Source organism: Engystomops pustulosus, chromosome 3, assembly GCF_040894005.1.
Source record: "Engystomops pustulosus chromosome 3, aEngPut4.maternal, whole genome shotgun sequence".
Classification (NCBI taxonomy): domain Eukaryota; kingdom Metazoa; phylum Chordata; class Amphibia; order Anura; family Leptodactylidae; genus Engystomops; species Engystomops pustulosus.
This window is the reverse complement of record NC_092413.1, coordinates 124,637,915-124,710,003: the sequence shown is the minus strand read 5'-3', so window position 1 is coordinate 124,710,003 and position 72,089 is coordinate 124,637,915. Positions and strand designations below refer to the sequence as shown.

General features: G+C 40.4%; 1 protein-coding gene across 1 annotated transcript; it reads left to right on the top strand.

Annotated features, from left to right (window-relative positions):
• Positions 1–22,679: 22,679 nt before the first annotated feature.
• On the top strand, positions 22,680–71,703 carry NT5E (5'-nucleotidase ecto). Its single transcript, XM_072142014.1, has 9 exons — positions 22,680–23,065; positions 39,967–40,189; positions 41,477–41,665; positions 42,700–42,897; positions 59,424–59,578; positions 61,309–61,417; positions 66,038–66,187; positions 67,487–67,687; positions 70,080–71,703. Exons 1-9 carry the CDS (start codon positions 22,745–22,747, stop codon positions 70,262–70,264), a joined length of 1,731 nt encoding a protein of 576 aa, XP_071998115.1. The 5' UTR covers positions 22,680–22,744; the 3' UTR covers positions 70,265–71,703.
• The last annotated feature ends 386 nt before the right edge of the window (positions 71,704–72,089 follow it).

Genomic DNA, 72,089 nt, shown 5'->3' with positions numbered 1-72,089 from the left:
TGGAAGCAACCCATATTTTCTCATACTTTTTTGACAACTCAAGCTGCTGCTTCTTATTGAGGGGTTCACAGACTAAGGTAATAGAGTTTGTGTATAACGACCAGTTTGTGACTGGGTTTACAAAATCATTTGAAAAAGAAAAAAATTTGTCCAATTGGGACAACTATACCTATTTGTCACTAAAATTTAACTTTTATTAATACATATATAAAAGAGATGGATATTTCTTCATCCAAAAGAAAGTGATATTTAAAATTAACAGCAATGGCAGTAATGGGATATAATGCGGCACACCAAATGGAGCGTTGTCCTTTATAGATTCCCACTATGACATGGTGAAAAAGAGCCCGTTCTCGATGTCCAATCGTCCAACAGGAGGCTTGATTCTACAGAACAATCTGCAGATAGAGTGGTCGACGATGTCATCTTCAGGGAGGTGGCTTGCGCATGTCATTTATTTAGTGTGGATTGTTGCTACCTTCAGTGCGCATGTCCGAGGACTCTAAATTCTTCCGGTATCTCATATGGAAATTAACGCGCATGATAGAAGACTTAGTCTCTGCTGCCTCAGTTTCTCTACATTGCGCATTACAGAGAACTTTGTCTCCACTCCCTACATTCGATGGAGCGTTGTGTCCAGTTTTAACTTCTGCCTTGGTATGTTTCAGTAAATTAGTTTTATACATGACCTTTATTCCAAGATCTCATACTACTGATGCTGGGAACTTAGTGTTTATGTATCTCAATAGTGACTTACGATGACGCTGTAGTAATTGGCTCATAACATGCCTGTTCCAACGAATAGTTCTCATTTTGATGAGAGATACACATGAGGCAACAAGCTCCAATGATAAGGACTATAATTGTAGGTTGGGGCTTGTCATACTTGTTTTTTAAGGGTGACATACTATAGCACGTCCTCCCCCTTATAAGTCATAGCTCCCCCTCCACGGTGTTGGTAGATATTATATGCAACTAAAATTCAGGTGTGCCTATTTTGACGGATCATATCCTATTAAAGGTGATGGTTTCATTCCAGTCTATTCATTCCAGTCATTGCACTACTTACCCATTATAGGAAAGCCACAAATGTAAATCCCTCCCTGTTTCTGACTAACCCTTCTTGGAATAAAGAAGCTGCAGACTGCCATTGCTTTTGGATGAAGAAATATCCATCTCTTTTATATATGTATTAATAAAATGTATTGTGTATAATGTATTAATAAAAGTAAAATTTTTGTGACAAATGGGTATAGTTGTCCCAATTGGACAAATTGTTTTTCTTTTATTGAGGGGTTGTCCTATCGTAGCAAGTTAGTCCCTATCCACTTATTGATCGGTGGGGTTCTCAGTGATGGTACCCCCACAGTTCACGAAGAAAGAGGGTCGGATGTACCAAAGAAGCTGGTCGGGCATGCGAGGGCTGCCCCGTTCATCTCTATGGAACTGACAGAGACAGCCGAGAGCAGTACTCGTGTTTGCATCAACATCGGGGATCTCACTATTACAGAGCATACTAGCCACCTTCTCAGCTGTGTTTGTTGCACCAGGATTGACAGACCTTGTAAAAAACTGACTTGTTGATATTTTGCATGGACATCCAACTCTTGGCTGTGGGATAAAAGGAAGGGCTATGCCACATTAAGATCTCACCCAACCCCCTATGCACAGGCACAGTTGACTCATCCAGTTTTATCTCTCCTGACATCTGTTATTAGATGGAGTTGGGAGTTGGGAATTCCAGGAATCAGCTAATTCATATAAAAATGGGTCTTTAACCCCTTAAGGATGCAGGGTTTTTTCGCTCATTTCTCGCTCTCCACCTTCAAAAATCCATAACTTTTTCATTTTTACGTGTACAGACCTGTGTGAGGGCTTATTTTGTGCGTAACAAATTTTACTTTCCCGTAATGTTATTTATTTTAACATGCCGTGTACTGCGAAGCTGAAAAAAATTCCAAATGTGGAAAAATTTAAATAAAACCGCACGTGCGTCACGTTCTTGTGGGCTCAGTTTTTACGACTTTCACTCTTCGCATTTTAATACATTTTCAAAAGTTAAACGAATGTGTACAAAAAAGAAAAAAATTTTTTGCCATTTTCTGAAGCTAATAACTTTTTCATACTTTGGCGCACGGAGCTGTGTCATTTTTTGTGAAATGAGCCGACGTTTGCATTGCTACTATTTTGAGGTCTGTGCGACATTTTGATCATTTTTTATTCCATTTTTTATGTGATGTAAAAAGGTGTAGAAGTCGCATTTCGGACATTAGGGCGCCATTTCCCGTCTCAGGGGGTCACCGCCGGCCGTAACCGTTTTTATATTTTGATAGATCGGGCATTTTGGGACGCGGCAATACCTAATGTGTCTGTGATTTTAACTGTTTATTATGTTTTATATCAGTTCTAGCAAAAGGGGGGTGATTTGAATTTTTAATATTTTATAAATTTTTTTATTTTTTTACACTTTTTTTTTCTTTTTTTTTTTCACTAATTCTTAGACCATCTAGGGTATATTAACCCTAAATGGTCAGATCGTTTCTACCATATACTGCAATACTTCTGTATTGCAATATATGGCATTTTTGCCACTGGCTCATTGTAACGAATCTGCAGAAGCCATTAAGCCTCGGGTCAAACGAAGACCCGAGGCTACCATGGCAACCGATCGCCACCCCCCGATGACGTTCGCGGTTATTAGCGGTGGGGGTTTGCTGCAATATGCAACAACCCCCACCTCTGTATGAAGAGGACTCAGTCCGTGAGCCCTCTTCATACACTCCCTGTACCTCTGCGCCATAGAGCTACGGCGCAGAGCGTTAATGGGTTAAAATATAAGCTAATATGTAATTAGTTATTAAACATTTTGGTCCCCTTGGTGGAAAATGCTGCTGATATATACTGTAATGGAGAATTAAAATGCTACTGGCCCTTTAATCAGTCTGTTGATTTTCTCCATGCGGAGCAGACACAGGACAGAAGATGGCCGCAGGTCACATGTCTGCATCACATGTCCTGCACCTGCCTGGGCAGGTCATGTGATTACCACTATGTTTGGCTGTAGTCTGTTGGTTGCAGTGCATCCAGTATGGCAAGTGTTGTGGTGAGATGTCATCTCGGTGAGGCAATGTGCTGTGATGGCAGTTGAAAACATTGTTTCTATGGTAACAGATCAAGACAGTCTGTTAGATCACCTCTCACGTTCTGCTTCCAGTGATAAGAGGAGTTACTGAGAACTAAAGGATCATGGAACTTTTATTTCCCAGTGGCAACCACCTTGGTGATAGGCCACCATAGAATTCCATTTTATTCATGAATTTCACCCAAATCTGCACAGTTTATATAGTAAATAGAGTATGCTGCTTAAAAGATGTAGCTTTAAAATATAATGTCTCTAGAAATATGTATATGTTTTCTTTTAACTATATGACATAACTAGAGATGGGTGAATTGCTCAAGAAATTCTTCCAAGACTGAGACGAGGTTCCGGGGGATTGAAAACGGCTGCGACAGAGCCCCATAATTGCCAATTTCTATCTGTCCATGAACAGAGTCACTGAGCATAGACTTGGCAAGATAAATGGGAGAACTTTGGGGCTCAAGGCAAAACTGTGAATTTGTGGAAACCATATCTGACCTCCTGGAGCCCTTTCCAGCATAACCTGGTGTCTCAAACCATTCTTGACTGGGAGGCTCTTAAAATGTACAGTATATGCTTTCATGGACCACTGACTCTCCCTTGTAGGCATTGGGTCCTCTTGTTCCTAGACTTCCAGGAAGTGTGCTACCTTGCATAAGGTCCGTGGGAACTGCAGCTGTAGTTTACCACTGGGTGGATTTACTCCCCAAAGCCGAGTCATGGCTCCAGGAGGGTGGCTATTTTTTGAGAGCCTCCTGATCTTAGCAGAAATTCTGCCAGTAAAAAAGCTGCAGGCCATGTCTGAAAGAGCTCCAGATGGTCGGTATCGCCCATGACCTCCTGGTATCGGAACTTTGCTACCGCAGATTGCAGGGAAACTTATGCATAATCAAAATTGTCATGAAATTCAGATCCAATTGCACTTTTTCCAATTTGATTCACTTATAACAAGAAACCAAACAATTTTAAGTGACAAATCCAAATTATAGCTTGTAAGTTTTACATTCTAAGGCTTTGAGGTTGTTTGTGTTCCAATGAGCCTGGTTACACAATGGAGATAATTATGATGACATAATGCTTACACAGAGCAAAAATGTTCCAATAGTTGCTTAACAGGAAGGACTAATAAAATATTATAGGCAACCCTATATTATTTTCATTAGGAAGCATTTATTAAATTTATAAGAAATGTATTAAATAGAAAGCAATAGCTAGAAAAAGTAATGCTTTACCAAAAGTGTCTGAAAGCTGTCACATCCCGGGTTGCGGGCACACCTGTGCCTCCCCGTGGCCCCCGGCTCCCCTCAATACATTACCTTTCCACGTTCCTGCCCTGGTAGCCGGCCGAGCATGTCCAGACTTCCTAGGGTGCCTGCACGCCGGCGCTAGAGGATTTAGAGGGCCAGCACACCACTAATTAGTGCTGGCAATTCCCAGGAAACTAATTTAAGCCGGCCTCTCCCAGCATTCCCCGACCGGATCTTCGTGCCTTGTGCCTTTAGAGAAAGCTTTGTCTGATGCTGGTCGCTGTTATTGTGATTTCCCGTTGTGACCCTGGTTCCGTTCCTGACTATGCTCCTTCGCTGCCTTCTCTGACCTATTGCTACATTCCTGACTCTGATCCCTTGCTGCCTCTCTTACCTACTGCCTGTCCCCGACTATGAAATTGCCTGCCGTTCCTGTACCTCGACCTTGGCTGCCACTGCGGACAAGTCACGCCGGTGGAACTACCTGGTGGTACCACGCCGCAGCAAGACCATCCTGCTTTGCGGTGGGCTCTAGTGAAGACCAGGTGCCACTTAGACTCCGGTTCCAGGTGTTGGCTTGTGTCCTCGTCCGTGGTGGTTCAGAGGATCCACTAAATCCTATCCTGACAAGAGCAAAATTGTTCAAGTTGTTCATTGCAACCAATCAGAGCACAGCTCTCAACTTCCCACAGCAGTTTATAAAATAAAATCTGACCTCTGATAGGTCAACTAGAACAGTTTTGCACAATTTTGATAAATAAGGCCCAATTGACTTTAAGTTAACCTAAAAATATGGATATATTGAATGGAGAAAAAATTTCGCTCAAGTGTCTCTTTGAATTCTGAAACTCTTTGTTTAAAAACACGTACCATGTTTTCTTGTTGTTTTCTGATCAGTATACATCTACAGTGTACGCATGTAAGTCAACAGTATTTTCTTTGTATAAGTCCTACATTCCTACATTTATAGCTCAAGTCTTATAGAGCTTTCACTTTTAGACAAAAAACAGTTGTTTGTTTAATAAACCTAAACATCTGGATCCAATTGTGAGTGAGCCATTATTTAAAACATCATGTACACGCTTACAGTTCAGGTTACAAAGTGAAAGCTCTCCCTGGTTAATATATCAGGAGTAATTACCGTTGGCAGGACCTTCGTAAGGTTGATGCAAATAACAAGTCTATGAAGTCAACCATATAATCCCACAGTGGCGATCCAAAGGAAGACCATGAATATGGCAATCAGATTAAATCCGTGAATCAACATCCAATCTCTGGCAATCTAGTATTTTGTGATATTTTCTCTTTTCAGAAATACACACAAACACCTCTTAAAATTGCTGAACAAATCATTTAACACCACACTGTGCATTAAAGTAATCTACAGTTTTTTTAATCTTACAGTAAAGAATTCTCAATTTGGTAATGGTGAAACTATTGTCCCATGCATAGCTACAAACATTTAATACTAATAAAATGTAACTGATAATTACTGAGGTTATGAGTAGTGAAAAGTGGGTGTGGATTTGACACCCACTAACCTAAAGTCAAACAGCCACTGCTTCGGGTTTGTGAAAAAGGCAGCTGGCTGGCTGATTGACTGAGCTGGGCAACCAATCAGTGTTACCTCACCGTACCAGTTTTAGAAGTATTTGCATCTTTTAGAAGTATTTGCATCAATGATAACTTACACTGCCCGTTATGGACCTATTTTGTGTCAGCACTACCTCACACTACCAGTCTTAGAACTATTTGCATTAGTGTTACAAACACTAACAGTTTTAGAAATATTAGCATCTGTGTAATCTTACTCTACCAGTCTTAGACCTATTTCTTTCAGTGTTGCCTCACACTATCATTCTTAGAAGTATTTGCACTTTGCATCCTGGTGTTGGAGGATGAGGGTGTATAAAGTGGACCAGAAGAGATGTACAATGATAATGAAACCCAGCTGTGCATCAGTGTTACTTCGCACCACCAGTTTAGACATATTTGCAACATATTTACTTACACTGTCAATCGTAGAACTATTTGCGTCATACTATACTACTACATTGTAGTGTTGTTGTTATCATTACACTATACTCAAACAGTACTGCAGGTGTTTTAAAGTAAGGAAAGCAGGAATTAAGGGAGAAGGACATGCTTCTGGTTCTGCTGCTGATGGAGCTGGTGCTGCAGGGAGTGGAAGTGTTCTGTCTCTGACTGCTCCAATTTCCATTGGTGCAAGCAGGGGCCCAGGTGTGCATCATATACTGGTAGGTCCCAATAGGCCACACAACGTATATTTGCCAATGTCTGTTGAAAATGAAGAGCCCTCCCCTTTAAATCAGTGATGCTGTTTCAGACAAATGTCATGGAGCTGTCATGTATGATGAATATCCTAGCTGAGATTCTAACACCCTTCACTTTCCCCACACATGGGGTTACAAGATTCCCAAGAACTGGTGTTGGAGGATGAGGGTGTATAAAGTGGACCAGAAGAGATGTACAATGATAATGAAACCCAGCTGCCACCTGCTGTGGCTTTCTGCAATGTGCAGAAGGGACGGATGGAAGTGGCGAGTGCTTGGTGGTAAAAAAAGCAAGGGATGATGATGTGGTCCTAGACCTTACATGGATGTAAGGAAGCTGTAGTCTAGACAAAGACGTAGTGGTCAGGAAGTCCCAAGCAGCTAGCAGAACAAGTTAAAGGGGTATTCCCATTATAGCAAATTAATGTTATTGTTTGTATTATCAAAAATAATACAAGTTTCCAATATACTTTCTGTATCAATTCCTCATGGTTTTCTAGATCTCAGCTTGCTGTCCTTCTATAGAAAGCTACATCCAGTGGACAGAAATCTGACCATGGTCACACATGCATGGCTCGTTATAGCCCACAGCTCTGAATACTCTCTTTGACATAACGCGTTTTGCAGATTTCTGTGCAGTTCTTCCGATATGCAAGCAATATGGTCTGCGCTCATGGTCTGCGTTATCACACTGAGTAGCAGTGTGTAGTTGCAGGGGAAGTAACGGCGCTGTTGTATACACATAAGAGCAGTGCCCTATTGTGTCTCTGAGGCTGCGATTTTGAACTATATAGTGAAACCATGCTGCTGCATAAGAAAATTATTATACTACCATAAAATAAATATCAAGCACTAACTCGCACTACACCAAACACATGATGCGAATCTGGAACAGATATTTATTGTTGTAAAAGAATTAAAAAGTCAAATAGTGACCTGATAACAACTAATAGCCTTATTTAGTTTTGTGGCTATAGATTCTGACATTCACAGCCACGAAACTAAATAATAGCCACAAAACTAAATAAGGCTATTAGTTGTTATCAGGTCACTATTTGACTTTCTAATTCTTTTAAAATAATAAATATCTGTTCCAGATTTGCATCACGTGTCTGGTGTAGTGTGAGTTAGTGCTTGATATTTATTTTATGGTTGTATATTGGTTTGGTACAGGTCGGACCCCTGCACATTACCGATAGCACCTCCACTAACACACCATTTGTATATACTTTTTATACATTTTTGTTAAGTGTATATTGGGAGGTAGGATAGTGCTGAGTACCATCTTCTTGATCTTTTAAAATTATTATACTGCTTGTTAAAGCATTTTTGTGCATATGCAATAGCAACACTAGATATATTTACTATATTTACTACGCATGCAAGCCGGCTTCGATGCGCATGTGCCAAAAATTCAGGGCAAATCTGAAAAAAATTGTGAAACCCAACAGAAATGCAGCGTTCGGACCCTTAGTAAATGTGCCCCTATATGTTTACAAGTCTCCTGGTACTGAATGTTTTGTTCTCCATGTTCAATTTCTGGGTGGGAAAAATTGACACATGGCCAGAAGTTGCCCTTTATGTCATTTAGAGTTCATGTTCATCATCGACAAGAGAATCTAACAATCAATAGCCAACCTTAACATCCTCACATTCATTTAAATTACCTACAGCAAGTGAGAACATCAATGGGTTCAAGGTGTACACCAAGATAGTTAATAGTTTTAGGTGGATACTTATCTACATGCACCACAAAACCCATAATCTACCTCAATTACATTGATGATATTCTGATCAACTGGAATGCAGGTAAGAAGGCAATCTTCAATTTCATGAGGGTTAAAACAATTTTCATCCCACCATCAATCTCAAATTAAGCTATTCAGAAATACACTTTCTAGACATCACTATACAGATTACAGCTGTTTAACCACATCAATATACCATAAACCAATAGACATAACTGGCTACCTGAGAAGTGACAGCTTCCATTCCAAATAAACAAGCCAATTCATCATTTACACTGAGGATTTTCAACAAAAACAAATATTCAAGTGTCAAGATCCCACAAAGATCAAGAAGCAATCATCTACCTCCATTGGGGAATCATCTGATTCTCATGGCAAGCATTTTTTATGCTCCAGACAACCTTCTCATACCTACAACCATCTTCCAATGGGAACACATAAAGAAAGAGAAGACCAACAAGACAAGAAACAAAACAACTACCTCAATGATCACAGTTTCAAAGCAACCATGTGGCAATGCTACGTAAACAGACTTGCTTGTCACAAGTGCTCCTGAGGCCTCTCTCCCGCTTCACAGACGCAACTGCGGGTCTCCCTGCGCCCCTTCTGCCCGGCAGCAGCCTCACTCACCTGTCCACAATCCACCATATGCCCTACAATTGTTTGCTGAATTCCTGTTGTGACCCTGGCTTCGTTCCTGCCTTCGCTCCTCCATTGCCTGCCTTGACCTTTTGCCTTGCTTCTGACTCCAATCCTGTGCTGCCTATCCTGGCCATGTGCCTGTTCCCGACCATGATTCTGTCTCACAATTCTATACTTCGCCTTCATACCTGCCGTCTACTCTAAACGGTCTCATCTCTCTGGCCAGATTGACATCCGGTTTTCTGAGCATTCTGAGGAGCAGCGTCTTGAACAAGTCAGGAGCATCCCAGGGGGCGAAAGGGAAACCTCTGTCTCTATTGTGCCAGCCCGGAACCCTTCCTTTAGACTCGTCCACTCTGTCCTCAGCGTACGGGAAATGCACGCACCTAGGGTTCTAGGGAGAAGCATCCCTAGGTGAGAGCAAAGCTTCTTCACGTCTGAAAATACCAGTCCTACTCAGCTCCAGGAGAGGTAACCAGGTTTCAAGTCTTTGCCTTCCTGTATTCCAGCTCTGCAGGAAACTTCATGGATGCTGTCCTGGTCTCACAGTATCATTTTCTCGAGAAGCCGCTGGTCATCTTGTCTGTTAGTGGGTAGATTGTCTCTGACCCTGTCCAGTACCGCACTGAGCATCTATATCTGCAAGTAGGGGCATTGCACAAAGAGAGGCTTTCATTTTACGTGCTACCCCTGTCAAAAATCATCTGTTCTTCTGGTTTTGGTGGTTCTCCCACATTCCCTACGACTGCCCCATTGAGCTGCTACTGGGGGCATCTCCTCCATGAGGTTGGGTGTACCCATTGTCTGTGCCGGAAACAGAGGCTATGTCGGCCTATATCTAGGAGAATTTGTATAGAGGGTTCATCTGTAAGTCCTCTTCTCCTGCCAGTGCTGGATTCTTTATAGTGGCCAAGAAAGACAGGTCTCTCCATCAACTACAGAGGGCTTTATAAAGTTACCGTAAAGAACCACTACCCACTGCCCTTGATTACAGAACTCTTGAATGCCTTCGAGGAGCCAAGGTCTTCACTGAATTTGACCTTCAATGGGAATATAATCTTATCCGCATCCATGAAGGTGATGAATGGAAGATTGCCTTCAACACTCAGGATTGAGACTTCAAGTGCCTGGTCATGCCCTTTGGACTCTGCAATGCTCCTGCGGTGTTTCAAGAGTTTGTTAATGACATATTTAGAGACTTACTTCACACCTGTGTCGTGGTCTACCGGGACGATATCTTGGTGTTCTCTACAAACCTCGAGTCCCATCAGCTCCATGTATGATGAGTCCTGTTGTTTAAAGGACAATCGCCTTTATGCCAAACTCAAGAAGTGCCAGTTCCTTCAGAAGAGCCTTCCATTCCTTGGGTACATCATCTCTGACAAAGAACTACAGATGGCACGAACTAAGTTGTCTGCAGTTCTCCAGTGGCCTCTCCCAGTAGGACTTCAAGCTCTCCAGAAATTCCTGGGCTTTGCCAATTGATACCGGCAGTTTATACCACACTTCTCCATCCCTTGTGTCTCCCATTGTGGTGCTGACCAAGAAGAACACCAATCCTGAACTCTGGCCTCCGGCGACTGAAGAAGATTTCTCTAAGCTAAAGTCTGCCTTTGCCTCTGCTCTCACACAGCCTGATATGGAGAAGCGATTCTAGCTGGAGGTTGACGTCTCCTCAGTAGGAGCTCTAGCGGTGCTCACCCAGAAAGGGCCCAAAGGCCAAAGTCTCACCTGTGGGTTCTTCTCTAAGACCTTTTCTGTTGCAGAGAGAAATTATTCCATAGAAAACCGAGAACTATTAGCCATTAAACTTGCCCTGGAAGAGTGGCACTATCTTCTGGAAGGAGCTCGCCATCCAGTTTGCTTAAAACCTCCATTATCTCCAGACTGCTCAGCGTGTTAACCCACGCAACACTCGCTTCGATTTCTTGATCCACTTCACCCGATTGAAGTCAAGGCCAACGCCCTCTCTCGTGCCTCCGATGTCATTAGGGAAGAAACGCGTCCTCGGCATGTCATTCCTCCTGAGAAACTGGTTGTTGCCGCTCCAGTGGACCTTCAGCAACTTCCTCCTGGCAAGACCTACTTCCAACCTGCCCTTATCTTTGGGACATTGCTCTCGTGTGGCTGGGCACCATGGTGTGCAATGCTCTGTTGCCCACATTTCCCAATTCCACTGGTAGCCAGATCTGGTCAAGGATGTACGGGATTTTGTGGGCTCCTGCACTTCCTGTGCCTGAAACAAGCCATCTTGCCTCAAACCCGCTGGTCTTCTTCTTCCGTTGCTGATATCCAGCTACTTGTGGACTCACATGGCTATGGACCTCTGGTAATACCAAAGAAGAACAACAAGGCCAGTGTCATAAACCATGCTCGATCATAACCTGTGAATAAAATCCAAATATTTATTGGTATGCACTAAAAACACATAAAAACTTGCACATCCCCGTGTGCCTCTCTGTACCACTGTATATATTACTCAGTGTACTCTCCTCGCTATTGCCTGTGAATGAGGCTAAATATAGGCAAGGACAAAGTGCAGATAAAGTGCTAAATGCTCGGGCCACATGCCAACAAATCACGATAATAGCATGGAATAAGAAATATAAATGACAATAATATTTATATCACCAAAGTCCATATGCCAGGAGGAGAAAAACGTCCCCACGCGTATCGCCGCGTTCCTGCGGCTTCCTCAGGGGTGCCTGTCTTTATATCTGTTATCCAGATCGTGCCGGCGTCTTAAACCACTTCCTGCCATCGCCCGGAGTCCTGTGAACCCACGCGTACACTGGGGGAACGCGCTCCCCACTCCTTCACCTCCATGTGGGAGTGCAGAAAACACACTACAGGGCACTCCAGCCAGGAGGCAGACCCAGAATCCCAAGCGATGCTTGTCGTCAGTCCATGGTATTAGTATGCTTGATGCTGCTCTCTGCTATTTCTGCAATATAACAGAACGAGATCATTGGAATCCACGTAAACTCTCCTTGGTGAATGTCATCAGTGAGTTTATACTCCATTGATATTCTTTTAGTTCTGTGGGGTACCAAAAGTGAGACTGCCAATACTTCTCAGAGGTTCATGGGTAGTTGTAGTAATCGGGAACCAGTGGAAGAAATTATGACTAAGCCGGGGAATATAAAGGATCAAGGTAAGTGATATAACAAAATGACAGATATATTGATGGCTGTATCGTGCTCCATACGTGACGTGCCATAATTAGAATAAAAGTGAAAAACCTCCATAAAGGCCCAACTGATGCATAGTGCATGCTATGTGATAAAGTACTAAAGACAGAATTACTGATGAGGTGAATAATAGACTGCTGAAAAAAGCAGAGCATTTAATACCATAAGTCTGGAAGGTGAACAAAAAGTGATCCAAAATCATGAGTGTGTGTTATATATTATGGGGGATGTATGAGGCTTCTGCCTCTTGATGTATCGGGGCTGATTGCAGCGCAGCGTTTATCCTACACCGGGCAGGGCCTGGCGTAGAAAAAACCGCAGCCGGCAACTTTTCACATATGAAAAGTCGCCGGCAGCAGCACATGCACAGGCACGGGGACAGTAACGCCCCACACCGACCCACTCCCATCCGGCCACGCCCTTCGCTAGGTCGGCCGCGCCCCCCCCCCCCCTTCATGCCCCACTGGCGTGAAGGTGGCGGATTGGGGCAAATAATCGCAAAAGCTAGCAATAAGCTAGCATTTGCGATCATTTCAGGCCACTGGCCACTGGCGTTGCGCAGAGGTTTTGATAAATATCCCCCTATGTCTCTATTTGTATGAGAAAGGAAAAAGACAAAAGTGAAAGTGAAAATATAATCTCCATCAACCAAAATCGTGACCCCACTGTGCAAAAAACTACTTACCTGATACTTACCATGATGGACTAAGAAAAAAATTAAATTAATATAAAAGTGCAACTCCATACCCATCACAATCAACACTGTAAATATACTTACCTCTGTTTATAAAACCCTATGAATAATAATTCTTCGTTTAGTCCACAAGGTGTCATGCACTGCATGGAATAAATCCACCTTGATTCACATTGCAACAATTTGGGGATGACACTGCCTCCTCTGATATTGTAAAAAATTATTTCCAGACCCACAATTTGCACATCTTAAACTTTACCTTTATGATGTTGTAGGAAGTGGTTGGCCACTGTCGTCAGGTTCTTGACGTTTTCGGGGTATCTTCATGCTGTGTTGATGGTAGAAAAGTGTTGTCATATTCTTCTTTTAAGTTCCTGCGTCGTTTGCCCTACAGGGACAAACAAAGGCATATACCATGTCCTTGGTATTGCAATTGATATAATGTTTAAGATGATATATCTTACCATCCAGTGGTTCCTCAAAGACATCATGTGTTGGCATATGTTGAAATTACCACAGGCATAAGTTCCCTTTAGCCGATGTCCTCCTGTGGTACCACCACTTGGTCTTTCAAAATGACTGTGGCTCAATTGCTCTTTTAAGTTCCTGGCTCTTCTAGCCTTAAGAGCTGGTTTGTCTATCAGACTATCAGCCTCACTTTGTTGTCATAATGTCTCTTCCTTGGTTGCAAGATCTCTTTTCTGATGCTCTTTTTCGCTCTCATATAGGCTTGAGAAATTGATGTTAAGACAGTTATTGTTTAACTCATCAACAAATTCTCTGCATTGATCTTCTGTGCCTCTCCAAAGGACAACCATATCATCAATGTATCTATACTATTTGATGACATGGTCCTGGAATGACTACGATAGGTCCAGACGCGTCTCCTTCCACCAACCTAAATATGCCAAAATAGGTTGACGTATGAGGATGAGCATCTAGCGCCCATCGCAGTCCCAGAGACCTGTCGGTAGAATTTTCTGTCAGAGACAAAAAAGTTGTGATTAAGCACGAAGCTAAGTAGGTTCAGAATTAAGGAATCGTGACATCTGTCACTGTCAGTTTTTTTGTTGAGAAAATAAGCCACAGCTCCTACACCAGGATTATGACCTATGCTGGTGTAGAGGGATTCCAGGCGTTCCATAGTTAATAAAATCATACCTTGTGTGATCTGTGTCATCTCCAGTAGCTCCATAAGATGCTCTCACATACAAATCCAGCTGTAAAACCATTGGCTGTAGAAAGAAATCCAAGTAGGAACATGCTTTTTCGCATAAAAGTACAATTCCTGCAACGATGGGTCTTCCTGGAGGAAGATTTATGTATTTTGGGAACTAAATAACATGTTGCTGTCACAGGTTTATCAGTTTTGATATATCGTACCTCCTGCTTTGTAATTATTCCATAGTTGAAAGCTGAGTCAACAAGACGGTCAACTTTTTCTTGAGGATCTGAAGGGATATCTATATAATTCTGTTTATTATGCAGTTGTTTTTTGGCTTAGTCAGTGTAAGCAGAAATAGGCCACAGAACTATGTTACCTCTTTTGGCTGCTTCACGTATGACCACCAAGTCCAATTATCTTAAATTTTTTTAAAGCTTTATGTTCCTCTTTTGATACGTTGTTGTGTTTACATGTGTCAATTGATAATAGTTGGATCTCTCTACAAACAGAATTAAAGAATACATTAATGGCTGGACATAGGCCCAGGGACGGCGTGGCTTGTGATGGTAATCTACCCAAGAATTTCCTACCTCTACTCTCTTCTCTCTCATTTTCTTTCAATAATTCCAGTAGATCTAGTAATAACTGTTGGTCCTCCTCTGAGACTTGATTCAATATCATGGGTTGATGGTATAGTACTTTGAATGTGAGTTGTCTGCAGAACAGATATAGGTCTTTGATTAAATCAAACTTGTCTAAAACATTAGTGGGAGAAAATGTGAGGCCCTTCTTTAGTACCAACCTTTCTTCAGGCGTCAGGGTATGTTTAGATAAATTTGTAGCATCTGGGCATCTTTCTGTGGAAGCGATCCTGTCCTGCCCCTATTTGTAAACACGTTTTTGTGTGGGAGAGTGGCCCGTGTTTCTGGGCCCCCTCTTTTTGGAGTTTGTCATGTCTCGTCCAATATCTTGGCCGCTTGTGTCAGTCGATAAAAAAATCGCTCGACACGGAGTCTACTTGATTCATGCTAGTCGTCCTTTGTTGTTGAGGCTGTTTATCTGCACTTTTGATAACCACTCGTCTATTACCCATATGTGTCCATTTGAACACCTTCTTGCGTTCATAATCCTTTTTATCTCTTATTAATTTATTTTTCTTTCCCTTTATGATTTACTTTTTCGAATTTGTCTATAATGCCATGAAATTTACTTTGAAAATAGACTAATACTGTCTGTTTATCAAATTTGTTACAGGTATTTTCCAATGTTCTTATTTTAGTTCTAATCTCCTCTAACAACTTCTGATCATGTTCCAATAACCTGTTAATGAGAATGGTACAGTAGAACATTGGCCTAACCCTCTTTCCCAAGTATGTTTAAAGGACTTATCCACCTCCCAGGCAGGAAAGATTTGTACTCTGAGACCCCCTGGAATGATGCCTAATTTTAGATATTCTTCTAGACTTTTAATGTTCCACCAGATTCATAGGGGGTGCTGTTATGAATTTGATATGACATGGGGGTCTTTTATTAATGTTATATATGATAGGGGGCTTCAGTTTTTAATTATATATGACAGGGGGTTGCTGTGTATTTAAAGGGAACCTGTCACCACTATTTTCACAAATACAGGTAGTGGCAGGTTCCTATAGAGCTCTAGTAACTATCTGACACACTGCTTGTAGCTAAAAATTGTTCCCTTCAGATCCCCATAAAATCAGAGTTATAATCTTGCCTGGTATCTATGCAGCTTTGGAGCGAGTCCATGGGGGCGTGGCCTAATGTCATGTGACCAGGGTGACATCATCAAAGGTCCTTGAGCTACTTAATATGAAAACTATACCCCATGTACATATCTGACCACATAAAACAATCACAGCAGCCTCCATGGACTTCTACTCCTCTCCATGCAGGCTGCTGTGATTTCATGTGATTAAATATGCTGTGATTTCATGACATATATGCTTAGTGTACAGTTCCTAATGCTACTAAAGCTATAGGACCTGTGATGATGTCACCCTGGTCACATGACATTATAGCAGCATACAGAAATAGGGATGGAGAGAAGCTGCTGGACTCGAGGAGGCCACTCCCACCTGGACTCGCTGTAGCCATGCTTAGTTACCAGGTAAAACTATAAAGTTGAATATATGGGAATCTCAGGGGAATATTTTTTAGCTACAAGCAGGGTGTCAGATAGTTACTAGAGCTCTATAGGAACCTGTCACTACCTGCATTTGTGAAAATAGTGGTGACGGGTTCCCTATAATATCTATAGGTGGCAGCCTGTTCAGTTGTATGACGTGTTATTTACCAGCATGGGACATAATAGTTATCCTGCAGACACTGGGGGACAGTTTTCTGTCAGACTTTCAATGTACTTTCTTGTGCAAACTCCTTGTACAGGTATTTAAGAAGTGTCAGCACCACATGTGTCGCATGTGACCTTATGTGGCACAGCTGCACAATTCTTCATGCGAAACAAATTTCTGCACTGAAGGGGGCGTTCCGATGCTCAGGCGGACCACGCACCAGATTTAACATGCAAAGTCCGACAGAACTGTGTTGTACGTTCCGAAAAAAAAGGTACCCCCAAAAAAAAGTGGTGCACTCTGTCGGTGCAGTGCGGAGGGTGCCAGATTCATGAAGAAAGGGTGCCACAAAACATGAATCTGGCGTCTCCTGCACACTACACAGGCAAACTGCACATATTGCAGACTGCACTGTTCTTAGCAAATGTGCCCCACTATACGCTATTAACTGTGATATCTTTTTAGGAGCACAGTGTGGCAAGTAGGTGACTGGCGGCAAATTGTGAGGTTGTATAGCTGATGAAGAATTGTCACCTGTGAAGAGCCCACAGGATATGGACAATGATGCACCAGTCCAACACAGAGGGAGAAGGAAGCAACTCGACTGATTTAATCCATAAATCCATAGGTGCCCCTGCAACCCATGTCTCGGGTCACAGGCACACAGTGTGCCTTTGTATCCCTCCGTGCCACCTGCAGCCTCACTTACCTCTCTGTGCTCCAGCAGCGTCTCCCGCGGCTCAGGGCAAGCGCCCCACCTCCTAGGGCGCGCACGCACCAGCTCTGTAAAATTTAAAGGGCCAGTGCGTCACTAATTGGCACTGGCCAGCCGCTGACCTATTAAGAAGCCAGCCTCTTCCTGTGACCTCTGCCGGATCTTTGTGCCTCGTGCCTAGTGCCACATCACAGCATAAACCCAAACCTCTGGCTGTGCATACACTACTATGCATGCAGGCTGTTAGAAGTGCCCCACTGCTTTCTCAACCCACATAACCGGATTTACGCATTGAGACACTCCCATGACAAAGCTTCCTCTCTCCTCACATGAATACAAGCCACTTCCGCCATTGACCCGTCTGCCTTGCAAAGTGCATTTACTATGCACAGGTAAGTCTTCATATAACATTGCTGGGATCTCTTTTATATCCTGAATTACTTCTGATATAAGAATATTATTCTTACAATCATCCTTATAATATTTCTGCTTCCCCTCTTACCCTGAAACTTCCCTGTCATAAGTACATTGCTCGCACATTAACCCTGCTTCAGCTATCCCTCTTGCCTCCATTACCAAATGCATAGCATTCCATATTTTCCCCCCCTAGACTTACTCAGCACTATTGTTGAGTGGCCATGAACAGCAAAGTTCGGGTTCATACCAAGCTTTGTATATTAAGGTTCATTAAAAGTTTGGGGCTGGGGCCAGGTTTTGCTCAACTTCCCCCTGCAGTTGATGCCAGAGATGGCAAAGTCACGGCATTTAAATGGCTGCGACAGTCCCAAACAGGATTTAAAAATTTTATTGGTTCGGCTCACCACTACTCAGCACACATTGCATGATTTGATCAACATTCTCAATTTGTGTCTTGTATGTTCTTACTGTAACTGCATTTATATAATAGTTACTTACTATACTACCATTTTTACTGATCAAGGTACCTATGCTCCCGTTTCTTTTTAGATAGCGATATAACTTGACAAAGGTCGAGACATCAAGCTATTTTTTATATGTCTTGCGTAATGATAAATTCCACAATTTAGTGAAGGTCAAATGTTGTTTCACACTTTGACACATAAAAAAAAGCATCTTAGCATGTGACATAATTCAAAATGACACCACTCAATACTGAGAGTGCGGTACCCTCGCCTGACTGCAAATCAATCATATACAGTAAGGCTACATGTTACAACCATATCTGTTTAGACAAGACAAAACTGGAAAAACACCTCCTGGAGCTTATGATGGAATTTCTTTAACTTGGCTACAAACATAAAGTGACTGACAATGAAATCAGCAAAGCAGCAGCCATCCGCAGATACAGCTTACTCACATATAAAGAGCCCGAGTACCCCTTGTTGTTACCTATAGCCCACAGTTAGAGATCCTTTGTCGTATTGCCAGGGAACTCTACCCTATTTTACATACAGATAAAAAACTGAACCCCTTACCGACATGTGACGTATCTGTACATCACACGTCGGCTAACACTGTATGGAGAAGGCTCACAGGCTGAATATTGCCCAAAGCATTCACAGGTAACATTGGCGGTTGGTGCTGCCACTGATCGCGGGTGTTAACCAGAAAAGCTGGTGGAGGCATCTAAAATATGTGGGCCCACTATATTGGATTTGATTGTATCCCCCTGTGAAGTCATCGGGAGGCGGTGATAAGTTACTGTCACAGCCTTGGGTCATACAAAGACCTGAGGCTGTCTGACTTTAACCCATAATTGCGCATTGTAATAGATGATGTATAAAATCCCCATATACTTCCTTACTGTAGTATGGCAGCATATGGTAGGATTAATCAGACAGTTACTCCCCCCCCCCCTTTCCCTAGAACTGATATAAATAAACAGAAAAAATCATAAACATTTTAAGTATGTCCCAAAATCTATCAGATCTATCAAAATATGATAACTTTTTCCCAGTGTTTAACCCCGTAATGGAAAATAGCACCCACTTTTTTGCTATTTTGAAAAATATTAAAAAATCTATAAAAAGTGAACAAAAGGCAGTACAGTCCTTAAAATGGTAGCATCAAAAGTAAACTAAAGTATAAAAAAAACATTCTAAAACCTATATAAATTTGGTATCCCCATGATCGTACCGATCCAAAGAAGAGAGTAGACATGTCATTTGGGGAGCACAGTAAAAGCTGTAAAATCCAATTCCACTAGAAAATGAAGCAAATACATTTGTTTTACCAATTTCACTGCATTTGGAAATTTTACCCTTGTTGTCAGTAACCTGTCCAGAAACCATGCAACCACAACCAGGCTTGGTGCTAGCTGTCGGACTAGGTTAGTGGTGGCGAACTCGCCCTGCGACGTCCCTGCGGTCTAGAACCCTGCCTACAGCAGATAAACCACCCTGACAAGGGCGAACCCACTATGAGGAACCTAACTAACAGTCCCTGAGTGACCCTACAAGATGACAGGGAAGACTTACTTCGTCTGGCAGCTGCTGCATGGTGGAGCAGACAGGTAACCGGAATACTGATGCACAGAAATTGAACACAGATCCAAGACAGGGAAATATGGATAACACAAGAAGAAACACAACACTGAGGGACAAACAACAGATACAGACAATCAAACTAATTGTACATCTCTTCGTGGAAGGCTTGAGAAAAACACCAATAAAGATTGTTGAATAATACAAACAAAAATTAATGTAGTCAGAAAAATACTTTATTAATAAAAGAAAATACATTGGTTTTTTAACTGGGATGACAACCGCCCAGTGCAGCGGTGTTGTCCACATGGGTAAGCCATCTTTACTTGATTACTTCCTTCTTTGATAGGAACTTCTTCTGGTATTCTTGTGTAGTTTATACTCATACACACTATTGGGCTTTTCCCATTTATATCAATGGATTTTTTATGGCCACAGTTGCCAATTATACTATGACTTGATATAAGTGTTTTCACCACCTGCTGCCTGGTATACAACCCTCTTTGTGTTCCATCTAGGACAACTTTTAAAAAACCAATGTATTTTCTTTTATTAATAAAGTATTTTTCTGACTACATTAATTTTTGTTTGTATTATTCAACAATCTTTATTGGTGTTTTTCTCAACCCTTCTACGAAGGGATGTACAATTGGTTTGATTTTCATGTTTCCCAATGATTGTTTTTTCTGGTAATATACTTCATAGGGTACACCAATATACCATATGACACTTGGTCAGTACCATAGAACCCCTTTTTTTTGGCACATTGTTACCCTATGTTGGTTTTGTTCAACTGTATATTTAACAGATACAGACAGACAAGTGGAGTCGGATGGTACCGGGTTAAAACCAAGATGGCAGCAAAGGTACAGAATCGTACAGCAAAAGAATGGTCAGTAGGCAAAGCAGAAGTCAAAACACAGATTAGCAAACAAAGAGCACAAGATACACAGATTAGACTGAATAACCAGCAAGGTCTGATGGGAGTAAGCAGGTATATAAGGCAGTTCCCGGACACGCCTCCAGTAGCACACTGGAGGAACTGTCCATCAGGCTAGTAACCCCTGCTGGGCAGGGCTGAAATACAAAGAGCAGGGTGTGGCTCAGTAATCCAAGCCACAGTTGACACACAAATTAACGCCACCCATTCTGTCAACTATGGATAGAGGGATATTTTGGCACGGACGTTACACCCTGTTTCCCTTTACATGGTATGGAATATTAAACATAATCATTATGAAGTACAATTTGTTACGCAGAAAACAAGCCATCACACAGCTCTGTACATGGAAAAATAAAAAAAGCTATAGATTTGTGAAGGAGGGGAGTGAAAAATGGAAATGCAAAAACTAAAAGGGTTAGGTTGTTAAGGGGTAAGGCTGCATTCACACACATGTAGCGCTCACATCCTCCTACTCTGCCCACAGGCTGCCATGTACCCGCCGTGCTATGGTGCGGCGGCCCACGGCAGTGTGCATGTAGCCTTAAAGAAATATTCCCTGTCTGCCCTCTCCTTCCCTTCCAGCAACCACCAAACCTGAAACAACTCTTCTCGCTCTTGAACGGCTCCCTATTAAATATATAGGGAGCCGCAGGCCAGAAAGTCACCCCATGCCCTTCCACTTTTAACCCGATTGTATCAGGTTAAAGGGGTGTGGTGAGACAGTTAGGGGTGGGGTTAAGTGAGCCTTCGGCTCACTGAGGGGAGTCGGCTTTCTTCATTTGTGAACGACACATCACTAGAAACAACTTGTTGTCTAGAGCTCACTCAAACCCCCATTAGATAATGGCACCTAATCCTCCCTATAAAACAGCTGCAAAACATGTTGGCACAATATAATTGCACAACATTAAAAGCAAGTACATAGGATTAAGAGCACATTCTCCTGCAGGTCTTCAAATGTTCTATAATGGTTATGAGTTTACAATGTCCCACCACGGTTTGGGGAAACTCACACCGATCTGATATTTAAAAAAAGAAAAGATCTCCTAGTGGCTGCATGTTTCTCAAGCGGGGATCACACCATTTGGATTACAGTTTTAATGGGATATTTCAAGACACCAACAAAGAGAAAAGAATGGAAGTATAAGTTAAAGCAGAGATTTCATACCTTTTAAAGTGGTCTTAATGTACATGCCAGCTTCATGATCTCTGACCTGGAGGCCACAAGAATTTAAGAGCCAGAGCTCTCTTGTCGTAACTCACAAGTTTATAATCTGTTTTTTACCATGTTGTCATAAATAAGGTGGTTGTCATATATCATTCTGTTTTTTCAACCCCTTATCTCTGCACCTGATGTCCACATTAATGACCAAACTTCTCTGCTTTTTTTCATCACTGCCTTCTACAAGGTATACATTTTTTTTTAATTTTCTGTCACTATAGTTAAATGAGGTATTATTTTTTGGGACAAATTGTCTTTTTGAGTTTCACATATTCTACTGATGAAATTTTATTTTCCAATCCCGGCTGTTAGTTCCATGGCCAAGCTGTGATAACACATTAAGGATTTAAGATCCTTTGACGATTACTTTATATTAAATGCTGTGATCTTTCAGTTTCATGCATAACATCATGTCTGACCAAGAGAACTAGTATTCTTGAAAGCTCACCATTAAATATACTAAGTCTCAAAAAGGTATTGTCTTATTTCTTCACTCTTCTGTTCTTCTATGGCAAGCACGGTACAAGTATACACTACCAGGTATTCCTTTACAAGTTTGAAAGTTACATCTTTTCAATCCTATATTAGTGGAATGGTGTAGGCTATTTTTTAAGTTAAGTTGTTCTGGCGAAGGGAGCATTCTACATTTTTTTTGTTTCATACTTCACTATCTTTAATGGACTACAGTACAAAAAAGAGAACATTTTTGCCTGACCCTGAACTAAGCTTTATGACTATAGTTACTGATATCTGAAGACAAAATTTAAGATATAAGGACTAGAGAAAGCAAAAACTTTGCTGAGCAGACATGATTTATCAGCTTCTCTGACACTTTTCTATGCTTGCTCAGAACACCTCCCAGTTCCTCCTCTGTAGAGTTCCCTCCTTCTGTGGAAGAAATGAATTACATGTTAGTAAACTAGAGCAGAGCACAAGAAGGCTTCAGACGTGCACTTGCCAGCCTGTAGTAATGCAGCTTGTGTCTGTGCTATTGCTGCTCTGCGCTGAGCTTTTCCCACTTTCCGCACCCTTCCAGATCACTATCCTGCATACGAATGATGTCCATGCTCGTGTAGAACAGACCAACAGGGACTCTGGTAAATGTGGTAACCCTGCGGACTGCTATGGAGGGGTTGCCAGGAGACTTACCAAGATCAATGAGATCCGGGCAAACCACAAGAATGTTCTTCTACTGGATGGAGGCGACCAGTTTCAAGGGACTATTTGGTTTAATTATTATAAGGGACGTGAAGCTTCGAGTTTCATGAACCACTTACGGTATGATGCCATGGTGAGTTAAATGTAATTGTTGCTGTGCATGGGCATAGTATACTGGTTTGTCTGATATAGATCCTTTACGTTAAGAGTTATAGGCAGCACCTGTGTGGTTGTCCCTAATGGAGATATGAGATTTTTTATGTCTGACACAGTACGAAGTCACAGGAAAAGAACACAACTTGAACCTAGAGCATTATTCACAGAATTGCCTCTTACAGATGTACTACTGTGTTAGGGACATATATGGACTTTATGTGTTTTGTTAGGTACATATATGGACTATATGTATTCATAGAAAGAAACATTTGCTGAAAGGGATCTCATTCACAAATATTGTACAATTTGTTGTCATGATGAGTACATGTGATCATTTGTGTGAATGTCTAGAGTGTAATGTCTGTACTCAGTTTGCAAAGATAAGAAACAGTTAAAAGGGAACAAAAATCTGTCTTATATGTGTCTGGACAAGACACTACTATCATGGCACACAGTGCTACATAGAAAACTCAGCTCTGCATTAATGACAAGGTCTCTGCTTCAGATCACATAAAAGACAGCTTACATGCTTAGTGTTTTTAACTAAAGGAAAATATAGGGGGCATTCAGTCACCTGTATCACCCCATGTCACTTCACTACAAACATTCTTCATGCTGTGGCATTGATAACAGATGACAATGTTGATAGTAGATGACAATGGCCGTATTGTTCCACTATTGCAGACATACCATGAAAGAATAGTTCCTGTGGTACTATAACAGTTACAAGGTAATGAAGTAGTAGTGTTATATCATTTAGTAACATTTTTAGAGAAATCAGTGTGTGTTAGCTGTGGTTTCATATCACAATTTAGAGAAAAAAAATGTTATGCATTCTGAATTTCTACAAGTATAAAAGAGACCGTGACTGCTGGCGACATTCTGCTGCAGTCTACTATTGATACTATGTATCTATCTTCATTGCAGTCTCTTGTACAGGACAGTGAACATTCTATTCTCTATTCTATTCTCCTGCAGCAATGTTATTGTAACATATCCCTGGTTATGTATTTTACAGTATAATTCCTAGCATCATGTTAATCATCATTCTCTTATGATAGTCAGCAGTCATTGACATGTCATCATTGCTCAGAAAGTACGCTAGGGAAAGAGACAACCTGACCCATTTTTTACTTCTTTTCTTCTTGTTTGACAGTTCTGCCATGATATTCCTCAATGAATACAATGCTAATGATCAGACTCATGGATTCCTCACAGATGCTTCTAAATATGGCCAAACACATAGCATAATGAAGATAGCTGTCCCCCATTCACTATACTGTGCTGAAAATTGTATATTGTAGTTACTGGCAAGTCTGACAAATGTAGAATGAATCTTTATTTCCTGCAATGTGCCCCCAACCATTGGTATGCATCTCGTGCCTTCAGTTGTCTGGAAAGCATTTCAGTTTATTTTCTTTGTGCTTGGATACTGTGATATATAGGAAACAGCTGTATCAAAGCACCTTCATCATATATCCACATAAGATTGGCAGGATATGACTGTGAGTAGGTGGAGAAGTTGTACTACCAGTTTCTACATCCCCTCATGCCTCCGGCACTAATGTAGGGAAGCGTCTTAGCAACTTTAAAGACATATAAAAAGTAAATGGGCAAATCAGTTTTATTGTGGAACAATTGAGTTTTTTTCTGTATGTTGCATCTGGAGAACAGCTGTGCTGCAGAACTGATTGCCTGTAAATTGGATCGGCTTCTGAAATCTTCATCCCGTTGGCAGCACAAGATTTACTAATGTAGATTCAAAGCGTCCCTCCAGTTTTTTTTTTCCAATGTTCAGCCCCAACTGCCAATGTATTCCCGATTAATCAAATCTTTTGGCAGAACAAATTCACCTTTAAAACCTGAAAATGTTTTATCACATATAAAACAATCGATTAGAGATACATGTAGCTTTAGAAGTAAAACATACTACCCCGCTGTGACTAATTACTGTTTCTGGGTCTTTGATGGAGGGTTAGACAAGTGTCATGTACCTTGTCATTCTGTTTTTTACTTTATTTCTCTACCCCCACTTCATTTCACCCCCTTTTGCCTTCTATTTCCTGTATATTATAAAACGATAAACTTTTCTTTTTTATTTTGTGCTTTAGATAACTTCTGAGTTAATACCTTTTAGCTTGCTGCAGCTATGATGGCTCTCAATTCTGGTTAATGTTTTTAAAAACTGAAATTGTTTTATAAAAAGTGTTTGGGGTTGGGACTGGGACCTGTTCATTTTTAAATTGATGATGGTCCCTCTGAAAAACTCTTTCATACCGAAAAAATGTATATGACTGTAACTTCCATTACTTCATAAATCACATTTTTAACATTCTTTTACCCTGAAAAGTTATTTCTCCTAGCTTTGAGACTGCTGCGATAGCCGAGCACTGTGATTGACAGTTTCCAACACTTGTATTGAATAAACACTTTCTCAACCTGCCACCCCCATAGTTGTGATCTGTGGGGCCAAGCAGATCACGCCACCCCATGCCATCTGGCCCCTAGCATCTGTGTTGGGACTTCAACTCTATCTGAGTCCTTGTCCCTCGGTCACAGATAAAGTTGAGTATCATGATAATCCAGAGAACAATCAGCTTGTTCCCCTGTAGCTGTGATGCTGGCAGGCGCTGAGTGAATCACTGCTGCCGGAATCACAGCACAGAGGAAGAAGAGGAGAGCTGCTGGGGAACAGGGACAGGCAAGTATGTGGTGTTATATTTATTTTAAACAAGGTGGCCACAAAATGAGGGGAAAATAGGGCCCACAATATAAGAGGATATAATGGGCTACACTATAATGGGCGTATTAGGGCCCATCATATAAGGGTGATATGAGGGCCCACCATGCAAGGAGGGGGGTATAAGGGGCCACACTATAAGGGGTTATTAAGGCCCACAATATAAAGGGATATGAAGACCCACTATATGAGGGGGCCACAAGATGAAGGGTTATTAGGGGCCACAATATGAGGCGGGATGAGAAAGGGACACAATTTGAAGGATAGATGAGGTGACAAGATGAGGAGGAGATAAGAGGGGACGCAATATGATTATAAGATGAAAGGGGCCACAGTATAAAAGGGAGATGAGATGGGCCACAATATAAGTGAGAGATTAAGGGCCCCAATATGAAGAGATGAGAGCATCCACAATATGAGCAACTCATGAGAGATGCCACAATATGAGGGGAAGATGAGGGGCCACAATATGAGGAACAGATGAGGGGCCACAACATGAGGTACAGATGAGGGGCCACAATATTAAAAGTAAATGAGAGAGGACACAATATGAGGGGAAGATGAGGGACCACAATATGAGGGGAAGATGAGAGGCTGCAATATGAGGGGGGATTAGAGGCCACAATATGAGGGGGAAGTTAGATACTGGGTTTCCCTGCACTCTCATTACTCACTTGATCCTCTGTTTTGTCTGGATCTCAGAGTTCTGACCCAATCAATGTTTGGGCAGGAACTCTGATATCACTTCAGATCTATGATTATCCTGAGAAGGATGCCTGCTATAAATATATCTTAGTAAGCTCCAGATCTTCTTGTGACTCTAATCTCTGTTTTCTGGTATTATGACTTTTGGATTGAGTTTTTATTTTTTAAATCACATGATATTTACTAAATTTTTCCATCACATTTTCTGTTTACAACACTGAGAACAAAACCACAATGAATACTACCCCAGCCTCCTCCCCCCAAGGTCTTAAATTCTACCCCACCCCCCCAATTCTCCATTACAGTCCTACAGAAGTCCATAATTTGGCAAGTTGATGAAGTGAAGATTCCATTCAAGGTGTCAGTTGTGTGCTAGCCCAGGCCCCAAAAGACAGGCACACAACACACCGACAGGGACACTGCAGATTTTTTTATACATGACTACCATAAAAGGACAGAGGAAATCAACATGAACCTGTAGGGGAGATCTGGTGTAGCAATCCAAACCAATATGGTGTCAAACTTTTTCATGTATCGTCTTTTTTATATTCTCCCTTTTCTAATCTTGTTAAATCATTATGGCAGTCCTTCAGCGCTTTAGTAGTAGGGGGAGCGGTGGAATCCGCTAAGCTGCTATTAGCCTACAGGCCTGATAAAGTATGTGTTACATAATGTTAGGTGCAATGGCTTTATCTTGCTCCAGCATCCCCAATAGGCAGATCCGTGGGGATGCCTACAATCATTTTGAATATACCTTAAATATAAGATCTGGTACGTTTTGCCAATACGCTCCCAGCTTTATACATTCCTAGTACATATGCATAAGGTGTACATCAGGCATGTTACATTTTGGGCAGTTTGAATCTGACCTTGTCTTGATTTTTGCCAGTGTTTTAGAAGTCCTGTGCAGTAACAGCAAATGCGAAAATCACTTACTTTCACTAAGGGAGAGCACTGTTAGGGAGAGGATAGTATCCCATTGACCATAGGTAATTGATCCTATACCAGCCTCCCATTTAGACCTGCTAGGAATTACCAAACTTCTGAGAAACTTGTCCTGCAATGCCCCATAAAGCAGTGAAATGAGCCCCTTAGAGGAACCAGGAACAAACAACAACTTCAGGACTCCAAGTCTTCGTACCACCATATTTAGCATTACTATTGGGAAGTCATATGCGTGACGCAACTGTAAATACGTGAAAAAGGCCATGTGGTATTTGGTACTCCTCTCTGCAAAGCTTTTTAGTTACTCCTCAGTTTGAATCTCTCTTAAGTGTCACAATGCACTTAATAGACCAGAACTGGGGCTCCTCCATTTTCAGGAATTTGCCAAATGTGGAATTATACCAGATGGGTGTGTGGCTACGCAGGCCTACAAGCCCAGCATGCTCTTCCCCCTATCCCATTCCTTGTATTGTAAAGCCAAGTAGGGTATACTGGTCTCACTCTCTACCCTCTTCCTGCCTCCAGGAAATGTATGGGTATTTCCCATGGGAAATCCTCTGATATCATCCATCCCCCTACTCCAAGTCCCTCTCTTGTACCCCATCCCAGAAAATGTTGCAGCTGCAATGCAATGAAGTAAACCCAGGGGTTGGCACTGTAAGACCCCCATCCTCCTTGAAGGGACTCTAGTTTAATTCTGGGGTGGCATTTTTTTCAAATTAATCCCCTAAATATGGAATCAATCCTGTAAAAATACTTTCTGTGGATCCGACTTTTGGGTTGTATTTTGACTATTATCTGCTGTTATGATTTTGTACTATATGTGTCCTCTTAGTTCCAACCCAGCTCTGCTGATTACTCTTATTTGTTTGTATTATCTTTTCCCATATTTGTGTTTCGTACATTGATCCATGGATGTCAGTCAATAAGGCAGGGACAGCTGGGAAGTTGTTTTAGCATAAGGTCCCACTGTTTTTTTCTATTGTTGTAGTCTGTTCCCAAAGCATGCATAATAATCACAGCTGAACTATGGGGTGGGCTCCAGAGGCACGCGCCACGGGGCCCCCACCACTTTGACCTTAAAGAGGTCCCGACCAAATATGGGCAATTCAGGCCATCTGAATCGGCGACAGTACAGTTGGGTACTGTTGGGTTCTGAACAAGAACTGGGCAATAGACATTAATCTATGGCAATAAATTCCCTGCTCTGCTATAGGCCATTGCAGCACATGTAGGATGTCGGTATCCTAGTGCTGGTTTAGCAGTTACGTCACACACTGTACCACCAGCGACACTACGCTGAAAGTTACAATACATTGCTGTACAAAAGTATAGCAATGTATTGTAATAGGAATCATGGTATCCCACATATTAGTCTCCTAGTGAGACATAAAAAAAATGTAAAATAAAGAAGCAGATTTACTTACCCGGTCCATTCGCGATCCAGCTGCGCGTTCTCTGCCGTGGATTCGGGTCTTCCGGCGATTCACTAAGGCAGTTCCTCCAACGTCCACCAGGTGTCGCTGCTGCGCTGATGTCCGCCGAGGTCCGCCGGAATGCACAAGCCAATTCCTGGTAAAGGTAAGCGCGAGTCCAGCGACACTTTTTTTAAAAAAATGCGGCGGTTTTTCAGAATCCGTCGGGTTTTCGCTCGGCCACGGCCCCCGATTTCCATCGCGTGCATGCTGGCGCCGATGCGCCACAATCTGATCGCGTGCGCCAAAAACCTGGGGAAAATCGGCGCAAATCGGAAATATTCGGGTAACACGTCGGGAAAGCGCGAATCGGGCCCTTAGTAAATGACCCCCAAAGTGTTAAAAATAAATAAATAGATAATAAAAAACATACCCAAAATCATCCTTTTCTCCTATATTAAATACATTGTAGGTTTAAAAATAAAATCAAATTTACAAAAAACACAAAATATTGACTTGTCTGTAGAGACCTTGGCCAAGTGGATATTATGTTATTATATCTGGACTGTAAAGGACAAAAAAAGTAGTCCATAATAGGAATTTTAGTCCTTCCAATCTCCCAAATATTGTAGTATAACGTGAAAGTAAAAAGTAAAAAATGAGTACCAATTAAAACATTATTTTTGCATTAAACAAGACATAATAATGCTCTTTTAAGAAATTAAAAAGTTTTAGCTTTCAATATGGTGGCACATAAACCTGTGCTTTCTCCTTTAAAAAGAGTATTTATTTGCTAAAGTATTACCACATTAGAAAACTTGTGCATATTTGATGTCTTCTTAAATGCACTCCCCTGCAGAATAATTCATTCTGTGGGGTATATTACTGTGGGGTATATTGTGTATATGTTTTAAAAATAAAATAAGCCAAATATCTGTTTTTTCTATTCTCTTTACAAAAAAAGGGTTAATACATTTTTAGCATTAGACTATTTTACCCTGAAAATGAGGCAATAGGAAAATACAGTTCTTACTTTAAACAAAATGTCATGATAAAGGTGTTAAGGTTTTGACACAGTTTTGGTCATCTATTATTTGCACCAGTTTTTTGCAGGCTTTTTTATGTCGCTGCTCCATGTGCAACATATTTTTTATATGTTAGCACCAGAATTTAACTTCTTTGCCAAAACTCATGCCTTTTTTCTGGGCGGGGAAGGGGCACACAACTTGGGTGTAGCTTTTGAATCTGCACTTCTAGTTTACCGAACCTTTTTCTGTGTTGCTGACTTAAATCCACAGAAAGCAAGTCTACCAAGTTCTGTAATGAATTTGGAAAGTTATTTAGGCCACTTTCTGCACTGTGCCAAATTACTAAAACATTGTAACACAATCTAAACCACAAGAGTTGGCTTAAAGAGAAGTGTTAAGCCTTTGCGAAATGTGCCAAATGTATTGGATATGCATCACTGTGAGAAATTTAGCATATATTTTGTCGGCAGGATTTAAAGAAAATCTATCATGAATCTATCTATCTATAATTAGGGTCTCAAAATCCATCATGATACACCAGGACACTTACTCATAGATCCAGGCACCATGACTGTGGTATCTTCTTATATTTGTTATCCATCGCCTCCTTCCTACTAAAATCAACTTTTAAAGTGGATTTTAGAAGGAAGGAGGTCATGGATAACAAATATAAGAAGATACCACAGTCATGGGGATCTATAAGTAAGTGTCCCTGGTTTATCATGCTTCATTTTGATGGTAGATTTTCTTTATGTTAATGTTCTCTATCTAATACACAGCATTGGTAAATATAGGCTATTGTTTCAGAAGCACATACACATACACCTATAGATCTCTAGGCATTTTATTATAGCTCTCTAATAGGAATAATGAGAGAAATAGTGCACTTATACTGTACATATACTGTACATGTACATAATAAGAAATACTATGTCAGAGAGCATGGTGCACTTATAAAGTACACTAAAGCACTAAATAAGTAATATATCTGCCCTGATACAGTACACTACAGCAGAGGAAGACCATGTACATACTAGGAAGTAATAGTATACTAATACAGTACACTAAAGTAATTTATCAGAGTGTATGGTATAGTATACTAAAGCAGAGGATGATCATGGACATAAATGGAAATATGCAAATACATTTCGCAGTATGGGACAATGAAAACAATGCCTCTTTTTGCTACATTGTAAGGCCCCTTAACACAAAGCATAACTTTCAAGAAGCTTAAAGGAAACCTACCACCACAAATCTACCTATAAAGGTAGATTGGGTGGTAGGTGCATCAATGGGACGTGAGGATAGCCCTTATATGGGCTAATCCTCACGTCCCCACACTTTTTTGATAACTTTTATTACACATATATTCAAATTTACTTATGCGGCTACTGGGGCGTGGAGTAGCCGCATCTGAGGTTACACCTCAGATGCGGCGCGCCCTCGTCCGGCGATCCTGCCGTCTACGCATGCGCAGAAGAGCAGGCCCGCGCCTGCGCGGTCACTTCTCCGAAACAGGCGCGGGCCTACTCTTCTGCGCATGCTCAGACGGCAGGATCGCCGTATGAGGCCGCGCAGCTACGCGCCGAAGATGGGTGAGTAGGAGGGGTAAAGTGGCTACCAGGGCGTGGAGTAGCCGCCTCGTGCAACCTCAGATGCGGCTACTCCACGCCCCAGTAGCCGCATAAGTAAATTTGAATATATGTGTAATAAAAGTTATCAAAAAGTATGGGGACGTGAGGATTAGCCCTTAAAAGGGCTATCCTCACGTCCCATTGATCCACCTACCACCCAATCTTCCTTTATAGGTAGATTTGTGGTGGTAGGTGCCCTTTAATTACATAATGTGGGATTAAAGCCACATCAGTTACAGGCAGTCCCTGTGTTACATACAAATAGGGTCTGTAGGTTTGTTCTTAAGTTGAGTTTGTATGTAAGTCGGAACCGTATACTTTATTATTGTAACCCCAGTTAAAAATTTTTAGGTCTCTGTGACAATTGGATTTTAAAAATGTTGTATTGTCATAAGAACCAGGATAAACAATAAAGCCTCATTACAGACACCTGTGATAACTGTTACAGCTGTTTATTGTAGCCTAGGACTAAAGTACAGGAAATTACCAACATCCAGTGGTCCCTTTGTAAGTAGGGGTCGTTTGCGGTAAGTGAGATTTGGAAAGGGTGCGGTGAGAGAGGGGAGAGGGTGGGGAGTTCAGAGGCCCAGAAGCTTTATTGAAAAACAGATATAGAAGGGGGAGTAAAAGTAAGCAGAAGTTGCTAATCTTCCACTTCCTAGTTTGCACCATTTGCATAATTTATTGTCACAATCCCCTGAAAAAGTCCAAAATGAGTCATAAAATGGATCCCAGATGGCGCTGCTTAAGTGATTGTCCCTAATTAAAGTGTTAAGCTCCAGGGGTGTCCCCCTGCCTCACATGGATACTAGGAAGTAATACAGGCAGTCCCCGGGTTACATACAAGATGGGGTCTGTAGGTTTGTTCTTAAGTTGATTTTGTATGTAGGTCGGAACTGTATATTTTATCATTGTATTCCCAGCCAGAACTTTTTTGGTCTCTGTGACAATTGGATTTTAAAAATGTTGGATTGTCATAAGAACGAATATTAACACTAAAGCTTCATTACAGACACCTCTGATAACTGTTATAGCTGATCATTGTAGCCTAGGACTAAAGTACAATAAATTACCAATATCAAGTGGTCCGTTTGTAACTAGGGGTCGTATGTAAGTCGAGTGTTCTTAAGTAGGGGACCGCCTGTACTGTATATCAGAGCACACAGGGCAGATATACAGTACACTGAAGAAGGGGAAGATCATGAACTTACTCAAAAGTAATGTATCAGAGCATATAGCACTATAATACAGTACACTAGAACAGAGGAAGACTGTGTACATTGAACAAAGTATTATGTTGGAGTGTATAATGTACTAATACAGTACACTAGAGCAGAGCCTGAGCATGTATATACTACAATTCAATAATTGATAATATTTACAAATGAACAATGAAATTTCTACAAATTGCTACAAAATCTTGAATGGTGAATCCTCCCATTGTTTTACACATTTAGACATAGTAGTTTTAATAGCTAATGGAAAAATGATAACAATTATTTTTATGTGTATATTGGCATTAACTCATTGTTAATGTTGATGATGCATGGGTGTTGTCAAAGTAACCTTTATTGAGGATTGACACCAACACTTCCTGCATTTTTGTAAGGATAACTGCTGTTTGTCCTATGATAAAATGGCCAGTTATCAGAAATTTGATAAGCAAATGTATTTAGTTTCCTGCCTCTTGCTATAGATGAAGCAGTGCAGGATACACCATATATAAATATTCCTTAAATAGGCATGTAGTTTAGAAAAAGCTTTTTTATCATCACTAACCTGAAGTATGTCCAAACATAGATCTTTACATAATCCAGCCATGATAATAAATCATTTAATGTTTAGTAAAAGGGACAAGTTACATTCAGTTGCTAATTCTATCGCATTGTCTTATTTATGCTATATAATCCGGTTAATAACTGGCAATGTATATACATTTTTCTTTCAGACCTACATACCAATATTTAAGCCAAAAATGAGGTTCAGAATGGTCAAAAATATTTGTCAAGTAATAATCACATAATGAGATTGATGATTCAATAAAAAGTCACACGCTAAAAATACTTTTTTTGGGTGAAAGTTTTTCATGACTGTTTTATTGAAACTTACCTCAACTTTTAATCGTTTTTTTATTTTCAAAAATCAAAATGACATCCTGTACTACTTTATGAGATTTTTTTGTGTCTCAGATGAGTAGTGCAGTTTTCTGTCTGATTTTGCACTAAAAAGGACATCTTTGAAGCCTGCACATGTATTTAAGCAGTATCTGTGCCAGTTTTGTGTTGCGACTGCACTGTGCCCACAAGACAGAAAAAATGTTCACCTAAAGGGGCTTGTTACTGCTTAGTCGGAGTTTGCAAAACAATTGTTACAGAGATTCAACAGAATGGTGTTGCACGCTGTATATTAAAGGTGTACCAAAAAAAAAAGGTGCACACTTCCCAAGCATTGCAGCGGGCGCCAGATAATTGAAGACTGGCGCACCCTGCACCTAGGCAGTTTGCCTCACTTTTGATAAATCTGGGCCAACGTGATGATAAAATCCTTCCTGTTCTAAATAAATAGACTTAGAAAAATTATGTACAAGAACTGTTACAACACCAAGGGTGTTGTACCAAGATGGTCTGGTGCTAGCACAGTTATTTGGTTTGCTCATCTAGATGATACTCCCTGCACTTCAAATACGCATGCATAAATTCAGAATCAGAAAAATTGGTTGTCAAGTAAGTGTCATTACATTCAATGTTAAAGTCTGGAAAACCCCAATGGGTCAAGTAGAAAAATAAAAGTGAACTTATCCTGCCATGCCTCCTGGTTCCAGCAATGCTTATGTTATCCACTCAATAACAAACTGGTCTGGTTTTTGTGGGCCAGTCTGTGGCCAGTGACCTCCGCAAGTTCCGGTGACATTGAACAAGTGACATTATTGGAGACTGCTGAAGCCAGTGTTCCAAAGCTGAAACTCAGATATGAGCAGGGTAAATACCTGCCCTGAAGGGTTTTCCTAAATTTTTTAAGTTCTAAAATTTTGCAGAATTTAGCTGTCATGGAATAAATAGTTGAAGAATGTGCTAACAAAGCTCGTTTTACATTTCTACCTGTTTAGACAAAGCTTTGTAAGAAAATGTATGGGCATTGGCTGGTCTGCTAATGCAGTCTGACTATCCATGACATTTTAGTAAAGTTAAACACAATTTCTTATGCTGGTATAAAAGATAACAGATACAAGGCTTGCAACTATAACAGCACAACCAATACATTGCAAAAGAGAAGCAAATTCAGTGAAGAAACATTTCAGTGAGGAAAATAATCATTCTTTATACCCAAGACACTCCCAATCCAATAACCAGCATATTTCACACACAACACTACAAACAAGTGCTTGTTCATTTTCCTTATTATTATGTTTGACTCTCATAAGTAGAAGATGCTCTGATTAGAACTGCTACATGTTTCAGTGAATATTTATGTTATACAAAGTACGTGAAGAATTAACAATTTATAAAGATGTCAGTCTTACACATATGTATTCTCACTGATTTTTCTTGATTTTATTCCTGGACTGTTATGTAGGCAAAATGAACTCCTATTCATACAGTCCCATAGCCCAGGAGTAGGGATCAGCGCTCTTCACCCCCCACCAGCTTTCCATTGAAAAAACAACAAAATATTGGATCTTTTCTATATATACTCAGCGCACATGTGGTCGTGTGTATGGGGCCTTATTTGTAGTGTGCTTTGGACTCATTTTTCATCATATCAATTAATAGATCTGCTCAGAGAGCACATAGTATTGCAGAATTACAATTTACTTGACCGTAACATATAAAACTCCAATAAGTCACATGATCTCACATAGGTCGCCAAGCTTGGTAACAGATTATTACTTATGATAGTAGGTTATATAAGCATTTGTGAAGCACCTTACCAATGGCATCCTGTGAAAAAAAGAACATGCAGTTTATATTGGAGTTTATCCCTGTGTTATGGTGAAATGTCAGCATTTTCCAAGATATATACAGTATACATATATGTCTGGCGGAGAACAGTTTGGTTGAATGCCATTCATTGTTTCTTATCATTTTTTCCACTTCAACTTCAGAAGTTCTGAAGGATTTATTTCCTGTTTATGTATAATGTATGAATTGCACATAGAATGTGTTCTATCATCAGTTTTCCATCTGCCCCATAAAAATTTGGGCCCAGAAGGGTAACTACAAATACAGCATAATAATATGATTATCTATCATAGAACAATAGGTTCAAAGCCTGACTGAAAGCACAAGTTGGCATGTCCCCAATCGTTTGTAGCCTGCAGTTTAGATTTCATAGTTTAGGCGCTTGCCAAAAAGGACAGTGAGCAGAGACACTGATCAGCTAGAGATGCTATCTACCAGTTCTACTGTCTACAGTGAGATCACACAGATACAGATGTTTTTAACTATACACAAAACAAACTGTGGACATTTGCTGTTGATCTATTTTAATCTTAGGAATATATGTTTTTTTTAATGTGACACAACTAAAACTTTTTTCTGCAGAATTAATGTTTTAACCTCAAATATACATGTACAGACATCTTATAAGTAAAAAACCTGAACCTCTAGAAGTTCGCTGGCAGAAACAAACAGCAGCTCAACAGGCCCGTATTAGTTTGAGGTCTACGTATTGCAGCAAAAAGATCTATTGGTGCATAATATACCTACCTAAAACCAACCATTCAAAGATACAAAGACCCCACTTCAAGAAAGCTAATTTATACCACTGTTATTCCCCTACTGTTATGCCATTATACTACGGCATAGTAGGGGAAGCAACCTGTTTCCTATATGTCATTGTATTTACATGAAACATGATGGAAGGAAGCTTTCCATGTACCCCCACGAGGAGCTGAATGTAAAAGGAAAACTCTAACGTCATTATCAGCATTATTTTGTACATATTGTGTCCCCCTCCCCCTGGTATTGTGCCACTCAGCTCCCCCTGATATTGTGACCCCAGCTCATCATATCCTTCCCCACTGCTCCCCCTTATATTTTGTGCCCCCTCACCTCCTCCCTTCCTTATTACAGCTTAATAAAGCTATACTAAACACCAGTTACCCACCTCTCCACATTCCTGTCGCAGCTCTCCTCTCCCATGGCACTGTTCTGTGCTGCTATGAAGCTGGCAGAAGGGATGACATTATATATTTGGGCCTCTTGGATTACCTCTCCAGATACAGATAGAGTTAATGTCCAGGGACATAACTCCCAACACCCAGGACAGCAAGACAGGGAATGAGATCTGGGACTGTCCCGTCAGTTGCTGAGCGGTTAGAAAGTATGCATGTCTTATGATGATCACCTTTTTGTAGCAAATACTTTACAATTGTCACTAGGTAACCTCACAAAGGACACCTGAAGTCACATGAATTCAAGCAAATGTTAACAGCAATGTAATTAGATAAATCTTCCTTTGCTGTTGCATTGCATATCAAAATGCAAAGTAAATGTCACGTGTGAATGCAGCCTAAGACCCAGGGTTGAAATATAAACAAGGGCCACATCTTCAAGGATTTATGACAGATTTCAGTAGATCTGGTTAGTGATGTCTATGGCTGCAGGACCATCAATTTCAATAAATGGTACGATCAGAGGCAGGGAAACCTTGACTTCAGTGTTAAAGTGTCTGTCTCCTGGATTTTTATACAAACAAATTACATTTTACCTTAAAGTATATCTTTTTTTCCATAACACTGGGCCATGGAAGAAACATAATCAGGAAGATGTAAATCTGCTTGACGGCATAAATTTATTGATTGATTAGGTCAATTTCTGCTGAAAAGGTTCCCTTGAATGAATCTAGATATAGCATAATTGTGCAGAATCGGTAGCACCTAATTTAAGTTACTGATTCATTTGTTGTTCAGACCGACTCATGCTGTTTTGCATCTTCTGTATCTGTGAACTATGTTCTTTGTATTCTCATTACTTTTTAAATGGCAATTTTACAGTTTAATGATTTTGTGTGTGTGTTCTAATCTATGTGTGGAACCAAGATAAATATTAGTTCATTGATAGAAGGTTAATAGACATGACATGTTTATTGACATCTCCATTTTAGAGGAACTTAGGTTTTAACCCATCTGATTCTTTCTTTTCCCTGAGATTAGAGACGGATATGTTTGACATCCAATCAACTCATATTGTGTGTTTCTATGTGAGAGATAGACAATGCAGTAGATGGCCAAGAAATCATTTAATGAACATCCATTTCTATCTTAGACTCTTGTGCGTCAATGGATAATCTATAACAGAGACTAAGTCTCTGTTATTAAGTAATGCACAGGTCTCCTAAATGTGGCCCACCTCAAGCTCCTGTATTTGGATGCAACTGCAAACTCTGTACCCTAGTGAGACCCCTAGCTTTTTTATTTTTCTTTATCATTATTTTTTGCGGCCTCATAGACACGTCCATGTGGAGAGGCAGCCTTCATTTGGGCACACTCATGGTGCAGATCACCTTTCTATTGAACCCCACCCCTGTCAGCCTGAACTAAAACAACGGCACACAACACAGACATAATGAAAGATTACTCATTTCTACTGGAGTGTAAGGCCTGATCAGTAGGTTTCAGTACAGTGTATCATTATACAAACAATAATAGACAATTGCTGAAACAGAACAATGCTTTCAATGATATCACAGAGGGTTAAAATATTCACTGAACCACTTGTTAAAATTTTTTTGGTGGGTTTTGGTTTCCAAAATGGGATCAATATTTGGGGTTATTTCCGTTCCTCGGGGGCTTGGGTGCAGAAATGTTTAGCTCTAGAGCACAGATTTTGCTGAACATATTTCAGAAGCTTCTATTTCTCTTCTATCCCCTCCTGGATGCCCAAACAGCAGTTTATGCCCAAATACGGTTTATGATGGTATTGTATCCAGGATAAGCTACTTAAATATCATATACACAGCTGTGGGTGTCAGCTGTGTATTAAAGCTGACACCCTACTCTAATTTCCCTGATTAGGGTGAACTCAGATTGTGGGTGTTAACCCCTTATACGTCATGGTCCTGACTGTAAGGGGATTCTGCCTCCTTTCCCCTGTATTGGACCTCTTGTGCTGCTAACTGGGTTGATCCAATCCTTTCTTCCGATGCCTCTGCACATCAGATCCTGCTTCCAGAATATAATTGATTAAGCAACATGTTCAGTCAGTTACACTACACAACATGCATAAGTAAAAAATAAGTTTTATTAATAAAGATACATCAACAAATACAGAAATAGTCCCAAAAACACCACGTTTACATATAAAGTTGAAATAATACATAATCATCCAAACATATGTGGTATTGCTGCATCCGTAACAATTTGTACCATGAATGGACCTACCCTATGAACACCTTAAAAGAAAGAAAATTTTAAAAGTTATGGGTTTTTTTAAATCCCTTTAGAAAAATGTTTTTAAAAAGTAATCAATAAAGGCAAATGTCCCAAAATCATAAAACTGAAAAGGACAAAGCTTCACACAGCTCTGTCAACAGGAAAATATAGCAAAATAAGCTGAAAACTATAGCTATATTCTTTCCCTATAAGAATGGTTCAAGTACTTATACCTCCTGTGTTACCTCCTCCTCCTCTTAGATTGTAAACTCTCACTCCTATTGTTTCATATGACCATATTTGTTACTCTGTAATGTCTTACCTTGCTTGTTTATGTCCCCCATGATCTGTTAAGCGCTGCAAAATATGATGGTGCCATATAAATATAAATGTATTATTATGATTATTAAAGAGCAAGAAGAAAAGGGCTCTGTACACTTTACACAGTCTGTAATGCCCCGAAAGAACCATATATAGACAGAAGGACCCTGTAAAAGATATACCTTATATACTCGAGTATAAGCCTAGTTTTTCAGCACAAAAAATGTGCTGAAAAACCCAAACTCGGCTTATACTCGAGTCAAAAAAATAAATATATTTAAACTCACCTTTCCGGCGACCCCTGTATATCTTCTGTGCGATCTGTCCGGCAGCGCCGGCAGGCTATATACACTGGGGCAGGGTCTGGCAGGCTATATACACTGGGGCAGGGTCTGGCAGGCTATATACACTGGGGCAGGGACTGGCAGGCTATATACACTGGGGCAGGGGCTGGCTGGCTATATACACTGGGGCAGGGGCTGGCTGGCTATATACTGGGGAGGCTGTGACCAATGCATTTCCCACCCTCGGCTTATACTCGAGTCAATAGGTTTTCCCAGTATTTTGTGGTAAAATTAGGGGCCTCGGCTTATACTCGGGTCGGCTTATACTCGAGTATATACGGTAGTTATTATGTTGTATTATATTCTAGGAGGTTGCACATTTGCTTTTTCTTTGTATTTTTATTAAAGCAATATTAATCTCCTTCTCTGTTTAGGCACTGGGAAACCATGAATTTGACAATGGAGTATCAGGTCTTCTCAGCCCATTCCTGATGAATGTAAACTTTCCAGTCCTGAGTGCCAACATTAAATCTGACAACCACATTGCATCTAACATCACTGGATATTTTCAACCATTTAAGATTTTGGATGTTGGTGGTGAAAAAATTGCAATAGTTGGATACACCTCAAAAGAAACTCCAGTACTATCCGATCCAGGTGAAAATGTTGTTTGCCGCCTATACTATAACGCTTTCTGTGCCTGAGTATTGGAAATATACAGAAATATTAACATGATTTTTGCAAACATTGCCTTATGGCATAATAAAATAAAATTTAAGGAGATATGTAATGTATCATATAAGAGGGAAAAAAATATTTCTCTACTCATCCGGCTTCTGTTCTTCTCTCATTGCTTTATAAACAGTTTACTGACTCTGAATTCACTATTAGCTTTTTCATACATTGTAAATAACCATTGTTTTGCTTATTGGTTCCTAATGGGCTATTCTGCATTTCTATACTATCTTCATATTATATATATATATATATATATCTTATTTCATAGCAACAATCTATTTATTTTCTTGGAGCAGACATTGCTCAATGGGTCCAAAATCTCAGTGGCCACTAGAATGAAGGTAAAGAAAAAACAATTGCTGCTTGTTAGGGTCTTTCAAATATTCACTGAGGTATATATAAGGGGCCAAAAGGCACGAACTGCAGCTATCAGGAATTTATAGAGTATACTAAGGACCATACAATAGACCATAATTTAAGGAAATCAACCAGTATGAAAAAACAAAAAACACTGAAAATACGAACCCACGCTCCTCTTCATCTTGATCTTGCCGCGTGTCTTCGCTATTCTTGACACACCGGGTTCACCTATAAAAGAGACTTCTAAAAGGCAGGCTGGAGCGCAGGGACAAGATGTCCGGCACTCCAGGCTGCTAATTATGAACACCACCTCCCTTTCCCATGCTGGGAGAGAGAGGTGACATCACGCAAGAGGTATGAATTTCACTTCCTGCATAATAGATTCCTCCCTCTCCCATGTTGGAGAGGGAGGTGACGTCCCGCAGGTGACGTCCCCTGGAGTGCCAAACATCTCATCCCCGTCCTCCAGCCTACTTTTTCTAAGTCTTTTTTTCTATTTTATCCTGGTTATCCTAGCGAAGACAAGCGATGGGGTCAAGATGAAAAGGAGCATAGAGTACCAGTATGTTCAGGGATTTTTTCTTTTTCATACTGGTTCATTTCCTTTAACTAGGATGAGCATATCTCTTTAATTAAGAACCGTATATTGAATACTGATTATGGAAGTGTAGCTTTATAGCATTTATTGTATTAAATGGGAGGTGCCAGCCAGCAAGCACATACATGAAAGATTTGGCTCTTCATTTGCTGTAAGCTGCAAGTCCTTGTATAACCTATATCCAAGGTATATTGTACATTACATTACATTAAGATCCCATTGTGTCTATTTTGTTTTTTGTGTTTCAGGTCCACATTTGATATTCGAAGATGAAATTACTGTGTTACAACATGAAGTTTCTAAAGTTTTAACTCTGGGTGTAAACAAGGTTATAGCCCTGGGACACTCTGGCTTTGAAACAGATAAGCTGATTGCTCAGAGAGTGAGCGGGGTTGACGTAGTAGTGGGTGGACACTCAAATACATTTCTGTATACAGGTTAGTACTTCAGGCTGTTATTTTGGAACATGAACATTGGAATGCTCTTGGACCAGAGTTGTACAGATTATATTTCTTGTAAATACAAAGCTGAGATATTCAAATCTCTGGAAACTCCATGACAGTATTAACATCTACTCAAAGTTTATATTTGGAATATTCAAGTCTGTACAACAAAACCCAATCCCACTCATCTTATTTTTCACCATTAAAAGACACGTTAGAACAGCATACAAAAAATGCAATGTGAGTCCAGCTTTACACAAATGTGCTTGGTATCTGGAATCGTCAGATCCCATGAACAAGCACAACGCAGTGGTAGGGAGTCCTTTCAACATATTTAAATATGATACAAGGAGTCCTTGCCTGCTGGTCGGACAGCAGTGTTGACCCTGTAGAAGTTGTTACAGTGTCAGTGCTGCTGTTCACGCAGCAAACACACTGGCGCAACTTCACAGACAGTAAGACCAATGACTTAATTATTTAATTTTTGACACCCAATTAATATCTTAAGTGGCAAAATTAACAACATTGGGATATGCCATCCAAGTACACCCCAAACTGGAGTTATTTTTCCAGTTCACAAAAAGGCATTCCCTCTTTTGTCCATGTTGGCAGTAAAGTAAAAAATGTTATGGCTTATGAAATGAGTAAATAAAAAATTATGAAGGCCTTACATAGCCTCCAACAAGGAGGTTTGATTTTGATCAGGAAATACTTTAAAAGACCCATTCAGAATAGAAGTTGAAACTAAAACTGAACAATAAAATTACATTTTAATTGGGTTCTCCAGATTTAAAAAATGGATGTATGTATAACAAAAGAACAGATGTCCGCTGCTGCGTATGGCACTGTATAGGGCTCAGCTATAATCTGTTTTTTGTACATAATAAAACGTCTAGTGATACTATGATGATCGTTTTTTTACATCAAATGTAGATGTGTACACGCTTTGAACTGTGAGAGAATTGTATATTAACTGTTATACAATAAAGTTTGCTTAGATTGTTAATGTCATTTACATATAATTGCAGGCACGCCACCCTCCAATGATGTACCTGTTGGAAACTATCCTTTTATAGTAAATTCTGACGATGGACGTTCTGTGCCAGTTGTTCAAGCTTATGCCTTTGGAAAATATCTTGGCTACTTAAATGTTACTTTTGATGCACAAGGAAATGTTTTACATTCCTCTGGAAATCCAATTCTACTGGACAGCAGCATTCCAGAAGGTTAGAAAAATATCTGTTTCTTAACGTATGGAGCTGGAGCTATCTAAGACCACATGTACAGAAGTTAATGGATAGCATATCAGTAATGATCTGTGACCTTCTGGAACTAGTCAGATACTACATCTCCATGGTTAATCGGTAACTGTACACCTGGCAATGACTTAACAATGTGCTCTTTGTATTATGGGGTCATAGGCCGTGGTTTTTTTTTTGTCCTTGAACATTTTACAATATAGTAAGATTGATAAACGTAAAGAAGCCTTTATAGATGACAAAATATCAAACAATTACTGTAGCCTTGTTGGACTCAAAGTCTGGTTATCTTATTCTTCTGCTATGTTTCTCCTGCTAATTACATCGCAAAAAGTACCGTATTTTCTGGACTATAAGATGCACTTTTTAGCAAGAAATAATCTTGCTAAAAAGTCCCTGCGTCTTATAGACTGGCGGTCAGGAGGATCCAGTATTGCCAGACCCTTCTGATTGCGGTAAGGGAGATTGGGTGATGCCCTGATACAGAGCTGCACCCAATCTCCCAGAGAGGAGAGCCTCCGCACTGCTCTCCCCTCTCCCGCTGTCCTACAAGTCCAGGACCTGCGGTGATGTCAGAATCATGTGACTGATCACATGCTTCTTACATAACCACAGGTCTCATACTGCCATGCTGCACTGGGACAGGGTAAGAAGAAGGGAAATGGGGGAAGTATGTGTTTGTGTGGTTCTGTGTGAGTGTGTATAGGTGAGTTGAGTGTGTATAGGTGATGCAGTGTTGAGTGTGTATAGGTGATGCAGAGTTGAATGTGTATAGGTGATGCAAAGTTCAGGGCCGGCGCTATGGGTAGGCAAAGGTGGCAATTGCCCAGGGCCCCTGGGAGAAAGGGGAGAATCTCTTCTTTCAAATGAATCTTGAATTGTGTTTCTAGGTGCCAGGGATCCAGAGATATTCAGGTTTAAAGTGAGAATATCAAGTGCCATTTTTATATATAAAAATCACTCCCAATGGCAGTTTAACAGTTAATATCTCCGTTTTACTACATTTTAGAAACACAAATTTAGATTCATATAAAAGAGGAGACTCTCTTCTTTCATAGGAAAAAGGAAGTAAGGTTCTATGTGTCACAGAGCCAGAGATACAGCCCCCTGAAATTAACCTCCCCCCCAATCCAGATTCTTAGCCATCAGGCTGCAGGGAGAATTTGCTGCACACAGGAGCTGCTGCACCTCACAGATAATGGAAATATTCACTTTATATGTTACTATATTTTGAGAAGGGATAATATCAACTAATATTCATGTTTTTAACCCTTCTCTATGCAGAACTATCTAAGAACACACTTTGGGCCACATGTATCACTCGTTTTTTCTGTTGTTTTTGCGCCTTTTCATTCAGGCGCACCGTTTTTGTGCCATTTTTGCGACTAAACGCCAAACTAGCTGCGCAGCAAAAATAACCAGCTTTCCCTCATTTATCCTAGCAATTCAGATGTTTTGCTGTGCCTAATGATATTCATCATTTGCGACTTTTAATTTAGGCACAAAAACTGGTGCAAAAACACTCCAGCCCGAAGGTGGCGTTAACTGAGAAGAAAGCACTGAGCCCCTTTGCAGAGCAGCTCATTTCTAGCAGCAAAGCTCAGCCAGACACTGCAGACACTAGAACATATAATACAGACATGAGATACACTGCAGACACTAGAACATATAATACAGACATGAGATACACTGCAGACACTAGTACATATAATACAAACATTACATACACTGCAGACACTAGAACATATAATACAGACATGAGATACACTGCAGACACTAGAACATATAATACAGACATGAGATACACTGCAGACACTAGTACATATAATACAGACATGAGATATTCTGCAGACACTAGTACATATAATACAGACATGAGATACTCTGCAGACACTAGAACATATAATACAGACATGAGATACTCTGCAGACAGGAGCTGAAGACTCTATTTACACTTCATCACCTTCTATTTACAAAACATTCTGCAGAATCCTGAGCTCAAAGCAAGAGAGAAGAGAACGTTACAGAATGTTGCACATTGTACTGACAAGTGTCCCCCATGTAATTCTGCACAGTATCACCAGTGTATCTGAGGGGGATACTGAGCAGAATTACAGGGGTGCAGCAGGAGACCAGCACTGGGGGATCCCCTCCAGGAGAAGCCCCTTCTGAGGAGGACACTGGGTGCTGGTGTCACACACCTGGGTGCTGCTGTGAGTGTTATCTTCATTCTGGGCTGTGGGAGAAGCAGAGAGGAGCTTGTAGCAGAATCACATGTAACTGCCTGAATCTAACATTGCGCCAAAATTGCGCCTAAACTATGTTAAAGTAAAGTGATTAATAAGAGACAGGAAATTAACTTATAACAGATGGTTGTAGCTTGTGATAATTCTGGAAAACAGTGCGCCAGAATTTAGGTGCAACTACTACACTTAGGCGCACAAAGTGATAAATGCGGCCCATTCTCTCTTATTCCCTTTTATTTTGTGATACTGTTTTAGGAAAGTAGATTTTCTTTATATAAGTATCTGGATTTGTACATATTTTAGAGGAAATTTTGAATGTTAATTGCCAAATGTATCGCCTGGTTGTTGCTTTCAAAATGATATAGGTTTATGGCGCCTTTACTTTTTATTCTGTTTTATTGATATATTTTGCAGGTTGTGACTGTCTAAAAATGTCTAGCTGAAAAGCAGATATCTAGTTATTACAGTGTTAGTGATAGTATGTGGATTTATTTATGTGAACATATCAATAGGGCACATTGGTGAACTCTACAAATGTCCATGTATTACATTTAGGAGATGTGAAGGTAAACATTTTCTGTTTGGATCAAATTTTTTGCCATCAAAGTCAAATTTTAAGTATTTTTAATAAAATGTTTCAATTTGAATCAAAATTACATGAAGGCGCCTATGTCTATAAAATTTTTGATGCAATTTTGAAAATGGGGCAAGTGTCTGCTTTCAGAAAATATCGGTCCCTCTCCCCAATGGGCCTCACAGTCTAATCAACCTACCAGTAAGTTTTTGGAGTGTGGGAGGAAACCGGAGGACCCGGAGGAAACCCACGCAGACACACGCATACAAAATCTTTGCAGATGTTGACCAGCGCTGCAAGGCTGTAGTGCTAATCACGGAGACACCATGCTGCCCATAAATCTCCCTATCATTTATCTATCTCCTATAAAATTCTCCCATATTACAGTTTGTTTTACCATACTAAAGGAGCCTCTTGCTGACTGTGACTGGTCATAAAATAGTTTTATTTTGGGGCCCCACTTTTAGTTTTGCCCAGGGCCCCACTTTGCCTAGAACCGGCCCTGGCAAAGTTGAGTGTGTATAGGTGAGCTAAGTGTGTATAGGTGAGCTGAGTGTGTATAGGTATGGATGATGCAGAGTTGAGTGTGTATGTGGATGGATGATTTTAATTGGTGTAAAATATATTTTTCCTTTTTTTGGAAGCCTAAATCTGGGGTGCGTCCTATAGTAAGAAGCGTCTTATAGTCCAAAAAATACGGTATATGGTTTTGTGCAAAAGCATTCACATAAAAGCAGAATGAGCTTAAAGGGAAACTGTCAACAGAAATTGACCTAATAAACCACTACCAGTATGTTGCCAAGTGGCTCAACACCTTCCAGATCATGTCTCTTTCATAGCCCAGTGTGGTTACATCATTCAGAAAATGAACTTTAAGTGAGATGTAAATTGGTTGTATAAATTCAAGGAGGCAGAGATTTTATCACTGAAATCAAGCTCTCTCTTCATCAGAAAGCCCCCTTCATTGTAATTGATGTCCCCACATCCTGAGACATCAGTAACCTCATCTCATGAAGTATGATGCACAATGTCAGTCACAGAGGAGGCAGTGTTCAGAGTTCCCCACCTTGACTTCAGTGTTAATCTCTCCGCCTCCTTGACTTTTAAGAACCAATTTACCTCTCACTTCAAAGTTGATTTTCTGGATGATGGCTCCCTTTGAAAGATTGAAACATGTATCTTTATTTTGGCATGCGACTTTTGTTGGCGTTTTTCAAGTACGCCTTGGTCTGCATATGGTCTGCAGATGTTTTGTGCGACTTTTCACTTATGTATCACTTATTTTGCTTGTTTTTGGACTTTTTAGGTGGACTTTTTTTCATGGACCCTATTTTAACATGTAAATTGGAATTATTTCACATGCTCTAAATGTTTAAAATTTTACACAGTAATCAATTTTTTGAAAATTCAGAAATGTTTGCATTTACATTTTTTTTTAAATTTATTGTTTACCTCTAAGGGTGAGGCCACACGTAGCGTTTTAATTGCGCTTTAATCGCATTTTGAAACCTATTACAACCTATTATAACAGCTGAGGAGAGGTGATTTGCCTAATTACATTACTGTTAACATTTGCATTTATAAAACGCAATATAAACGTGACGTTAATGCATGTGTTAACATTGCTTTTACCATGCGCTTTGTAAATGCGAATGTTAACAGTAATATAATTAGGCAAATCACCTCTCCTCAGCTTTTGTAATGATTTTATTCATGAGGGGGCTGGCCGACACACCTACCAGCATGCCCCTGTCAGCGGACCTTTTAAGAGCATCACAAATATTGCTCAATTGCTGCTGGCTCTCCGCGATATGGCTGCAGCACCTGTCAATAAGCATGGCGCGGCCACAGCTGCTATCAGTTCAGCGTGGCCGCATCGCGGAGAACTGCCGGCGATTGCACAATATATGCAATGTTGCCAGCTTCTCTTACAGGTCCCCGCTGACAGGGGCATGGTGGGTGTGTGTCGGCCGGCCCCTTCATTAATAAAGCTGACTGCCAGCACAGGGTAGATGAGGATCCAAACTCTTGTTAGGTAAGAGGTCAGATCTGTTACGAAAAACTTTCCCAACATAAGTTAAAATAAATTTGGCATATATAGAAAGGTATTAGACCAAGAGACATATGAGTGAAAACTGGTCTCTTGGTCTAAGCAGACTTGGCATTTTCGTATCAGTGCAAACTTCTTACACATGTATTTAAGAACTGTCCACACCACATATGTGTCACTTGCGACCCTTTTATGTTCCGGTTTCACTATTCTTTACTCAACACAAATTTCTGCACAGAAAGAGGCATTCTGGTCCCCAAGTCGGACCGTGTGCCATTTTATCATGCAAAGTCCGACAGAGATGTGTTGCACATCCCATGTTAAAGCTAAACCAAAAAAATGTTGGTGCACTCTGTCAGAGCAGTGCAGAAGGCTCCAGATTAATGAAGAAGGGGTGGCACGAATCATGAATCTGGAGCACTCTGCACTATACACAGGCACACTGCACATAGCTCAGTTTGCACAGTTTTAAGTAGATGTATCCCATAGTGTGCTATCTGCAGACAGCATGGTATAGAGAAGAATAAACTGAGTAGATAGTACATAGGGGCACATTTACTTACACGGTTCACAGAAACTGAAAATCTCTGTTGCTGCATAATAACATGTAACGTGTATCCAATTATTATTATCTAATTTGTCATATACAATGGTCTAGGATGTTCCCAGTAATGCATGTTGTGTCCACCACATATTGGTATACATATTTCCACTTGTAAAAAGAAAAAGCATATAGGTATGCGTAGAATCCAAAATACATATATTAAATGTATTCCTTTTAAAAGGAATATTACTTGTATTCCTTTTATAAGCAACCTTCAGGTTGGAGTGTTTTTGAGCCTAAACTGTGCCTAAATTGACAAGTTGCTAATAATTAATACATTTAAGGCACAGCAAAACATGGTTATTTTCACTGCAAAACGGCAAAACTGCCGCAAAAACACTGCAACAATATGAAAAGGTGAAAAACAACAGAGAAAACAAGTGATACATCTGGCCCATTGTTTTTAAAACAGACTTGTGAGTAATAGAGCATAAGTTAACTTTTATAGTTTAAACTGGCTAGAAACCTAGTGTGTAGATGGAAGATCCAAAAAGTCTCTCTATCAAAGCTTTTTAAGGTCACCACCCGTTTTGGAATTCATACCATTTCAATAGCACATGCCCTGAAATAATGGGCCCGATTCGCGTTTTCCCGACGTGTTACCCGAATATTTTCGATTTGCAACGATTTTTCCTATATTGCCCCGGGATTTTGCTGCACGCGACGGAAATCGGGGGCGTGGCCATAAAAAAACCAACGGATTCAGAAAAATCGCCGCATTTAAAAAAAAAAAAGTGTCGCTCTTACCTTCACCCACGATAGGACGGTGAACTTCAGTGCATTCCGGTGGTCTTCAGTGCAGCAGCGACACCTAGTGGACGTCGGAGGAACTGCCTTAGTGAATCCCGGCCGGACCCGAATCCACCGCAGAGAACGCACCGCTGGATCGTGAATGGACCGGGTAAGTAAATCTGCCCCATTGTGTCATTCACCGGTGTATGTCACTGAAGTGTTTAAACACTCCAGTTATTGCTTTTTTTGGCATTTGATTGTTTCCCATTTTTGTTCCAATATCAGCAAGATGTTCTAATATTGTTACTTTAAGTCTGCGTGTGGTTGCCCCAACATATTTGTTATTACATTTGTTGCATTATATGATGTAAACTACACCCTTGCTGTTGCATTTTATGTAGTTATGCATATTGTCTTGTTCTGAGCCATCCTGGTTGCAGACTTTAGTGGGCAACACAAAAGTAGACATGTTACATGGGTGAGACCCACACTTATAAAATCCCGTATTATGTAACCACACAGATTTTCTTCCTTTGTTAGGAAAGCTAGGTGCAATAATGTTGGCAATAAGTACCGCTTTTTCTGGCACTATATTGCAAACATTTTCCAAATTTTTACCCAGTTTCTCGTCTTGGTACAATATGGCTAAACAATTAGGTATAATACGTTTGATGTTCTGCAATTGTGCACTGTACTGTAATATAAAAAATGGCTTTACATTTGGATGTTGCTTTTCATGTGGTGTGGGATTCAATAGTGTGGCTCTATTTTTGTGCACACAATGGATTCTGCCCTATCCAATGTCCATAAAGGATACCCCCTTTGCTTAACCTGTTTTCGATGGTTTTCGTTTCCATAAGGTAAACTTATGACTACAATTTCTTTTAGCCCTTGTCAGTTCCCCTTCAGGCATTGCTTTGATGGTATGTCGTGGGTGGGAGCTGTGGGCATGTAGAAAACAGTTTCCTGAAATCAAATTGCGAAATGTATTTATTGGAATCATAAGTATGTATGTGTAAAGCGTAGGTTACTGCTACAACCTCTGGCTGTTAGGACCCCAGGTTATTTGAAAAGATACAAGAGATGTGCTCCAAGCTGGACTTTGGTAAGAATATTGGAACATCTTGCTGATATTGGAACAAAAACGGGAAACAATCCCATAACAAAAAAAAAACAATATTTTGAGCATCTAAACACAATGACATACAAGGAGGAATTACACAATATTTTAGGGCATACTCTATTAAAAAGGTACGAATACCAAAAATAGGTGGAGGCCTCAAAAAGCGCCTCTTTGATAGAGAGGCATTTTGGCCCAAGGTTAATAAGTTCCTTTTGCCAGTTTTCTGGCAGTCTTTGTATCTTCTTTTCATTGCAACCTGCTCGCACATATATTTAAAGAGAATCCGTCAGGCAAAATAACCCCCCTGAACTAAATATATTTTCATAAACTGCCATTAGAGAGCATTGCCTCTATCCCTTCATTGTCCCTCTACATGCCTGTAAACCTAAGCAATGAGGTCCTAAAGCTGTATGCAAATGACCTGTGAAATGTCCAATGAAGCATTAGCATATTCAAGCTGTCCGTCTTATTCATGAGTGGGAGGTACAGCCACACCCCCAGTGCTTGACTGACAGGCTGTATAATGGTGTGAGGCTGTATAATGATGTGCTTCCTGGAGCTGGCGCCCCCTGCAGCCTGTGTGTGTATATAAGAGAGATACAACAGCTCCAGGCTGCAGCCATGTTATAGCAGAACATGTCAGGTACATGTGTAGCTGATGTCTGTGTCACACATGTGTATTAGGAGGATGCAGCATGTCAGCAGATGCAGCACACACACTAGCCATGCTTTACTATACATTACACACAGACATGAGCAGGGGGAGGAGAGGGGAGGGGAAACAGGAGTGACATCACTGCCTCTGACCATGTGACCCACCTCATTTACATAATAAAGAAAAGATGATTTTACAATGAATAATGTATGAAATGACTAGAAAAAGGCTGGGATGGGATCCTTGTGAGCTGCTCCAACAGGTAGAGGTGACAGGACTAGTGACACAGACCTGATGACAGGTGTCTGCGCCACATATGTGACCCTTTTATGTCGCAGATACACTATTCTTCACACAACACAAATTTCTGCACTGAAAGGCACCGTGCACCTCAGTTATTATTCAAAGGCCAACAGATATGTGTTGCAAAAACATGTTGGTGCACTCTGTCATAGCAGAGCAGAAGGTGCCAGATTCATGAATAATGGGTGACACAAATCATGAATCTGTCATCCTCTGCACACTGCAGAGGCACACTGCACATAGCACAGTTTGCACTGTTTTTAGTAAATGTGCTCTATGGTGTCCTATCTGCAGACAGCATGTTATAGAAATCAAACACGTTTGTAGAGCACCAGTCTAGATGAACGGCCAGTCCTCGCCCCGGATCCTGCATGGACAAATGTGTTAAATCAATGTAATCCTAGGGAAATGAATCCAGTGTAGAAAGTCATTGACTTTATTAAGATACAAACTTTATTCCAACAGGATTATCCATATCCATAATATCCATGTCATAAAAACCGCTTCCTCCATAACATTCACAGGATAAAAATCGTCAGCCTCACAGCTGATGCGTTTCTAGTGTCGTCGGACACTCTTACTCATGGGGGTGCGGTGAATCAGATGTACCTCATTACCGGTAGGTGCGATTAAACATGAACCGGATTCACACACGTCCACTGAACCGACAAATAGAATATACTTTTAAAATGTCCATTGCTACATACTAACATGTAACGGACATCCAATTATAGTTTTATAGTTTAAACCGTCTGGAAACCTAGTGTATAGATGGAAAATCCAAAACGCCTCTCTATTAAAAAGGTGCTTTTTATGGTCTCCACCCCTTTTTGGAATTCATACTTTTTTGATAGCGTATGCCCTGAAATCTTGCATCATTCCACCGTGTATGTCATAAGTGTTTTGATGCTCCAGATATTGCTTTTTTGCTATGGGATTGTGTCCCGTTTTTGTTACAATATCAGGCAAGATCTTCCAATATTCTTTCTTTAAGTCTGCGTGTGGTTGCCCCAACATACTTTTTTTATTACATTTGGTGCATTCTATGATGTAAACTACACCCTCACTGTTGCAATTTATGTAGATATGTATATTATGTTGTTGTAAGCCATCCCAGTTGCAGAACACTTTAGCTTTGAGCACATCTCCTGTATCTTTTCAAATAACCAATTAGTGTGGCTCTATTTTTGGGCATCACAATGCATTCTGCCCTATCCAATGTCCATAAAGGATACACCCTTTTGCTTAACCTGTTTTTGATGGTTTTGGTTTCCATAAGGTAATCTGTATGCTGACTACAACTTCTTTTAGCCCTTGTCAGTTCCCCTACTGGTATTGCTTTGATGGTATGTCGTGGGTGGGAGCTCTGGGCGTGCAGAATACAGTTTCCTGAAATCAACTTGAGAAATGAATTTCGTTGTCTTGTACAAATCTGTTGAGATCTAGGAATGTCACTTTTTCGGAATCATAAGTATGTGTAAAGCGTAGGTTGCTGCTACAACTTCTGGCCGTTAGGACCTCAGGTTATTTGAAAGATACATTAGATGTACTCAAAGCTCTACAGCATGATTTATGTGGAATGATTTATGAATTGCCATTATGCCCCTTGGATTGAAAATATCCCCAAAAGACAAATAAAAAGAATAAAAAGGAATTGCACTAGAGAATAAGATGTTAAAGAACAAGCTGATGTTATTGTAGAGAGGTTTCAGAAAAGGAAATGATAAAAATGTAAAAAAAAAAAGCCTATAAGGAAATAGCTAGTGAACATTGCATTTTAGATAAAGATAATAAAAATACAGAATACACTAGAGAGAGCAAGAAGAGGGGAGAGGAGGATATTAGGGAAGATACAAGCAAAATTAATCCTATTTTTAGGTCCGTTAGTGAAAGAGAAATCCACTATAATTTTTTAAAAAAACAGCGAATATTTGTGGTTTGGTCACCTCGAGCTATATTAAAAGTTCCAAAGAATGGGTACCTAATAGAAAAGGATTGTTTGCTTGCAAAATGTGCAAACATTGCAGAATGAGAGATATGGAGGATAGGGGCATTATGAAGAAATTCTGGAACACAAAGAAAATGAAAGAATATGAAATTAATGAATATATAGATTGCAATTATCAGTCAGTCATGTATGCTATGATATGCCCATGCGGCTTTATATACATAGGTAGGACAGGTAGGAAACTGAAAGTAAGAAATGGGGAACTTTTAAGACATATAAGAAAGGGAATTGTAACAGCACATTATAAAAATTGACATGCGAAGAACGCTAAAGGAATAATATTTTTTGGTTAGGAAATTGTAAGGGAACATTGGAGAGGGAGGGATATAAATAAAAAGCTGAATCAGCGTGAGAGTGTATCAGCATCTGGATGTATCATCATCATAGTATTATAGTTTATACAGTTGAAAAAAGACACATGTCCATCAAGTTCAACCAAGGAAGGGTAGGGATTGGATGAGGAAGGGATTTATGGGAAAAAATTCTATATAACATATCCATCAATGTTATTTAGATGTAAAAAGGCGTCTGGGCCCTTCTTGAAACTGTAACCAGCGCCTGAGGCAGGCTATTCCACAGATTGACATTTCTCATAGTAAAATATCCCTCTCACCTCTGGTGATTAAACCTTGTTCTCTCCAGACGGAGATAGTGCCCCCTCGTCTTTTCATTTGATTTAATCTGGAACGACTTACCACCATATTTTTTGTATGGACCATTCATATATTTATATAAATTAATCATATCCCCTCGTAGTCGTCTCTTTTCCAGACTAAATAAATCTAGTTGTTTTAATCTTTCCTAACTGATACCCCTTATCATTTTTGTGGCCCTACATTGAACCTTCTCCAGCTCAAGAGCCTCCTTTTTATGGACCAGTGCCCAGAACTGGACAGCATATTCCAGGTGAGGCCGAACCAATGCCTTGTACAGTGGTAATATTACATCCTTATCCTGAGAGTCTATACCACTTTTGATACATGACAAGATCTTGCTGGCTTTAGAGGCAGCTGATTGACATTGCATTCTGTTATTTAATTTATGATCTACTAGTACTGCGAGGTCCTTCTCAACAAGGGACTCTCCCAGATTTACTCCCCTATGTTTCATCTTAATAGCGGGGCTAAACATTGATTTTGAAATTAAGAGCTTTTTACAATAATATAGTATTGGCATTGGAGTTCTGCACTTTATATGTAAATATGTGGGAATATATAGAAATGAGGGAATTTTACCATTTTTATATATTAATATTTGGGTGTTTTTTAAATTACCACAAACATTAGATGATGCGATATCTGCACCTCGGTTCATAATAATAAAGAGCGATCTAAAAGGTTGTGACTAAAGTGTGACTAAAAGGTTAGGGCTAATGGATTTACCATATATACTTGACTATAAGCCTAGTTTTTCAGCACAAAAAAATTTGCTGAAAACCCAAACTCGGCTTATACTCGAGTAAAAAAAATATATCAAAACTCACCTTTCCGGCTTCGCCCACTGCTGGCTATATACTGGGGCAGGGGGCTAGCTATATACTGGGGGGCAGGGTCCAGCAGGCTATATACTGGGGAGGCTGTGACCAATGCATTTCCCACCCTCGGCTTATACTCTAGTCAATAGGTTTTCCCAGGTTTTTGTGGTAAAATTAGGGGCCTTGGCTTATACTTGGGTCGGCTTATACTCGAGTATTTACAGTATTTTTAATATACATGTAATATATTGGAATATAGTGTAGTTTGTTATTGGGCATAGTGCAATAGAGAGTTACAATACATTTTTACTAGATATGTAGCGATATCAAAGGATGTGGATATTTGATTGTATGTAATGTAAAATTTTGTTTGTTTTTTTGTATAATGTGATATAAAACATGGTATGAATTTTGGGAATAAAAGGAAACACGATGACGCCAAGGTCATGCCCGGAAGAAGCCGTAATTGGGTGATGCCTTGGGTCGGGCTAAGACCGTTTGACTTGCACAGAACTGTTTTTATCTTACAGGCCATTTTACATATATACTTTTGTGGGTATAAATGGGTGAACTACTTCACTATGGTGCTGCCTATGCTTTCCATTTGGTGGATACAGCTGAAGTATATTTGCTCATATGGGAAATCTATGCAAGTATATGAAGTACATGAACATAGAAGTGCTTTACTTTCTCCACTACCCCGAAGGGGGCCTCATTCAGAAGTCTGCTATGGGGTGCTGTCTCTACTTGTTACACCCCAGATGTAGTCTGTTATGAAGGGAGTGGTTTTTATGGCATGGATATTATAGATATAATAATATTAATTCTTTATTTATACAGTGCATACAGATTGGGCAGCACTGCACAAAGCATCACAAATTGGTCACGGATAATCCTTTTGTAATAAATGTTGAATTGTAATGAAGTAAACAGCTTTCCATGCTGGATTAATTTCCCATGTTCAGCAGGTTATAGAGCAAGAGGAGATGAGCAGATTGTACATAGTGTCCCATCTGTAGAGAGCATGGAATAGAGTAGGAGAAACTGAGCAGATTGTCCTATCTGCAGGTAACATTTTACAGAGAAGAAGCATGATGTCGTATCCTCAGGTTACAAGTTATAGAGCAGGAAGAGCTGCCCAGGTTATACTGTCCTATCTCCGCACAGAATTGTAAAAGTAAAGAGTAAAAGTCGAGCAGATTCTTATATAGTATTCAGTTAATTATTTTTTATGTATAAAGAGATGTCTGTTACTCACAGAATACAATACTCCTATGCCCAGAATGTGAAAATAAAATGCATATATTACTGGTATTATGGAATCTTTCCCCAGAAAACTACAATCTGCGCAGTTCATCCTGTTCTATAACATGCTGCCTGCATTTTATGTAGCATGTTAAAATGACAGATTAGTTTATTTTTTACTTGCTGCCTTACTAGTCACTGTAAAAGACTGTTGAATAATCCAACAACATTACATCCATTCAGCAGTGTTAATGAGGTTGGGCCCTGAGACAGGCTGAAGAGGTCTGGCTTACATTCAGCATTTCATGCCAAGGGTTATTGATGTTCTTAAAGGTCAGACTTCTGTTCAGGTCAGAAGAGTTCACCAAACCATTTTTTATCTTACTCGTGCACTAGGATATTATGTTGAATTGTTTCTGTTGGAAGCCTAAAACTACAAATTAATACTATATTTCAGCACTAGATTATGCTTCACCCAACCCAAACCGTGAAAAGAAAAATCAAACCCAAATTCATTAGAAAACTCTGGCAATACTATATTTCCAGTATGAGTAGAAATGAGGCATCACGCAGGCGTCGGCTGTGCATCAGTACCATATTTTCCTCCCAATGTAATAATATGGGAGGATTATAAGAAGTGATATTAGGAAGGATTAGGATAAGATAAAACTATAAACTGCACCATGCAAGTCAACATTGTTGGAACTGATATTTTGGCCAATGTACCCAAAAAGAAGGTTGTACTGAGGTACTTATTTGAATCAAGGGAAACATATAGCTAGTCCTTATTTGCATAACTGAATATTAGTAGGCTCTAATTTCTAACAAATATCCCAAATTTTCAGACTTCAGTCGGTACTGTGGAAAATGATATTGATCTTAAGTGTTCAATTACTAAGTGCCAAATAACTAAAACTTACTCTTGGCACTTGTGAGTCAATATCAAAATCTATATTGCCTCTACTCAGGTAAAAAAATGCTACTATGATGCAGTTCACAATTTTTATTCACAAAGGCTGGACTGAAGAATAAACTATGGCTGGCAATACACTGTTTTGTAAAGGAAGAATTACCAGTTACTGATGATTAAATCCAAGATTTTTTAAATGTGTAGGACATTGGTGTGTTTTGTGCAGCCATCACTTCTGGCAGGTCTTTACATGGAGTTGAGCGCTCATCTCTCCAGCTGGAGTACCCGTTTTTCCTCCTTTCCACCTGCGCTCCAGCGGTCATAGCAGCGCATCTCATCTCCATTTCTACTTATACCTTGCAATCCGTGCCTGATGAAGGTCTGAATTTATAAGACTGAAACGTTGCAAAATAATTTTTGTTGGATTGCTGTACTGTTCATTCTGGATTAAATAAATTCTCCTAAATTTTTGACCTATAAGGAGTGCCAAGTGTCTTTTCTCTTTACATGGAGTTGAGCTGACAGCCGGGGCTCCTCCGCTCTACACACATTGGGGCACATTTACTCACCCGGCCAGAGGAGTTCCCAAAATATGGAGTGTCTGACAATCATGCACTCCAGCGTGATTCACAAAGATTGTGCGCCCGATTTCCTGCATCTGTCACTTCCCCACACCCAACGGAGTTCACCTTCTTGTTCCCGGTGTATGTAAGTGCATGTATTGCGAAATAATTTTAACGTTAAATACCACGGTTAGTCCGAATCCGTCGGATCATCCGACGGGCCGCCCCCCGATTTCTTTTGCATGAAAGTTGGTGCGATTGTGCCAAAATCGGATCACAATCCCCTTCTAAATAGCTGTCACAGCGGCACAAATCCTGAAAATTTCTAAAAGCCGCCTAAAGTGCTTCGTGAATAAGCCCTATTATACTACACTTCAGACAATGGACATCTGATCCCCAACTTTACCAGGACAAATATTGGTTTTTACTTAACACAGAAAGAAAATTAGCATTTGTTTTTTTCAAACTTGTCCTGCGCGGCATTTGTGTGCATGTCAGTATAGGTGCCTTGTCCTTTCCTTTGCAATCACCTATCCCTGGCCACCAACAGCATCCTGTATAAGAGGGCTCAAAATAACAGGTGAACTTTATTGAACAAGTGGCAACATTTCGATGTATAACACCTTCATCAAGCAACTAACAAGTGACGCACACTGAATAAATATAGCAAAACATGGTAGGTGACTAGCACAAAGAGGCGTGTCTTAAAGTGCCTGTGCAATATTGTGTAATTCATCATTGTACAAACAATATCATTATTTGCTGTCCGATTATACAGTACAAATTGTAACCATAAGGTGTACAAGTGCAAAGACAAGTGTGTAAAAGAAGGGTTGAAGTGATCAAAAAGGCTCTGGAGAGAACTCTCATGGTGGAAGCCTCAGGACCACAGCTGATGTAATCTCAGGGTGCACCATGGTGCCAGAGGCTGCTGAGAAGCCATCTTGGAAAAGGGCAACCAAGCCCTCGATATATTTTGTTGTTATATATAATATATTGTTGTTGTTGGTTGTAGTTCATACACATGGATGCAATACAATAGCATCTGTCCCCCATAGTTTATTATGGCTTCTGCTGAGTGTATATTACTTTCGACAGCAGGAGGAAGGATGGAGCAACAAAGCCTGCTGCATTTTTTTGAATTTTTTGCATTCAGGGTTTCCTGCTGGGTGCAACATATACTGAGGCATAAAGGAGGTCTCCAGTATTAGTCTAAGGACACGTTCAGTACATATGCCGGGAGCTTTTTCTGGCATTTAGTATGAATTTGTCCGACAATTGAAATGTGAATTTATTCTAACAGTGGCATCCTTAATGTCCATATTAAGTACAACTATAATTGTAACATCTATAACAACTTAATATCTGACCTATTCCATGTCTATATGGTTATGAGTCATTGTGGCTGTTTCTTTTCTTTGTTTTGTTTTTTTAGTAAATAGATACGGTATTATGACAATGTTTTTATGCTCTGTGTTTTATTGTTCAAACTCTTTTCTTCCTTAGTTTCACAAATTGATTGTGTAAATGTTGCCTGATTAAATATTAACTTGCACAGGAAATGAAAATACTGTAGTAGCACTTTTAACAAGTGTTACATGTAGAGATGTTAATTTTCTGAAGTTAGGCTTCATGCACATGAATGGAGCCTAGGTGTAGCATACGGCTGACTGAAGAAGGGGAGGGATGAGCGTTCCTCTAACCTCCCTTCTCCATAGGGAGATGTGCCATATTTCTGGTGAAAGATAGAACATGCTCTACCTTTTTTCTGGTGAGAGCATGGTACAGCGACACAAGAGTGTGCTCACCGTACTGTGCAGTGACAATGCAAGTCTATGGTTCGTACAGCTAGTATACAACCATGATATACGTTTGCGTGCATCGGGCTTTAGAAAGATTCACATATCACATGTAACAGGGTATTAATAGTATAGGTAGACTGTACTAAGTAGTCCTATTATAAATGTTGTGTATGCTTTGACACATCTATGTATATTTTTTTGTAGATTCAACACTTTTATTAGAAATTAATAAATGGAAGGAACAAATAAATAACTTCTCTGCTCAAGAAATTGGAAGAACCTTAGTGTTTTTAAATGGTTCTTCTCTGGAGTGTCGATTTCGAGAGTGCAATTTGGGAAATCTGATATGTGATGCTATGGTAGGTGGCCGTACTATATTAGCACTGTACTCTGGTGTAGTTGTGACAGCAGAGAAACATGTTAAATTTCAGTCGTTATTTTTACAGGTGAAAACATATGTTTTTAATGAGCTTCACTAGTAATACAAGGAACTGCACAGCTAACTACTGTAAAACAAATGCAGTTTTTGCCATTTCACTTGCCACTAATGAGTTATAACCGCATCTCAGCTGTGACAAGTAAGCATGCACAATGTTTTGATGACTGTATTTACAGCAGCAGAAAATTCAGGTTTCTTGACTGCCAAATTTTGTGCCCCCCCTCCTCCCCCCTCCATTCACATTAACTTCCCATCTTATACTATTACACCACATCACAAATATATGTTTGAAAAAAATATACCATCAAAATCAAGCATGATAAAAAAACAGCACTTACTCATAGATCCAGGCACCATGACTGTGATATATTTGTTACCATGGTGCGCCTGGGGAGCTCTGGGAGTCATAATCAGCAGATCGGGTTTCACCTTCCCCCTGCTCTCTCCCTTCTCCCTCTGTTTATGTGATCTATCAGCTGCAGGAAGTGCAAGGGGAGGAGAGACCTGACTCATTAGCATAATTTTACAAGTTTATTTTAGAAGGAGGGGGCATGGCTAACAAATATAAGAGGATTACCACAGTCGCAGTGCCTGGATCTATGAGTAAGTGGTTCTGGTTTATCATGCTTGATTTTGATGGCAGATTTCCTTTAAGAATAACACAGGCTCTGAGCTGTAAAGAAATTGTTGCCTCGCCAATGGTCACTTTTTAAATGATCTAAAGTTTAGTGCATTAAACAGTAATATGACAAAGTTTTTACACTGAAACTATAACATAATTAAACATATTAAATGGCAATAGTACAGACATCTTACAGCATAGATACAGCAACAGAACTAAGCTAACTACATAGAAAAAGTACCATTTCCAAGATAACTACATACATATGTTACCATGATCAAAATTACAGCAAAGATACTTACCAAAACTACATAGAAATATAACCACTACTACATAGTTATATTACCAGGATCAAAATTGCCACTTATAGGATCTAATACAGATACAGTATATTGTTAATATGCTGAAATACTATATATTGTATCAGCTATCAAATCCCCAAGAGTTCAAATGGCAAGTATATTAAAAATGTGTAAATTTACCACATCTGGGCAAGAAAATACTCTAAGAAAATACAGCATTTTGTTGTCTTTCCAGTTTTCCAGTAAATTACATGTGATATTAAATACTGACAAAAGGACATACAATGGGGCACATTTACTTACAAAAGCATTGTCCATCTATAATGCTGCGTGCGGCGATTCACTAAGATCGTTCGCCAGAAACCTTGAATGTGACGCTTCCCCCAATGGTCCGACAGAGTTCACCATCTTTTTAGTGGTGCATCTTAAACGTATGGCGTGCAAAACAATTTGCAATCTACTGTATAATGTTCCATTGCTGCTACATACAGAGGGTGAAAAATGGTCCAAACAAAGTTTCTCTTTCTATACACACATGGCAAATTATAATACTGGAGAGTTACTTACAACTATCAAAATGTTTATGGTCATGCTCTGTGGATTATCTCTACTGTTTTGTTGAAAATTTTATAAAAATACAATAAATAAAAAAGGCTTTCTAACCTGATTTTCTGTTACACTGACTTCATTGGCAATAACACAGATTGTTTTTTCATTTTCTTGAAGATATATAACAATATTCGTAATCCTGATGAAGTGAGATGGAACCATGTCTCACTATGCATCATAAATGGTGGTGGAATAAGAGCATCAATTGACGAGAAATCCAGCAATGGTATGTATAAAAAATTACTACAACAGGTCCTTGCAAGTAAATAAGTAACACAATTAATACATATACAGGCGGTCCCCTACTTAAGGACACCCGACTTACAGACAACCCATAGTTACAGACGGACCCCTCTGCCCCATGTGACCTCTGGTGAAGCTCTCTGGATGCTTTACTATAGTCCCAGACTGCAATGATCAGCTGTAAGATGTCTGTAATGAAGCTTTATTGATAATTCTTGGTCCAATTACACCAAAAATTTTGAAACTCCAATTGTCACTGGGGCAAAAGAAAAAAAATTGCCTAGAACTTCCATTATAAAATATACAGTTTCGACTTACATACAAATTCAACTTAAGGACAAACCTCCAGACCCTATCTTGTATGTAACCCGGGGACTGCCTGTACAATATGGCACTCGAAATAGCTTGAAAATAATGAATCCTTGCTCTACCATTATGACTGTGCAGAAGGTTTCTATAAGGCAACCAGAGCAGCCATGTATGTTTTCTTTATCATCTACTACTAATCTTTGCACAGATGCTGAAATGAAAGCATCCACATAGTATTATGTACACTCAGATACTACACTGAGTATTTATTCCTCTGCTCTCCTACATAAAACACATGTGTCACATGTATATTCTTCATAAAGGACAAGCTGTCTTCATGGGATGTGTTTCCTTCTCCTCTGCATCTCCCCAGCCATACTCCAGTGAAGCAATGAGTGCTTCTCTAGGTGTTAACCATATCCTCCTCCAAAAAGTTTCCCTGGCTGGACAGTGCAGTAGCAGACAACTGGTCCAGGAACCCACCCTGTGAACCTTGTGTGGACTGGCCTAGCACCTGTTTCTCCTCTTCTTCCAACATTACACTTCTGTCATAGCCTGTGGAGCTGTGTTAAGCAGTCGAAAGATGGGGATAGTAGAGCTGACGATGGCGTCATCTGTGCTGACCATATTGGTGGCGTATTGGAGGCAGTGAAGCACTGAACAAAATTACCTTAATGGAGGCCCAGTCATTGGTGGTGAAGTGTTGCTGGTCACTACTTCTACCTGCGTGTTTTGCAACAGGAATTCCACAATTGCCTGCTGTTGCACTGCAGGCCAAAGTTCCTTAAAAGTGCAGTCGCATGTTGATAAAGCCGAAAATAAGAACACGTAGCCGGCACTTCAAGCAGCAGCATTGGCAAATCTGTATAGTGGGCCAGGAACTTTGCACCACCAAGTTGAGCACATGCACATTACATGGGATGTGCGTCAACTTCGGTGGTACAAGGTTCTGGCCAATGTGGCACACCACCAGACTTTAGGTTCAACAATTGCTGGTTTTTAAAAAGTGCATGTCTATCTGACTGATGCTATGATGAGTAGCAACTAGAGATGAGCGAGTATACTCATCCGAGCTTGATGCTCGTTCGAGTATTAAGGTACTCGAAACGGCTCGTTGCTCGAACGAGTATTTCCCCTGCTCGAGATCGAGCATTTAATTAAAAAAACACAGTGAAGAACAGTGAAGAATAGAATAAAAATAGTGAACACAGTGACCACAGGATCATTTAAGTGAAAAACACAGTGAAAAACACAGTGAAGAATAGATTACAGATGTTCGGCACATCTGCTTACTTGTCAGAAGATACGCGCGGAACGGTGCGAACAAAATAGTATGTGAAGAACACATTGAAGAACACGGTGAGCAGCACAGAGACACCAGGGAGCAGCACAGAGACACCGGGGAGCAGCACAGAGACACCGGGGAGCAGCACAAAGACACCGGGGAGCAGCACAAAGACACCGGGGAGCAGCACAGAGACACCGGGAAGCAGCACAGGCAGCGGCAGGCACGGAGGCAGCACAGGCAGCGGCAGGCACGGGGAGCAGCACGGGCAGTGGCAGGCACGGGGAGCAGCACGGGCAGCGGCAGGCACGGGGAGCAGAACGGGCAGCAGCAGGCACGGGGAGCAGAACGGGCAGCGGCAGGCACGGGGAGCAGCACGGGCAGCGGCAGGCACGGGGAGCAGCGCGGGCAGCGGCAGGCACGGGGAGCAGAACGGGCAGCGGCAGGCACGTGGAGCAGAACGGGCAGCGGCAGGCACGGGGAGCAGAACGGGCAGCGGCAGGCACGGGGGGCAGCACGGGCAGCGGCAGGCACGGGGAGCAGCACGGGCAGCGGCAGGCACGGGGAGCAGCACGGGCAGCGGCAGGCACGGGGAGCAGAACGGGCAGCGGCAGGCACGTGGAGCAGAACGGGCAGCGGCAGGCACGTGGAGCAGAACGGGCAGAGGCAGGCACGGGGAGCAGAACGGGCAGCGGCAGGCACGGCGAGCAGCACGGGCAGCGGCAGGCACGGGGAGCAGCACGGGCAGCGACAGGCACGGGGAGCAGCGCGGGCAGCGGCAGGCACGGGGAGCAGCACGGGCAGCGGCAGGCACCGAGACAGCAGGGCAGCGGCAGGCACGGAGACAGCAGGGCAGCAGCAGGCACGGAGACAGCGGGGACTTCAGTGGAAGAAGAGGAGCGGATCCCGGGACAGCGTATCTACCGACAAGTAAACAGATGTGCCGAACATCTGCAATCTATTCTTCACTGTTTTTCACTTAAATGATCCTGTGGTCACTGTTTTTATTCTATTCTTCACTGTTCTTCACATCTGCTAACTTTTCGGGAGATAATATACGCGCGGAACAGTGAAGAATAGATTGCAGATGTTTGCATACATCTGCTAACTTATCAGAAGACATTCTTTTTCAGTTAAATAACACATTTTATTCCCGAACCATGGTCCCTTTGAAAAATGCTCCGGTCTCCCATTGACTTCAATGGGGCTCGTTATTCGAGACGAGCACTCGAGCATCAGTAAAAGTTCGTCTCGAATAACGAGTACCCGAGCATTTTAGTGCTCGCTCATCTCTAGTAGCAACCTCTCTCCTTGTTAGGACATGGCTGTGGTTTCTCAGCAGCTGCAAGATACTTGATTTCAGAAGTCCATCAAGCAACTTGCAAAAAAAATTTGGCCGGAACAGCAGCACTCATTCGGTCTCTGGGCCCATGAGTGCCAAATTTGCACTTTAGATCTGTTCATGACTATTCAAGATGATTGTGGGTCGCATAGTATGTCATATTCCCACAGTACTTGAGTTGTATATGATTATGGTAGATATACATTCGCATCTTTGAGGATCATTTCACAAGTCATGCCATGTATTTTCTCACTTTAGATGAGACATAAGCTGTACAATGATGGACAAAGGTGGGAATAGCATTTTGTGTTTTATTGCTTAACTGTTTTTAATGCCTGCCAAAGTACGACAATAAGGCGAAGCAATACAAAACTCTGCCAATTTAAATTTGCTTTGACCTGCCACAGCATTGTCTGGAAGGAAAAATAACATTGTGAAAAGGGATAATTAAAGCAGAGCGAGAGGTGAGGTAAGGTGAGGGGCCTCTCTTTGTTGGACAGGACAATCCAAATTTACAACATGCTGGAGAATCCTCATGAGCCTAAGGGTTCTCTAGTATCACTTTGGCAGGAAACAGGGTGAATAAAGCACACAGCAATATATTTTAATGGATCAGACATATTTACTGGACACATCTCACTCATTGTAGTAAATGGAAATACTGTGACAATTGTCAGGTGTGGAGAACTGGAAAATCTGCATGAATATACCTAACCTAGGATTGAATGTTATCTTGGGCAATTGAAAATAATAATAAATCTTTATGTAGCGCAATCAAGTTCCACAGCACTTTATAGATCATGGGGTATACATACATTTAAACAAAAGAAAACAATACAGAGTAATAGCATGGTCAGATGAAACATTACGAGTTAGAGTCCAGAGCTCACAAATTTCAACCTCCTAGTGATGTTTACACAATAAAAATTTTAACCTCTTACTTTACAATGTTACTCAGTTTTATTGCTGTTTTAGCTCCTATCACTCCTTAGGCTGCTTAGTGCAAAATCCCAGGGTGTGGGCAGAGGGTCTCTAAGCAGCGGGGTGACAATGTGGCTACAAAGCTACTGACATTGTACTAAAATACTGACACATAGAAGGAGAGATGAGTCAGATCAGAGAAGATGAGATGCATGAGATTCCTGTTGCACAGAGGCATGACAGAGAGAGGCTTGACAGACTTTTACACTGTCAGCACTGCTTCATCTCTGTTCTCAGAGATATGTGCCTGGCTCCCCTTTTCCCGGGATCACTTATCTCCTTGAAGTTTCTAGCTTCTCTCTGCTCACGATGTACTGGCAGGAAGTGAGTGTCTGTGAACTCCGTGCTGGGCAGCAGGGGGGCATTGCTACAGGCACACAGCAGAAAGACACAGAAATCTCAGCTCCTCGCTGACACACAGAAAACCAAGATGACTTTTAAGTCAGAAGTAACAGGGTCCTGTCTAGGGGCAACTGAAATTGTGTACAGCAGGACTGATAGAGACAGGTTGGACTTATATCTGTGAAATGCTGCATTTTTGTTAATAACAGTGAATTAGAGAATGTGTTATTTTGTTATCCTGAGTACATATAAGAAACTTGTCTTCACAGGAATACCCCTTTAAGAACACAATAGAATATGCTAACATCCTTCTGAAAATATTCATAATGTTATCTGGTTTACAGGAAGTATAACTCTGGAAGACTTGTTGTCTGTGCTACCATTTGGGGGCACCTTTGACCTTATTGAAATTAAAGGATCCACCCTGAAAAAAGCTTTTGAGCATAGTGTACACCGTTATGGGGCCAGCACAGGAGAGTTTCTGCAAGTTGGTGGTAGGTTGAATTTAGCTTTAGAAATTAATGGATAATAAATTATTAAATTTGTAAGACTGAAATACAAAGCTTGCTGTGCATAGATACTTGTATATTAATATATTTTGATCATATGAAAGTACATTATGTTCTAATGATTATACATTAGTATACAGTACATCAGCCAATATTTTGGAGTCCAAGTGTGGAAAAATAGAGGTGTTGGAGTCTGATGTTTGCCTTAATGATTCCACAGCCCTTCCTCACTTTCTTATTCACTTTCATTCCAAAGCACACATTACTAGTTTATGTTTGTAAAAAGGATTGCTATATTTTTCATTCTAGCACGGTAAAAATAAAAATATAATATTCTGGATCCATAGTGGCCTGTAAATTCATAATAAATATGTTTTTTTTTTAACTAGAGCATGATGTGAACCATACATGCTGTTTGGTGCTATGGAGATGTGTTTAATGAAAGGGTTAACAAGATTATTTACTTATAAATTGAATTTTTAACTTTATGTAAATTAAACACCTGAAGTGCTTCAGGGGGTGTCACCAGAGATATATACCAGAAATCTTGTGGCAGCGGTGATATCATGCTCACTGCTAGGGTGAGATTTCAGTAGACAGTTGCAGGGGGAGTAGCATTGAGGGAGTAGGGAGGCATTCATAAATGGTTAAGGGGGGATGTAAGAGCCAGTGTCTCGGACATACTTGTGTGCTTCATTTACATAAAGTTAAAAGTTAATTTTATATGTAAACTATTGTATTAACCCTTTCATTAAACATATCTCTGTATTTATGCTGATGCAGTGTGATAAACTTGATAAAATAAAAGGTGTCTGGCTTTGCTTAGTTGTCTTAGAAATGTAAGTACTAACGTGCTGTAATTTATGAAAAATGTGAAAAGATTGGAAAAAAATGAAAAACACACATTATCATTCATCTATGTAAGTCTTGGCACATGATAACACTTCCCACTTAGTCTGTTTTTTGTCTTTACAAATTCAAGAAAAAATGAATGGATTTCCTGACATGTACTTTTTCTCTATGAAGAGACTAAAAACATGTGGCAGTAATGTAGAAAATTCAGTTAATCTACACATATAATAATTTAATACATTATATTTCTCTGAGATGAATGGCTAAGGGATGACACCTGCTGTGTAAAAGTCTTCACGCCAGCAGATTTGGTGGGGTTGTTTCTGTAACATGGGATCTCTACATACCACGTTTAGATGAATGGCATAGTTATAATGTATGAACGAAACCAGAAAATGCCATACTGATATGTAATCCTTACTTTTCTTCTAGGAATTAGAGTGCTTTATAATCTAGATAACAAACCTGGAGAAAGAGTAGTCACATTACAAGTTATATGTACCAAATGCCGGGTACCAAAATACATTCCAGTGCAAATGGATGAAGTTTACAAAGTTGTTCTTCCTGCTTTTCTAGCTGAAGGAGGAGATGGTTATACAATGCTGAAAAATGAGAGTCTGAAGCATGATAGCGGTAAGTTGTGAAATATTTCTCTATGGGAGGATTTATCACACTGTGGCGCATCATTCACCAGCACTTGATGCTACACCCACCCATTTGGTTCTGCCAAAGAACCTGCGCTCTATATATATGTATATATATCCAGTTCCTAACAAAGGCAATAGCTAGAGTGCTGGGCAAGAATTCACCACGCTGGGCCCACTAAACAGTCTGCCACAGTCCCCTTCATGAAACGTTATCCCCACTTACCATGGGGGTGGAGTAAGTGGGTGAAAAAGTCTCAATTCCTGGTCTCGCGCCCTGGAATTGCAACTTTACCAAGTCAGTATAAGTATTCCTTTCTGTATGTAAAAGGGGAATAAACAGCATTATAACTGTACAGTTTTCACACATCCTGGTGTGCAGGGGTGGAAAGGAGAGGATAAAATTGAGTAGATAACTTTAGGGGGTGCAGTGGTTGCGATCGCACCTGGGCCCTTATGGTGTCACTTTCCCATATGAGAAGACTATTACTATAAACCCTACATTATAGTCGGGGGGCCTGGCACAGACTTTGCACTGGGGCCCATCAGCTTCTAGTTACTCCACTGAAGATATCCACTTGAAAAGCACTTTTTGTCTGCTGTAAGTCGAAGCTGAGAGCATCCAGCATATGAACTGGGGTCTTCTGTGGGCAATAAGGAAACATGTGGGATAGAAAGGTAGTATATACACTGTTAAAGGGGTTATCCGAGTTTAAAAAATTTCTTATGGCTGGGCTGGGGAGGGCTAGTTAAACATAATAAACATGTACTTACCTCGTCCGGCGCCGCTGATGTCCCGCGCCGCGGTCCCTTCGATCCATGCCCCTGTTTGTTTACAGGGGCACGGAAGCCGCGCACAGGGAGCTTCTGGTCCGCGATGTGGACGGCTCCTCCCATCCGTCCCTATCTCTCAGCCTTGTAAGCGCTGGGAGATGGTGTGCATGGGAGCTTCCGGCCGGCCGGAAGCTCTCTGTGCGCACTTGTAATGAAACCGGTGCACAGAGAAGACCGGCCGCGGCGCGGGACATCGGCAGCGCCGGACAAGGTAAGTACATGTTTATTGTGTTTAAATAGCCCTCCCCAGCCCGGCCATAAGAAATTTTTTAAACCCGGATAACCCCTTTAAGATGGATGTAGTGCCATGCATTTTGAACATATTTCAGGCAGTGCGAGTATCAGATCCACAAGCCATTTTTGGGATTTTGCATATCAATTTAGTGTGTGTACTCTATAATAATTTATTCTGAAAGGAATATAGTACATATTATAATACATTAATAATACAGACCCATGTAATAGACCTTTCTTTTTTAAAACATACTGGGGGAGATCAGAAGTGCCTGAAAGCAGAACTGTTCTAGGTGCTCATGACAACCAATCAGCGCCCTAATTTTATAAACAGCTGTGGGAAAATGAAAGCTGAGAATTTTTGGTTGCCATGGGCAACTAGAACAGTTTTCCTCTCGGGCACTTCTGATAAATCTCCCCAATTTTTAAAAGAAAATGTCTGTTTTTTTAAATAAGCATTACAAATCTATAAATAACACCATTCACTACTTAATAAATTTATTTGATAAATTATATTAAAGCGTTTTTTCTCTCCTTCTTGCACAGAGCATGCCTAGAAAATTCCTAATAACCTTCTATGAGTGACTCAAGATTATTGCATTCCATGGCCACTTCTATAGGCTCATCCCCATTGAAGTGGATTCCACAGCTCTGTGGATGAGCCAACTGCCTAGGCCACAAATTATAGAGCAGGTCCTATTCCTGTGAGAGTTTGCAGCTACAGCAGTTGTTTTCAATTGTCATTGGCATTTGACCACAGGTCCATTGTTTTCAGCCCAAAAAAACATCACAAATTCATGTGCATGTGGCGTTAAGGAGGACCTGTCAGGTTAACTTGGGCCCTAAACCACCTTCACATCCGTATGGGTCCCAAATTGACTTGTACATAAGGAGTGAGCGGCTGCTCACATTTACACTTTTATACTTACCTGGATGAGAGTCCGATGAAGCACATTGGACTCATATCAGCAGATCCCGTCCCGGTGCCTCCTCTTGCGTTGCGAGTAGTGAAGCTAGGACAGTATCCTGGCTTCACTGCGCATGTGCTGTACCTGCACAGAACTTGGTTAACTAACCACAATACGCAGACATCAGGGTTTCGGGACCAATGTAAGTATAAATGTTTTTTGCCTTTATATGGCCATGTAGGGGTAGTTTGTCAGATTTGGAACACAAACCACCTCTCCATAAGGTCCGGTGAGTGGTTTAGTGTCCCAAATCGCACTGACGGGTTCCCTTTAAAATGGCTAAACCACAGAAGTTCTCTGAGACATACATTTTACACTTATTTTTATTGTTTATTTCTTTTTCAGGTGATCTTGATGTCTCTGTAGTTGGGAATTATATTGCTAAAATGTTAAGAGTATACCCTGCAGTGGAAGGAAGGATTCAATTTTCAAAAGACGACTCTGGCCATTCTTCTTCAAACATCATTCAGATGAACTTTTCCTTTGTTTCTTTGATTGCTTTTATTATATTAATACATAAGATACTTTGAAAATCACAAAGATATGAATCAAAGATTTATCATCAATAGTAAATGTTTTTTTCATATGTCTTTTTCTAGGAGAATTTGGATACATAATGCTACTAACCCTGCTGTACTTAGTAAAAATTGCACTGTTATTGAAATATTCTGGAGAAAATATATTTGACATATATAATAACCGGTTGAATAAACCAAGGTCTCCAACTAATCCATGACATGAGCTGATATGGCAGCAATCCTATTTGACAGCTGAATGAGGGGTGATGGAGGAGGCGGGTTTCCCCCTTAATAAGACATTTGTATAAATGGTTGTCCCGATCTTGAAGTATCTGAGTTCTTAGTAATTTGCTGCCATTTACAATACTACAATTTCTTATGAAAACCAAATGAAAATATGTTCTCCATATGCTGCCATACTTCATCTGAAAAATCAGTCTTGAAAGTGAATCTTTTAGCATACAAATTAGGATTATGCTACTCAGACCTTCATGTGGAATATGACCCATGACCCCATGTTTCTGGGCTGTGGGTCATATGCATGTCAGAAGAGTTGGAAAGGACTGTCCAAACATTGGCTGGAAAAAGACCTGCTCCAAAATTTGCGGTTATGAAAACCATAGCCATGTGTATGAACCCTTAGAAATACACAGTCCAAAAATATGCTCATGTGAATGTAGCTTTGCTCCAAGCTAAAAAACTGCTAATTTTCACAAAGATAAAAACTGAAAATAAATTTCCTCTAAAATAACAAAAGAAAAACAGGAAAGCTACGTCTGTTAGGCCAGTTTTCTAGGCCTAGTTTGGTCCGAGAAACTCGTTTTGTGCACTTGTGAGATTTCACGGACCGAAACTCTAATCACTGGAGTGAAGTCAGCATGTCCATTCAATAAAGTGATCAGAAGTTTGGTCTGTTAAACTCGCAAGCGAACGGAACATGTTTCTCGGACTGAACTTGCTCCTGGGCAATCGCTCTAAAGCTTATGAGGTGCTATGCACTTTAATTCTTTAGTTGTAGGGTCAATTGGGTGTTGGGTCTCTTTAAGGGGTCTCTATTAAAAACAGCTTTACTTTGCTTCTTTTGTGTATGCAGTATACCCAGATGATGGTATTATTACTGTAGTGCTATTCTATTTACACACTTTGTATTTTTTTTAAGACATGTCCTTTCGCATGACTGCAGCCCTCCTCTCTACAATGACTGAATCGTTTTCTGGAAAGAGCATCCTCTAGTAATATGATTATATCATGCTTGTTTTTAGGTTCATACCAATGAAACCATCTGATAAGGAATAAAGAGGCCATTAGTATGGGGTACATTTCTGGTTAATATTCTTCAGGTGCTATGTTATGTTGTTCCATACATTGCATATACCTCATGTATACATATGTGTATGTACCAAAGAATCTTTAACTGAAATAAAATTGCAATGTATCCATAGTTATTAATACATGCTGTAGGATGTGAATTATATTCTTATTTTGTTGTTTTGCAAAAGATTACACAAATATTATTGAACCAGGTAAATCTGGACAAGCGACATTTTTCCACTTTTTGCATAAGAAGAACAACAAAAGACTATTTGGTATTTAGTATTGTGATAACCTAACAACCCGTAAGCCATCAATGTAGGGAAAAAAAAATCCTATTCATTTCTACAACCCATCCAGGAATAGAATCCTAGCCCCACAAGCATAACTAAACCCTTGCAGCAATGTTTTGTCTTTGATAAGGTAATAGTACAAGTGATAATAGTAACTTTATAATTTACTTCATTAACTATAGCAGCTTCTCTGTGTCCTTACACCACTAAGGGTGCGTTCACACATGGCGGTA

Bases quoted from the DNA above. Each gene is read 5' to 3' on its own strand.
- NT5E (XM_072142014.1), top strand. From the start codon at position 22,745: ATGCAGCTTGTGTCTGTGCTATTGCTGCTCTGCGCTGAGCTTTTCCCA. The intron at 40,190-41,476 runs GTGAAAATGTTG...TTTGTGTTTCAG, and splicing joins TCCAGTACTATCCGATCCAG to GTCCACATTTGATATTCGAA. The intron at 42,898-59,423 runs GTTAGAAAAATA...ATTTTTTTGTAG, and splicing joins GGACAGCAGCATTCCAGAAG to ATTCAACACTTTTATTAGAA.